Source organism: Siphateles boraxobius, unplaced genomic scaffold, assembly GCF_051911475.1.
Source record: "Siphateles boraxobius isolate OS27281-9 unplaced genomic scaffold, OSU_SipBor_1 66, whole genome shotgun sequence".
Classification (NCBI taxonomy): domain Eukaryota; kingdom Metazoa; phylum Chordata; class Actinopteri; order Cypriniformes; family Leuciscidae; genus Siphateles; species Siphateles boraxobius.
The window spans coordinates 2,270,780-2,342,868 of record NW_027509193.1 but is presented as its reverse complement, the minus strand read 5'-3'; the positions used below and the strand labels follow the sequence as shown (position 1 = coordinate 2,342,868).

Here is a 72,089-nt window from a genome sequence, read left to right as displayed (position 1 = left end):
TCGATACAGCACAGCCTCTCGTACCTTATTGCTTACGTGTTATGTGCTTTGAGACACGAGGGAATTTAATGGTTACATATTATGCCCCTTTTCACAAGATGTAATATAATTCTATGGTGTCCCCAGAATGTGTCTGTGAAGTTACAGCTTAAAATACAACCCAGATCTTTATTATAGCTTGTCAAAGTTGCCACATTTTGGGTGCGAGCAAAAACGCACCGTTTTTGTGTGTGTGTCCCTTTAAATGCAAGTGAGCTGCTGTAGTTCCCTGAGGTCTTTATAAGACAGCAGTAACATTTTTTGGCCAAATAGTGCTCTGTGCAGCCAACGACAGAACAGTTTGCTCAAAGTTTTGCCATTGCGTTAGGACCGGTTACACCGTTGTCATTCACGAAAACCAAATGGCAGCCCCGTGGGTGGAAACATGCAGATTAAGGGGCAGTAATATTATAAAATCCCCTTCCTAAGTCAGTAGGGGAGCGAAATCTGATGGGCTTATTTTTTGACATGCTTGCAGGGAAAGGCTTACCAGCCCAAAGTTATACAGTAGATACACCGATTATAGCACTTAAACACGGAAAAAGTCTGATTTTCATGATAGGTCTCCTTTAACACAGTCTCTCGTGACGCTTTGCAGACTCTGCTGCGTGACTTCATGTTTTGAAGGAGGTGTGGCTTTGGAGACACTCTGAAGACGGTGTAAGGACTGGGCTAAGTGGGTGAATCTGAATAACTAAATACATTCTGCTAAAGACCAAAAATCTCTGAATGTAAATTAACCCAAACACACACACACACACACACACACACACATTCCCCCACCAGTGAAGACCACACTCAGGACAGAGCGTGGTGTCCACTTACAAGACATTTTATGACTGATTGGAATGTCCCAAAAGAAGTGGATTCCAAAGCGAAAAGGAACTTCTTTTCTTTAAAAGCCATTTAACCAGATATATTCGATGTGTTTTTTTTGTGTGTCCATTTGCCCATGTCACATTGGAATGACTATGATTTTATCGTAGCTTAAGGTGAATTATAAATACCTTCATTATGCATTTTAAATATAACTGTCTATTCCCATAACTTGTACACATAGTTCTGGACACCTCCAGAATGCTTTCGGTGTGATCAATCAGAATACGTACAGTAATATCCAGTAAAATATAGTTTACTATTTTTTCCATCTTTGGAGTGAAAAGAGACCAAAACTAACATCACTGGTGTTCTTAGATAGCAGCGTTTACGACCCAAAGGAATGTTCACAGAACTGTGGCTCTCTCTGAATTCTAACCAAGGAGGAGAAATGAATCCTGTATTCATATATATATATATATATATATGCTATTATATATCCACTTGAGAATTGTATGAACAATGTATCTAAGTTCCCTATTTCATGAGTTGCCTTTTTGTGGTTTGGTCTATGTTTCTCGACAACTCTAATGCGATAATGTTTTAAACTTTGCCAACTAATGTTTAACCAAATCCATTTGTGGCAAGTTTGGTCTCGATAAACTCCAATCTTCATTCCCCATTTGTTGATTGACATTACAATTTGCTAAACTTGTGACACATTAGTATTATAAGAATTGTGAAGATTCTGCTCTTAAACACCGACGAAATTAGGGTTTCAAATGTCTCTCTCTTAGACAAAGAGCAATAAAAACCAAAGTCACGCCTGTGAAATTCCAACCCTCTAATTGGCCAAGTCAACAGGAAGAGGCCGGATTTCTCCAAGGTGATAAATGACGCTTCCCCCCTCCGCTCGCTCTGTTACTTCGCCTGTCTTTGTGTCATAATGTAAGGTCTCGCCTCCGGGCGAGCTCTTCGCCTTTCTTTTATTTGTTTCTAGTTTAGTTTGTGTTTTTCAGTCTTAGATAAGTCTCCGTGTTTAATTTCAATCGACGAGGGAAAAGAACACCGCGTGACATATCTCTTCAGCAAATCCATCTACAAGGGACCTTTAAACGAGCGCGCACTCGTTTTGAAGGAGAAACACGCGCACGTGACCACGTGGCGAGAGACGCACACACGCTTCTTCACCAGCCATGCGAAGATGTGACGTTAACTCCGCGTGATTTCCCCGTAGAGATCTTTATTTCTTTTCTTTGTTAGTCAAAGTTTTGTTTTCCGTAGTCGACTCTGTTCACTTCCACAAAGTGAAACGAACTTAGCCGAACTATTTCCCTTTGGTAATGTTACCCCAAAGACTTGGAAACTCCGTTCAACACGCGCGCCAAGCAGCACCCAGTGACGCTTCCTAAAGGACTCCGCTCACGCACGCGCAGGAATGCCGCGACACAGAGAGACCCAGAAACTTAAGTATATCTGTTTATAGAGCTTCTAAGAAGCATTAAGATGATGTTTTCGTGTTGTTACAGACAGGGGACTGTCAGGGGGAATGTTGCCAATGCTCTCTCTCTCTCTCTCTCTCTTCCTCTTCCCCTCTCACACGTGTTTCCATTGTCCACACTCTATGCATTTTTTTTGTTCATCGATGCCTTATCGTGTATTGTTGTTTATTATGTTTGTAAATACATATATCCCATGTAACCGTAGTAAATACATAAGTAGTTCTGCCTTATTAAATTCATTATATTCATCTGATTGATGTACTGCCTTTTTGCTCATTTTCAAGTCCCTTAAGTGCCAAAAGATCTTATAGCAACAAGCTTACAAATTAAAGATACTTTAAAGAGTATGTGTTTATAGGGCAGGAAACCCAATTCTTGTGGCCACAGAATTGCTTTTCCTGAAATCCTATAAAGTAAGATGATATTGTGGAGTCCCACAAATATTAGTCTGACAATTGAGCTAATTAATTTAGCCTGTTTTGTAAGACGTGGTCCGTGTAGTTAATTGCAATCAACTTGTGGTTAAGTGCAAGGATACACAGACATGCATGCAGGTAAAATGACATATCATCCCTTATCGGGAGTTTTATTAACATGTAAGACCGATCTAATCCAAACATGTATGAATAATTATTAATTACCAATTATTAATTATGATATGCAGATTCCCCACGGATTAGATCCGCCCCAGAGGCTTTACAACGGGGTGGGATCTCACGCTTTCAAAGCTAGCTTGCCATTGCTAGCCTCTACGCAATTGCCTACCCTACCTTCAAGCAAAGCGTAAAATAGTTACGAATTGCTGTGAGTGTTAAATTCAAACACATTAACTTCTAGACAAAGATTTAACGCAACTCAAGTGTTTAACTCCATTAACGAGAGGGGCATATTTTAAATGTATATAAAGTGTAAAAACGGCATTCAAAATAATTTAGTTAACTTCGCCCACAAAAGTTTAAGGAGAGTTTAGGCATAGTCTGCGGAAAGTATTTCTACATCCCAATATGTGCGTGGAAAATTGTGCATGCATATTTCAGTGCCCATTTTGTGCGAAGATGAAGAGAAGATGAAAACAGAGGTCTTTCGTTACAAGACGTCTTGCACGTGTTTGGGTCTTGGTGAGGGGATTTTTTTACTTTCCTAAAGCACTCATGCCAATGAGCTATTATGTGAGAACAGCCAAATGAACACCGGCATACCAAAAACCCCAACTCTACAATCAAGCAATTTTTTTTGTTTTACCACAGAAAGAAAGTAGTCTTACCAAAGTGTGAGATTTATTTGGTGATAAACAGGGAAGAGATCCCATACATTCAATGGTTAAATCAGCGCACTTAACTTTATGCATAGCCACATTCCTTATGACCCCCCATAAGGTGACGAGGACCCCCCCATATTGCCAGAACATTTGCCATCAGGGTGAGTTTGGTGACAGTTTTCAGCACACACTGCAGGCTTGGGCGGTTCGGCGCCAGGCTTCCCTGGAGGCCTGGGCGGGTCGGACGCAGGCTTCCCTGGAGGCCTGGGAGGTTCGGACGCAGGCTTCCCTGGAGGCCTGGGCGGTTCGGACGCAGGCTTCCCTGGAGGCCTGGGCGGTTCGGACGCAGGCTTCCCTGGAGGCCTGGGCGGTTCGGACGCAGGCTTCACTGGAGGCCTGGGCCGTTCGGACGCAGGCTTCACTGGAGCCTTGGGCCGTTCGGACGCAGGCTTCACTGGAGCCTTGGGCCGTTCGGACGCAGGCTTCCCTGGAGCCTTGGGCGGTTCGGACGCAGGCTTCCCTGGAGCCTTGGGCGGTTCGGACGCAGGCTTCCCTGGAGGCCTGGGCGGTTCGGACGCAGGCTTCCCTGGAGGCCTGGGCGGTTCGGACGCAGGCTTCCCTGGAGGCCTGGGCGGTTCGGACGCAGGCTTCCCTGGAGGCCTGGGCGGTTCGGACGCAGGCTTCCCTGGAGGCCTGGGCGGTACGGACGCAGGCTTCCCTGGAGGCCTGGGCGGTTCGCCGGCAGGCTTCACTGGAGCCTTGGGCGGTTCGGACGCAGGCTTCCCTGGAGGCCTGGGCGGTTCGCCGGCAGGCTTCACTGGAGCCTTGGGCGGTTCGCCAGCAGGCTTCACTGGAAGCTTGGGCGGTTCGCCAGCAGGCTTCACTGGAGGCTTGGGCGGTTCGGCTGCCGGAGTCATTGGTGGATTCAGTGGTTCAGCTCCAGGCGTCAGCGGTTCGGCTGCAGGCGTCACTTGAGGATTCGGCTGTTCGGCTGCAGGCGTCACTTGAGGATTCGGCTGTTCGGCTGCAGGCGTCACTTGAGGATTCGGCTGTTCGGCTGCAGGCGTCACTTGAGGATTCGGCTGTTCGGCTGCAGGCGTCACTTGAGGATTCGGCAGCTCGGCTGCTGGGGTCGGTTCGGGTTTAGGCTTCACTGCATGGATACAGATAATCCGCTTTAGTCAGTCCGTTTAGCGGAAAGCACAAATTGCAAGTTTCTTATTTTAAGTATTAATCGTTATCTACTAATATTGTAAAGCCATCCGGTGCTGGTTCGGCTGAATACTTTTGACACAGAGAACGGTAAAGTAGTAAAATCAAACAAGACAAACGGAAATAACGAGAAAGCCGACCCAAACACTAATATAATCTCTCAAATACCTGTATATGGGGCCATACACTGACGTCCACATCCATTGCTGCAGCATTTCTCATTGTTCGGACAGTCACTGTCATAGTAACACAACTCTGCACAAATTCCTGCTCCAGACTTTGTGCTTGGACACTCCCCTGGCTTTGCTGTTATACAGACACATGACAGAGAAACCACATCACTGAATGTCTCATTCACCGCTTAAAAAATAAAAGTTGTCAAAGACGATCGGAGTAGTTTTTACAGGAATATTCAGTCTTTCTACTTCGTGGTTTCACGTTTAGTTCAACGCGTTACTAGCAGTTTCATTGCAAATGTGAAATTTACTAGCAATTTCTGAGAGAAAACTTACTACACCATTTTTTTCAGTGTTTCTTTTGGAAGATCTATAGCATCCATCATTAATTAAACTCACTGAAAACAGGAGGCACGCACGCACGCCCACAGGGAAATTGACAGCATTTGTGTCCTCCAGAGCAGTCTCTATCACGAAGACATCCTCGACGGGACGGTACGACGGTCAGCATCGCCGGACACTGATCGGACACTACAGAAGAGGATTCAAGAGGATAGTTAGGGGAGACCAGGAAGTGCTGTGTAATAGCTTGTTTCAGCATTTGCAAGTCAGGGGTTTTGCAATATGTGCCTCAAACTTTAATATAATATTCACATTTATCAGCTTCAAATCAAAGTAGCATAGACATACATATATGCACCATGTATCTACCATTTCAAAGACTGAGAGGTCCATTACAAGCTATATAGTAGGGCGAGTAATAGTGCAATTCTGATAGAAAACATGCACATCAGTAAATATGTGGTTTATAAATTTACTGGTGTAATTAAGCATACGTCTTCAAAAATTGTTATGCCATATTCCCATGACCTCCCTCATTTCGAGCATTTTAATAGGCTACACAACAAACTGTATAGCTCCCCATGTTATAGGCTATTCAAGGCCTAAATAGTTGTTAAAATAGGGAAAACAAAACATGAAGCAGAAGTTTAAAATCAGGACTGATGTCTATGTGGTAACACTTGTGTAACCATATAACATTAGTGTTCTTGTTTTACAGTGAAAGCCATACAATCATTAATGTAGTATTTTTGTTTAATGAAATAAGTGCATACATTTATGACAGTTTGGCATATTTATACCTTGCTTATTATTGAAACTAAACCAGCGTACAAAGTTAAACTTCCACTGGACGTCTGTACTGTACTTTTGTAAACCGAAGCTAAAAGATCTTCTCACCTACGACTCCAGCGTCTGTTGTGCTCAAACATGCAGACAGACACAATAAAACAGCACTAAACGAGCAGTACACTCGAGCTGTCATCCTCGTGACTGCGATCTCACAATCAACTCTGCTAGAAGATGCGCTGAATTAGGGGCTGAACACAAAAATACAATGAAAAACCGTGTCGCTGCGTCAAACGGAATCCTACAACAAACGCTGTAAAAAAAGAAAAAGAAAAGGGGGTTAAAATAGCTTCTTGAAAAACGCGCTTTTAAAGATCCGAGGAGAACTCCAACCCTGATGAATTTCACCTGCCCGTAGCTTTCTAGTAGCCTAATCTTGAAGACCTTGATTAGCTTGTTCATGTGTGTTTGATTAGGGTTGGATGTCGTAGTAATTACAGTTGGGAGATGATTGAGCGTTTGCCAAAAGAATCTGCAGTGGTCAGGTGGTACAGCGATCAAGTGGCACAAGTCGGAGTAGTACCACAAGTCAGTTTTAACCGTAATAAAAAAAATGCAGTTTGAATGTCCACTGCAATATCATGTCCTTTTAACAGTTAAGGGGTTTTCCAGTGCCCTGACAAACTAGTCATTTTTCAGTTGCATCTTGCTTCTCCGTGTTCACAAGTTTCAGACCTTTCAATATAAAAGTCTTCTCTACAGACTGACTCACTCTGTTGTTGTTTACGGTCAGGGATTATTATTTCCAGCTGAAGGAAGCCTTTGTGATTTTACTTCATGAAAGTTGCATTCATAGCCTACATATTTTTCAGCTTTAATTTTTGCATCGTGTGATAACTCCGCTTCGATACAGCACAGCCTCTCGTACCTTATTGCTTACGTGTTATGTGCTTTGAGACACGAGGGAATTTAATGGTTACATATTATGCCCCTTTTCACAAGATGTAATATAATTCTATGGTGTCCCCAGAATGTGTCTGTGAAGTTACAGCTTAAAATACAACCCAGATCTTTATTATAGCTTGTCAAAGTTGCCACATTTTGGGTGCGAGCAAAAACGCACCGTTTTTGTGTGTGTGTCCCTTTAAATGCAAGTGAGCTGCTGTAGTTCCCTGAGGTCTTTATAAGACAGCAGTAACATTTTTTGGCCAAATAGTGCTCTGTGCAGCCAACGACAGAACAGTTTGCTCAAAGTTTTGCCATTGCGTTAGGACCGGTTACACCGTTGTCATTCACGAAAACCAAATGGCAGCCCCGTGGGTGGAAACATGCAGATTAAGGGGCAGTAATATTATAAAATCCCCTTCCTAAGTCAGTAGGGGAGCGAAATCTGATGGGCTTAATTTTTGACATGCTTGCAGGGAAAGGCTTACCAGCCCAAAGTTATACAGTAGATACACAGATTATAGCACTTAAACACAGAAAAAGTCTGATTTTCATGATAGGTCTCCTTTAACACAGTCCCTCGTGACGCTTTGCAGACTCTGCTGCGTGACTTCATGTTTTGAAGGAGGTGTGGCTTTGGAGACACTCTGAAGACGGGGTGGGATCTCACGCTTTCAAAGCTAGCTTGCCATTGCTAGCCTCTACGCAATTGCCTACCCTACCTTCAAGCAAAGCGTAAAATAGTTACGAATTGCTGTGAGTGTTAAATTCAAACACATTAACTTCTAGACAAAGATTTAACGCAACTCAAGTGTTTAACTCCATTAACGAGAGGGGCATATTTTAAATGTATATAAAGTGTAAAAACGGCATTCAAAATAATTTAGTTAACTTCGCCCACAAAAGTTTAAGGAGAGTTTAGGCATAGTCTGCGGAAAGTATTTCTACATCCCAATATGTGCGTGGAAGATTGCGCATGCATATTTCAGTGCCCATTTTGTGCGAAGATGAAGAGAAGATGAAAACAGAGGTCTTTCGTTACAAGACGTCTTGCACGTGTTTGGGTCTTGGTGAGGGGATTTTTTAACTTTCCTAAAGCACTCATGCCAATGAGCTATTATGTGAGAGCAGCCAAATGAACACCGGCATACCAAAAAAAAACCCAACTCTACAATCAAGCAATTTTTTTTGTTTTACCACAGAAAGAAAGTAGTCTTACTAAAGTGTGAGATTTATTTGGTGATAAACAGGGAAGAGATCCCATACATTCAATGGTTAAATCAGCGCACTTAACTTTATGCATAGCCACATTCCTTATGACCCCCCATAAGGTGACAAGGACCCCCCCATATTGCCAGAACATTTGCCATCAGGGTGAGTTTGGTGACAGTTTTCAGCACACACTGCAGGCTTGGGCGGTCCGGCGCCAGGCTTCCCTGGAGGCCTGGGCGGTTCGGACGCAGGCTTCCCTGGAGGCCTGGGCGGTTCGGACGCAGGCTTCCCTGGAGGCCTGGGCGGTTCGGACGCAGGCTTCCCTGGAGGCCTGGGCGGTTCGGACGCAGGCTTCCCTGGAGGCCTGGGCGGTTCGGACGCAGGCATCCCTGGAGGCCTGGGCGGTTCGCCGGCAGGCTTCACTGGAGCCTTGGGCGGTTCGGACGCAGGCTTCACTGGAGCCTTGGGCGGTTCGGACGCAGGCTTCCCTGGAGCCTTGGGCGGTTCGGACGCAGGCTTCCCTGGAGCCTTGGGCGGTTTGGACGCAGGCTCCCCTGGAGGCCTGGGCGGTTTGGACGCAGGCTCCCCTGGAGGCCTGGGCGGTTCGGACGCAGGCTTCCCTGGAGGCCTGGGCGGTTCGGACGCAGGCTTCCCTGGAGGCCTGGGCGGTTCGCCGGCAGGCTTCACTGGAGCCTTGGGCGGTTCGGACGCAGGCTTCCCTGGAGGCCTGGGCGGTTCGCCGGCAGGCTTCACTGGAGCCTTGGGCGGTTCGCCAGCAGGCTTCACTGGAGCCTTGGGCGGTTCGCCGGCAGGCTTCACTGGAGGCTTGGGCGGTTCGGCTGCCGGAGTCATTGGTGGATTCAGTGGTTCAGCTCCAGGCGTCAGCGGTTCGGCTGCAGGCGTCTCTGGAGGATTCGGCAGTTCGGCTGCAGGCGTCACTTGAGGATTCGGCTGTTCGGCTGCAGGCGTCACTTGAGGATTCGGCTGTTCGGCTGCAGGCGTCACTTGAGGATTCGGCAGCTCGGCTGCTGGGGTCGGTTCGGGTTTAGGCTTCACTGCATGGATACAGATAATCCGCTTTAGTCAGTCCGTTTAGCGGAAAGCACAAATTGCAAGTTTCTTATTTTAAGTATTAATCATTATCTACTAATATTGTAAAGCCATCCGGTGCTGGTTCGGCTGAATACTTTTGACACAGAGAACGGTAAAGTAGTAAAATCAAACAAGACAAACGGAAATAACGAGAAAGCCGACCCAAACACTAATATAATCTCTCAAATACCTGTATATGGGGCCATACACTGACGTCCACATCCATTGCTGCAGCATTTCTCATTGTTCGGACAGTCACTGTCATAGTAACACAACTCTGCACAAATTCCTGCTCCAGACTTTGTGCTTGGACACTCCCCTGGCTTTGCTGTTATACAGACACATGACAGAGAAACCACATCACTGAATGTCTCATTCACCGCTTAAAAAATAAAAGTTGTCAAAGACAATCGGAGTAGTTTTTACAGGAATATTCAGTCTTTCTACTTCGTGGTTTCACGTTTAGTTCAACGCGTTACTAGCAGTTTCATTGCAAATGTGAAATTTACTAGCAATTTCTGAGTGAAAACTTATTACACCATTTTTTTCAGTGTTTCTTTTGGAAGATCTATAGCATCCATCATTAATTAAACTCACTGAAAACAGGAGGCACGCACGCACGCCCACAGGGAAATTGACAGCATTTGTGTCCTCCAGAGCAGTCTCTATCACGAAGACATCCTCGACGGGACGGTACGACGGTCAGCATCGCCGGACACTGATCGGACACTACAGAAGAGGATTCAAGAGGATAGTTAGGGGAGACCAGGAAGTGCTGTGTAATAGCTTGTTTCAGCATTTGCAAGTCAGGGGTTTTGCAATATGTGCCTCAAACTTTAATATAATATTCACATTTATCAGCTTCAAATCAAAGTAGCATAGACATACATATATACACCATGTATCTACCATTTCAAAGACTGAGAGGTCCATTACAAGCTATATAGTAGGGCGAGTAATAGTGCAATTCTGATAGAAAACATGCACATCAGTAAATATGTGGTTTATAAATTTACTGGTGTAATTAAGCATACGTCTTCAAAAATTGTTATGCCATATTCCCATGACCTCCCTCATTTCGAGCATTTTAATAGGCTACACAACAAACTGTATAGCTCCCCATGTTATAGGCTATTCAAGGCCTAAATAGTTGTTAAAATAGGGAAAACAAAACATGAAGCAGAAGTTTAAAATCAGGACTGATGTCTATGTGGTAACACTTGTGTAACCATATAACATTAGTGTTCTTGTTTTACAGTGAAAGCCATACAATCATTAATGTAGTATTTTTGTTTAATGAAATAAGTGCATACATTTATGACAGTTTGGCATATTTATACCTTGCTTATTATTGAAACTAAACCAGCGTACAAAGTTAAACTTCCACTGGACGTCTGTACTGTACTTTTGTAAACCGAAGCTAAAAGATCTTCTCACCTACGACTCCAGCGTCTGTTGTGCTCAAACATGCAGACAGACACAATAAAACAGCACTAAACGAGCAGTACACTCGAGCTGTCATCCTCGTGACTGCGATCTCACAATCAACTCTGCTAGAAGATGCGCTGAATTAGGGGCTGAACACAAAACTACAATGAAAAACCGTGTCGCTGCGTCAAACGGAATCCTACAACAAACGCTGTAAAAAAAGAAAAAGAAAAGGGGGTTAAAATAGCTTCTTGAAAAACGAGCTTTTAAAGATCCGAGGAGAACTCCAACCCTGATGAATTTCACCTGCCCGTAGCTTTCTAGTAGCCTAATCTTGAAGACCTTGATTAGCTTGTTCAGGTGTCTTTGATTAGGGTTGGATGTCGTAGTAATTACAGTTGGGAGATGATTGAGCGTTTGCCAAAAGAATCTGCAGTGGTCAGGTGGTACAGCGATCAAGAGGCACAAGTCGGAGTAGTACCACAAGTCAGTTTTAACCGTAATAAAAAAAATGCAGTTTGAATGTCCACTGCAATATCATGTCCTTTTAACAGTTAAGGGGTTTTCCAGTGCCCTGACAAACTAGTCATTTTTCAGTTGCATCTTGCTTCTCCGTGTTCACAAGTTTCAGACCTTTTAATATAAAAGTCTTCTCTACAGACTGACTCACTCTGTTGTTGTTTACGGTCAGGGATTATTATTTCCAGCTGAAGGAAGCCTTTGTGATTTTACTTCATGAAAGTTGCATTCATAGCCTACATATTTTTCAGCTTTAATTTTTGCATCGTGTGATAACTCCGCTTCGATACAGCACAGCCTCTCGTACCTTATTGCTTACGTGTTATGTGCTTTGAGACACGAGGGAATTTAATGGTTACATATTATGCCCCTTTTCACAAGATGTAATATAATTCTATGGTGTCCCCAGAATGTGTCTGTGAAGTTACAGCTTAAAATACAACCCAGATCTTTATTATAGCTTGTCAAAGTTGCCACATTTTGGGTGCGAGCAAAAACGCACCGTTTTTGTGTGTGTGTCCCTTTAAATGCAAGTGAGCTGCTGTAGTTCCCTGAGGTCTTTATAAGACAGCAGTAACATTTTTTGGCCAAATAGTGCTCTGTGCAGCCAACGACAGAACAGTTTGCTCAAAGTTTTGCCATTGCGTTAGGACCGGTTACACCGTTGTCATTCACGAAAACCAAATGGCAGCCCCGTGGGTGGAAACATGCAGATTAAGGGGCAGTAATATTATAAAATCCCCTTCCTAAGTCAGTAGGGGAGCGAAATCTGATGGGCTTATTTTTTGACATGCTTGCAGGGAAAGGCTTACCAGCCCAAAGTTATACAGTAGATACACCGATTATAGCACTTAAACACGGAAAAAGTCTGATTTTCATGATAGGTCTCCTTTAACACAGTCTCTCGTGACGCTTTGCAGACTCTGCTGCGTGACTTCATGTTTTGAAGGAGGTGTGGCTTTGGAGACACTCTGAAGACGGGGTGGGATCTCACGCTTTCAAAGCTAGCTTGCCATTGCTAGCCTCTACGCAATTGCCTACCCTACCTTCAAGCAAAGCGTAAAATAGTTACGAATTGCTGTGAGTGTTAAATTCAAACACATTAACTTCTAGACAAAGATTTAACGCAACTCAAGTGTTTAACTCCATTAACGAGAGGGGCATATTTTAAATGTATATAAAGTGTAAAAACGGCATTCAAAATAATTTAGTTAACTTCGCCCACAAAAGTTTAAGGAGAGTTTAGGCATAGTCTGCGGAAAGTATTTCTACATCCCAATATGTGCGTGGAAGATTGCGCATGCATATTTCAGTGCCCATTTTGTGCGAAGATGAAGAGAAGATGAAAACAGAGGTCTTTCGTTACAAGACGTCTTGCACGTGTTTGGGTCTTGGTGAGGGGATTTTTTAACTTTCCTAAAGCACTCATGCCAATGAGCTATTATGTGAGAGCAGCCAAATGAACACCGGCATACCAAAAAAAACCCCAACTCTACAATCAAGCAATTTTTTTTTTTTACCACAGAAAGAAAGTAGTCTTACCAAAGTGTGAGATTTATTTGGTGATAAACAGGGAAGAGATCCCATACATTCAATGGTTAAATCAGCGCACTTAACTTTATGCATAGCCACATTCCTTATGACCCCCCATAAGGTGACAAGGACCCCCCCATATTGCCAGAACATTTGCCATCAGGGTGAGTTTGGTGACAGTTTTCAGCACACACTGCAGGCCTGGGCGGTTCGGACGCAGGCTTCCCTGGAGGCCTGGGCGGTTCGGACGCAGGCTTCCCTGGAGGCCTGGGCGGTTCGGACGCAGGCTTCCCTGGAGGCCTGGGCGGTTCGGACGCAGGCTTCCCTGGAGGCCTGGGCGGTTCGGACGCAGGCTTCCCTGGAGGCCTGGGCGGTTCGGACGCAGGCTTCCCTGGAGGCCTGGGCGGTTCGGACGCAGGCTTCCCTGGAGGCCTGGGCGGTTCGGACGCAGGCTTCCCTGGAGGCCTGGGCGGTTCGGACGCAGGCTTCCCTGGAGGCCTGGGCGGTTCGGACGCAGGCTTCCCTGGAGGCCTGGGCGGATCGGACGCAGGCTTCCCTGGAGGCCTGGGCGGTTCGGACGCAGGCTTCCCTGGAGGCCTGGGCGGTTCGGACGCAGGCTTCCCTGGAGGCCTGGGCGGTTCGGACGCAGGCTTCCCTGGAGGCCTGGGCGGGTCGGACGCAGGCTTCCCTGGAGGCCTGGGCTGTTCGGACGCAGGCTTCACTGGAGCCTTGGGCGGTTCGGACGCAGGCTTCCCTGGAGCCTTGGGCGGTTCGGACGCAGGCTTCCCTGGAGGCCTGGGCGGTTCGGACGCAGGCTTCCCTGGAGGCCTGGGCGGTTCGGACGCAGGCTTCCCTGGAGGCCTGGGCGGTTCGGACGCAGGCTTCCCTGGAGGCCTGGGCGGTTCGGACGCAGGCTTCCCTGGAGGCCTGGGCGGTTCGGACGCAGGCTTCCCTGGAGGCCTGGGCGGTTCGGACGCAGGCTTCCCTGGAGGCCTGGGCGGTTCGGACGCAGGCTCCCCTGGAGGCCTGGGCGGTTCGGACGCAGGCTCCCCTGGAGGCCTGGGCGGTTCGGACGCAGGCTTCCCTGGAGGCCTGGGCGGTTCGGACGCAGGCTTCCCTGGAGGCCTGGGCGGTTCGGACGCAGGCTTCCCTGGAGGCCTGGGCGGTTCGGACGCAGGCTCCCCTGGAGGCCTGGGCGGTTCGGACGCAGGCTCCCCTGGAGGCCTGGGCGGTTCGGACGCAGGCTTCCCTGGAGGCCTGGGCGGTTCGGACGCAGGCTTCCCTGGAGGCCTGGGCGGTTCGGACGCAGGCTTCCCTGGAGGCCTGGGCGGTTCGGACGCAGGCTTCCCTGGAGGCCTGGGCGGTTCGGACGCAGGCTTCCCTGGAGCCTTGGGCGGTTCGGACGCAGGCTTCCCTGGAGGCCTGGGCGGTTCGCCGGCAGGCTTCACTGGAGCCTTGGGCGGTTCGCCGGCAGGCTTCACTGGAAGCTTGGGCGGTTCGCCGGCAGGCTTCACTGGAGGCTTGGGCGGTTCGGCTGCCGGAGTCATTGGTGGATTCAGTGGTTCAGCTCCAGGCGTCAGCGGTTCGGCTGCAGGCGTCTCTGGAGGATTCGGCAGTTCGGCTGCAGGCGTCACTTGAGGATTCGGCTGTTCGGCTGCAGGCGTCACTTGAGGATTCGGCTGTTCGGCTGCAGGCGTCACTTGAGGATTCGGCTGTTCGGCTGCAGGCGTCACTTGAGGATTCGGCAGCTCGGCTGCTGGGGTCGGTTCGGGCTTAGGCTTCACTGCATGGATACAGATAATCCGCTTTAGTCAGTCCGTTTAGCGGAAAGCACAAATTGCAAGTTTCTTATTTTAAGTATTAATCGTTATCTACTAATATTGTAAAGCCATCCGGTGCTGGTTCGGCTGAATACTTTTGACACAGAGAACGGTAAAGTAGTAAAATCAAACAAGACAAACGGAAATAACGAGAAAGCCGACCCAAACACTAATATAATCTCTCAAATACCTGTATATGGGGCCATACACTGACGTCCACATCCATTGCTGCAGCATTTCTCATTGTTCGGACAGTCACTGTCATAGTAACACAACTCTGCACAAATTCCTGCTCCAGACTTTGTGCTTGGACACTCCCCTGGCTTTGCTGTTATACAGACACATGACAGAGAAACCACATCACTGAATGTCTCATTCACCGCTTAAAAAATAAAAGTTGTCAAAGACAATCGGAGTAGTTTTTACAGGAATATTCAGTCTTTCTACTTCGTGGTTTCACGTTTAGTTCAACGCGTTACTAGCAGTTTCATTGCAAATGTGAAATTTACTAGCAATTTCTGAGTGAAAACTTATTACACCATTTTTTTCAGTGTTTCTTTTGGAAGATCTATAGCATCCATCATTAATTAAACTCACTGAAAACAGGAGGCACGCACGCACGCCCACAGGGAAATTGACAGCATTTGTGTCCTCCAGAGCAGTCTCTATCACGAAGACATCCTCGACGGGACGGTACGACGGTCAGCATTGCCGGACACTGATCGGACACTACAGAAGAGGATTCAAGAGGATAGTTAGGGGAGACCAGGAAGTGCTGTGTAATAGCTTGTTTCAGCATTTGCAAGTCAGGGGTTTTGCAATATGTGCCTCAAACTTTAATATAATATTCACATTTATCAGCTTCAAATCAAAGTAGCATAGACATACATATATGCACCATGTATCTACCATTTCAAAGACTGAGAGGTCCATTACAAGCTATATAGTAGGGCGAGTAATAGTGCAATTCTGATAGAAAACATGCACATCAGTAAATATGTGGTTTATAAATTTACTGGTGTAATTAAGCATACGTCTTCAAAAATTGTAATGCCATATTCCCATGACCTCCCTCATTTCGAGCATTTTAATAGGCTACACAACAAACTGTATAGCTCCCCATGTTATAGGCTATTCAAGGCCTAAATAGTTGTTAAAATAGGGAAAACAAAACATGAAGCAGAAGTTTAAAATCAGGACTGATGTCTATGTGGTAACACTTGTGTAACCATATAACATTAGTGTTCTTGTTTTACAGTGAAAGCCATACAATCATTAATGTAGTATTTTTGTTTAATGAAATAAGTGCATAAATTTATGACAGTTTGGCATATTTATACTTTGCTTATTATTGAAACTAAACCAGCGTACAAAGTTAAACTTCCACTGGACGTCTGTACTGTACTTTTGTAAACCGAAGCTAAAAGATCTTCTCACCTACGACTCCAGCGTCTGTTGTGCTCAAACATGCAGACAGACACAATAAAACAGTACTAAACGAGCAGTACACTCGAGCTGTCATCCTCGTGACTGCGATCTTACAATCAACTCTGCTAGAAGATGCGCTGAATTAGGGGCTGAACACAAAACTACAATGAAAAACCGTGTCGCTGCATCAAATGGAATCCTACAACAAACGCTGTAAAAAAAGAAAAAGAAAAGGGGGTTAAAATAGCTTCTTGAAAAACGCGCTTTTAAAGATCCGAGGAGAACTCCAACCCTGATGAATTTCACCTGCCCGTAGCTTTCTAGTAGCCTAATCTTGAAGACCTTGATTAGCTTGTTCAGGTGTGTTTGATTAGGGTTGGATGTCGTAGTAATTACAGTTGGGAGATGATTGAGCGTTTGCCAAAAGAATCTGCAGTGGTCAGGTGGTACAGCGATCAAGTGGCACAAGTCGGAGTAGTACCACAAGTCAGTTTTAACCGTAATAAAAAAAATGCAGTTTGAATGTCCACTGCAATATCATGTCCTTTTAACAGTTAAGGGGTTTTCCAGTGCCCTGACAAACTAGTCATTTTTCAGTTGCATCTTGCTTCTCCGTGTTCACAAGTTTCAGACCTTTCAATATAAAAGTCTTCTCTACAGACTGACTCACTCTGTTGTTGTTTACGGTCAGGGATTATTATTTCCAGCTGAAGGAAGCCTTTGTGATTTTACTTCATGAAAGTTGCATTCATAGCCTACATATTTTTCAGCTTTAATTTTTGCATCGTGTGATAACTCCGCTTCGATACAGCACAGCCTCTCGTACCTTATTGCTTACGTGTTATGTGCTTTGAGACACGAGGGAATTTAATGGTTACATATTATGCCCCTTTTCACAAGATGTAATATAATTCTATGGTGTCCCCAGAATGTGTCTGTGAATTTACAGCTTAAAATACAACCCAGATCTTTATTATAGCTTGTCAAAGTTGCCACATTTTGGGTGCGAGCAAAAACGCACCGTTTTTGTGTGTGTGTCCCTTTAAATGCAAGTGAGCTGCTGTAGTTCCCTGAGGTCTTTATAAGACAGCAGTAACATTTTTTGGCCAAATAGTGCTCTGTGCAGCCAACGACAGAACAGTTTGCTCAAAGTTTTGCCATTGCGTTAGGACCGGTTACACCATTGTCATTCACGAAAACCAAATGGCAGCCCCGTGGGTGGAAACATGCAGATTAAGGGGCAGTAATATTATAAAATCCCCTTCCTAAGTCAGTAGGGGAGCGAAATCTGATGGGCTTATTTTTTGACATGCTTGCAGGGAAAGGCTTACCAGCCCAAAGTTATACAGTAGATACACCGATTATAGCACTTAAACACGGAAAAAGTCTGATTTTCATGATAGGTCTCCTTTAACACAGTCTCTCGTGACGCTTTGCAGACTCTGCTGCGTGACTTCATGTTTTGAAGGAGGTGTGGCTTTGGAGACACTCTGAAGACGGTGTAAGGACTGGGCTAAGTGGGTGAATCTGAATAACTAAATACATTCTGCTAAAGACCAAAAATCTCTGAATGTAAATTAACCCAAACACACACACACACACACACACACACACACACACACACACACACACACACACACACACACACACACACACACACACACACACACACACACACACACACACACACACACACACACACACACACACACACATTCCCCCACCAGTGAAGACCACACTCAGGACAGAGCGTGGTGTCCGCTTACAAGACATTTTATGACTGATCGGAATGTCCCAAAGGAAGTGGATTCCAAAGGGAAAAGGAACTTCTTTTCTTTAAAAGACATTTAACCAGATATATTCGATGTGTTTTTTTTGTGTGTCCATTTGCCCATGTCACATTGGAATGACTATGATTTTATCGTAGCTTAAGGTGAATTATAAATACCTTCATTATGCATTTTAAATATAACTGTCTATTCCCATAACTTGTACACATAGTTCTGGACACCTCCAGAATGCTTTCGGTGTGATCAATCAGAATACGTACAGTAATATCCAGTAAAATATAGTTTACTATGTTTTCCATCTTTGGAGTGAAAAGAGACCAAAACTAACATCACTGGTGTTCTTAGATAGCAGCGTTTACGACCCAAAGGAATGTTCACAGAACTGTGGCTCTCTCTGAATTCTAACCAAGGAGGAGAAATGAATCCTGTATTCATATATATATATATATATATATATGCTATTATATATCCACTTGAGAATTGTATGAACAATGTATCTAAGTTCCCTATTTCATGAGTTGCCTTTTTGTGGTTTGGTCTATGTTTCTCGACAACTCTAATGCGATAATGTTTTAAACTTTGCCAACTAATGTTTAACCAAATCCATTTGTGGCAAGTTTGGTCTCGATAAACTCCAATCTTCATTCCCCATTTGTTAATTGACATTACATTTTGCTAAACTTGTGACACATTAGTATTATAAGAATTGTGAAGATTCTGCTCTTAAACACCGACGAAATTAGGGTTTCAAATGTCTCTCTCTTAGACAAAGAGCAATAAAAACCAAAGTCCCGCCTGTGAAATTCCAACCCTCTAATTGGCCAAGTCAACAGGAAGAGGCCGGATTTCTCCAAGGTGATAAATGACGCTTCCTCCCTCCGCTCGCTCTGTTACTTCGCCTGTCTTTGTGTCATAATGTAAGGTCTCGCCTCCGGGCGAGCTCTTCGCCTTTCTTTTATTTGTTTCTAGTTTAGTTTGTGTTTTTCAGTCTTAGATAAGTCTCCGTGTTTAATTCCAATCGACGAGGGAAAAGAACACCGCGTGACATATCTCTTCAGCAAATCCATCTACAAGGGACCTTTAAACGAGCGCACGCTCGTTTTGAAGGAGAAACACGCGCACGTGACCACGTGGCGAGAGACGCACACACGCTTCTTCACCAGCCATGCGAAGATGTGACGTTAACTCCGCGTGATTTCCCCGTAGAGATCTTTATTTCTTTTCTTTGTTAGTCAAAGTTTTGTTTTCCGTAGTCGACTCTGTTCACTTCCACAAAGTGAAACGAACTTAGCCGAACTATTTTCCTTTGGTAATGTTACCCCAAAGACTTGGAAACTCCGTTCAACACGCGCGCCAAGCAGCACCCAGTGACGCTTCCTAAAGGACTCCGCTCACACACGCGCAGGAATGCCGCGACACAGAGAGACCCAGAAACTTAAGTATATCTGTTTATAGAGCTTCTAAGAAGCATTAAGATGATGTTTTCGTGTTGTTACAGACAGGGGACTGTCAGGGGGAATGTTGCCAATGCTCTCTCTCTCTCTCTCTCTCTTCCTCTTCCCCTCTCACACGTGTTTCCATTGTCCACACTCTATGCATTTTTTTTGTTCATCGATGCCTTATCGTGTATTGTTTATTATGTTTGTAAATACATATATCCCATGTAACCGTAGTAAATACATAAGTAGTTCTGCCTTATTAAATTCATTATATTCATCTGATTGATGTACTGCCTTTTTGCTCATTTTCAAGTCCCTTAAGTGCCAAAAGATCTTATAGCAACAAGCTTACAAATTAAAGATACTTTAAAGAGTATGTGTTTATAGGGCAGGAAACCCAATTCTTGTGGCCACAGAATTGCTTTTCCTGAAATCCTATAAAGTAAGATGATATTGTGGAGTCCCACAAATATTAGTCTGACAATTGAGCTAATTAATTTAGCCTTTTTTGTAAGACGTGGTCCGTGTAGTTAATTGCAATCAACTTGTGGTTAAGTGCAAGGATACACAGACATGCATGCAGGTAAAATGACATATCATCCCTTATCGGGAGTTTTATTAACATGTAAGACTGATCTAATCCAAACATGTATGAATAACTATTAATTACCAATTATTAATTATGATATGCAAATTCCCCACGGATTAGATCCGCCCCAGAGGCTTTACAACGGGGTGGGATCTCACGCTTTCAAAGCTAGCTTGCCATTGCTAGCCTCTACGCAATTGCCTACCCTACCTTCAAGCAAAGCGTAAAATAGTTACGAATTGCTGTGAGTGTTAAATTCAAACACATTAACTTCTAGACAAAGATTTAACGCAACTCAAGTGTTTAACTCCATTAACGAGAGGGGCATATTTTAAATGTATATAAAGTGTAAAAACGGCATTCAAAATAATTTAGTTAACTTCGCCCACAAAAGTTTAAGGAGAGTTTAGGCATAGTCTGCGGAAAGTATTTCTACATCCCAATATGTGCGTGGAAGATTGCGCATGCATATTTCAGAGCCCATTTTGTGCGAAGATGAAGAGAAGATGAAAACAGAGGTCTTTCGTTACAAGACGTCTTGCACGTGTTTGGGTCTTGGTGAGGGGATTTTTTAACTTTCCTAAAGCACTCATGCCAATGAGCTATTATGTGAGAGCAGCCAAATGAACACCGGCATACCAAAAAAAACCCCAACTCTACAATCAAGCAATTTTTTTTGTTTTACCACAGAAAGAAAGTAGTCTTACCAAAGTGTGAGATTTATTTGGTGATAAACAGGGAAGAGATCCCATACATTCAATGGTTAAATCAGCGCACTTAAATTTATGCATAGCCACATTCCTTATGACCCCCCATAAGGTGACGAGGACCCCCCCATATTGCCAGAACATTTGCCATCAGGGTGACTTTGGTGACAGTTTTCAGCACACACTGCAGGCTTGGGCGGTTCGGCGCCAGGCTTCCCTGGAGGCCAGGGCGGTTCGGACGCAGGCTTCCCTGGAGGCCTGGGCGGTTCGGACGCAGGCTTCCCTGGAGGCCTGGGCGGTTCGGACGCAGGCTTCCCTGGAGGCCTGGGCGGTTCGGACGCAGGCTTCCCTGGAGGCCTGGGCGGTTCGGACGCAGGCTTCCCTGGAGGCCTGGGCGGTTCGGACGCAGGCTTCCCTGGAGGCCTGGGCGGTTCGGACGCAGGCTTCCTTGGAGGCCTGGGCGGTTCGGACGCAGGCTTCCCTGGAGGCCTGGGCGGTTCGGACGCAGGCTTCCCTGGAGGCCTGGGCGGTTCGGACGCAGGCTTCCCTGGAGGCCTGGGCGGTTCGCCGGCAGGCTTCACTGGAGCCTTGGGCGGTTCGGACGCAGGCTTCCCTGGAGGCCTGGGCGGTTCGGACGCAGGCTTCCCTGGAGGCCTGGGCGGTTCGGACGCAGGCTTCCCTGGAGGCCTGGGCGGTTCGGACGCAGGCTTCCCTGGAGGCCTGGGCGGTTCGCCGGCAGGCTTCACTGGAGCCTTGGGCGGTTCGGACGCAGGCTTCCCTGGAGGCCTGGGCGGTTCGGACGCAGGCTTCCCTGGAGGCCTGGGCGGTTCGGACGCAGGCTCCCCTGGAGGCCTGGGCGGTTCGGACGCAGGCTTCCCTGGAGGCCTGGGCGGTTCGGACGCAGGCTTCACTGGAGGCCTGGGCGGTTCGGACGCAGGCTTCACTGGAGCCTTGGGCGGTTCGGACGCAGGCTTCCCTGGAGGCCTGGGCGGTTCGCCGGCAGGCTTCACTGGAGCCTTGGGCGGTTCGCCAGCAGGCTTCACTGGAAGCTTGGGCGGTTCGCCGGCAGGCTTCACTGGAGCCTTGGGCGGTTCGGACGCAGGCTTCCCTGGAGGCCTGGGCGGTTCGCCAGCAGGCTTCACTGGAAGCTTGGGCGGTTCGCCGGCAGGCTTCACTGGAGGCTTGGGCGGTTCGGCTGCCGGAGTCATTGGTGGATTCAGTGGTTCAGCTCCAGGCGTCAGCGGTTCGGCTGCAGGCGTCTCTGGAGGATTCGGCAGTTCGGCTGCAGGCGTCACTTGAGGATTCGGCTGTTCGGCTGCAGGCGTCACTTGAGGATTCGGCTGTTCGGCTGCAGGCGTCACTTGAGGATTCGGCTGTTCGGCTGCAGGCGTCACTTGAGGATTCGGCTGTTCGGCTGCAGGCGTCACTTGAGGATTCGGCAGCTCGGCTGCTGGGGTCGGTTCGGGTTTAGGCTTCACTGCATGGATACAGATAATCCGCTTTAGTCAGTCCGTTTAGCGGAAAGCACAAATTGCAAGTTTCTTATTTTAAGTATTAATCGTTATCTACTAATATTGTAAAGCCATCCGGTGCTGGTTCGGCTGAATACTTTTGACACAGAGAACGGTAAAGTAGTAAAATCAAACAAGACAAACGGAAATAACGAGAAAGCCGACCCAAACACTAATATAATCTCTCAAATACCTGTATATGGGGCCATACACTGACGTCCACATCCATTGCTGCAGCATTTCTCATTGTTCGGACAGTCACTGTCATAGTAACACAACTCTGCACAAATTCCTGCTCCAGACTTTGTGCTTGGACACTCCCCTGGCTTTGCTGTTATACAGACACATGACAGAGAAACCACATCACTGAATGTCTCATTCACCGCTTAAAAAATAAAAGTTGTCAAAGACAATCGGAGTAGTTTTTACAGGAATATTCAGTCTTTCTACTTCGTGGTTTCACGTTTAGTTCAACGCGTTACTAGCAGTTTCATTGCAAATGTGAAATTTACTAGCAATTTCTGAGTGAAAACTTATTACACCATTTTTTTCAGTGTTTCTTTTGGAAGATCTATAGCATCCATCATTAATTAAACTCACTGAAAACAGGAGGCATGCACGCACGCCCAAAGGGAAATTGACAGCATTTGTGTCCTCCAGAGCAGTCTATATCACGAAGACATCCTCGACGGGACGGTACGACGGTCAGCATCGCCGGACACTGATCGGACACTACAGAAGAGGATTCAAGAGGATAGTTAGGGGAGACCAGGAAGTGCTGTGTAATAGCTTGTTTCAGCATTTGCAAGTCAGGGGTTTTGCAATATGTGCCTCAAACTTTAATATAATATTCACATTTATCAGCTTCAAATCAAAGTAGCATAGACATACATATATACACCATGTATCTACCATTTCAAAGACTGAGAGGTCCATTACAAGCTATATAGTAGGGCGAGTAATAGTGCAATTCTGATAGAAAACATGCACATCAGTAAATATGTGGTTTATAAATTTACTGGTGTAATTAAGCATACGTCTTCAAAAATTGTTATGCCATATTCCCATGACCTCCCTCATTTCGAGCATTTTAATAGGCTACACAACAAACTGTATAGCTCCCCATGTTATAGGCTATTCAAGGCCTAAATAGTTGTTAAAATAGGGAAAACAAAACATGAAGCAGAAGTTTAAAATCAGGACTGATGTCTATGTCGTAACACTTGTGTAACCATATAACATTAGTGTTCTTGTTTTACAGTGAAAGCCATACAATCATTAATGTAGTATTTTTGTTTAATGAAATAAGTGCATACATTTATGACAGTTTGGCATATTTATACCTTGCTTATTATTGAAACTAAACCAGCGTACAAAGTTAAACTTCCACTGGACGTCTGTACTGTACTTTTGTAAACCGAAGCTAAAAGATCTTCTCACCTACGACTCCAGCGTCTGTTGTGCTCAAACATGCAGACAGACACAATAAAACAGCACTAAACGAGCAGTACACTCGAGCGGTCATCCTCGTGACTGCGATCTCAAAATCAACTCTGCTAGAAGATGCGCTGAATTAGGGGCTGAACACAAAACTACAATGAAAAACCGTGTCGCTGCGTCAAACGGAATCCTACAACAAACGCTGTAAAAAAAGAAAAAGAAAAGGGGGTTAAAATAGCTTCTTGAAAAACGCGCTTTTAAAGATCCGAGGAGAACTCCAACCCTGATGAATTTCACCTGCCCGTAGCTTTCTAGTAGCCTAATCTTGAAGACCTTGATTAGCTTGTTCAGGTGTGTTTGATTAGGGTTGGATGTCGTAGTAATTACAGTTGGGAGATGATTGAGCGTTTGCCAAAAGAATCTGCAGTGGTCAGGTGGTACAGCGATCAAGAGGCACAAGTCGGAGTAGTACCACAAGTCAGTTTTAACCGTAATAAAAAAAATGCAGTTTGAATGTCCACTGCAATATCATGTCCTTTTAACAGTTAAGGGGTTTTCCAGTGCCCTGACAAACTAGTCATTTTTCAGTTGCATCTTGCTTCTCCGTGTTCACAAGTTTCAGACCTTTCAATATAAAAGTCTTCTCTACAGACTGACTCACTCTGTTGTTGTTTACGGTCAGGGATTATTATTTCCAGCTGAAGGAAGCCTTTGTGATTTTACTTCATGAAAGTTGCATTCATAGCCTACATATTTTTCAGCTTTAATATTTGCATCGTGTGATAACTCCGCTTCGATACAGCACAGCCTCTCGTACCTATATTGCTTACGTGTTATGTGCTTTGAGACACGAGGGAATTTAATGGTTACATATTATGCCCCTTTTCACAAGATGTAATATAATTCTATGGTGTCCCCAGAATGTGTCTGTGAAGTTACAGCTTAAAATACAACCCAGATCTTTATTATAGCTTGTCAAAGTTGCCACATTTTGGGTGCGAGCAAAAACGCACCGTTTTTGTGTGTGTGTCCCTTTAAATGCAAGTGAGCTGCTGTAGTTCCCTGAGGTCTTTATAAGACAGCAGTAACATTTTTTGGCCAAATAGTGCTCTGTGCAGCCAACGACAGAACAGTTTGCTCAAAGTTTTGCCATTGCGTTAGGACCGGTTACACCGTTGTCATTCACGAAAACCAAATGGCAGCCCCGTGGGTGGAAACATGCAGATTAAGGGGCAGTAATATTATAAAATCCCCTTCCTAAGTCAGTAGGGGAGCGAAATCTGATGGGCTTATTTTTTGACATGCTTGCAGGGAAAGGCTTACCAGCCCAAAGTTATACAGTAGATACACCGATTATAGCACTTAAACACGGAAAAAGTCTGATTTTCATGATAGGTCTCCTTTAACACAGTCTCTCGTGACGCTTTGCAGACTCTGCTGCGTGACTTCATGTTTTGAAGGAGGTGTGGCTTTGGAGACACTCTGAAGACGGTGTAAGGACTGGGCTAAGTGGGTGAATCTGAATAACTAAATACATTCTGCTAAAGACCAAAAATCTCTGAATGTAAATTAACCCAAACACACACACACACACACACACACACACACACATTCCCCCACCAGTGAAGACCACACTCAGGACAGAGCGTGGTGTCCACTTACAAGACATTTTATGACTGATCGGAATGTCCCAAAAGAAGTGGATTCCAAAGCGAAAAGGAACTTCTTTTCTTTAAAAGACATTTAACCAGATATATTCGATGTGTTTTTTTTGTGTGTCCATTTGCCCATGTCACATTGGAATGACTATGATTTTATCGTAGCTTAAGGTGAATTATAAATACCTTCATTATGCATTTTAAATATAACTGTCTATTCCCATAACTTGTACACATAGTTCTGGACACCTCCAGAATGCTTTCGGTGTGATCAATCAGAATACGTACAGTAATATCCAGTAAAATATAGTTTACTATGTTTTCCATCTTTGGAGTGAAAAGAGACCAAAACTAACATCACTGGTGTTCTTAGATAGCAGCGTTTACGACCCAAAGGAATGTTCACAGAACTGTGGCTCTCTCTGAATTCTAACCAAGGAGGAGAAATGAATCCTGTATTCATATATATATATATATATATGCTATTATATATCCACTTGAGAATTGTATGAACAATGTATCTAAGTTCCCTATTTCATGAGTTGCCTTTTTGTGGTTTGGTCTATGTTTCTCGACAACTCTAATGCGATAATGTTTTAAACTTTGCCAACTAATGTTTAACCAAATCCATTTGTGGCAAGTTTGGTCTCGATAAACTCCAATCTTCATTCCCCATTTGTTAATTGACATTACATTTTGCTAAACTTGTGACACATTAGTATTATAAGAATTGTGAAGATTCTGCTCTTAAACACCGACGAAATTAGGGTTTCAAATGTCTCTCTCTTAGACAAAGAGCAATAAAAACCAAAGTCCCGCCTGTGAAATTCCAACCCTCTAATTGGCCAAGTCAACAGGAAGAGGCCGGATTTCTCCAAGGTGATAAATGACGCTTCCCCCCTCCGCTCGCTCTGTTACTTCGCCTGTCTTTGTGTCATAATGTAAGGTCTCGCCTCCGGGCGAGCTCTTCGCCTTTCTTTTATTTGTTTCTAGTTTAGTTTGTGTTTTTCAGTCTTAGATAAGTCTCCGTGTTTAATTCCAATCGACGAGGGAAAAGAACACCGCGTGACATATCTCTTCAGCAAATCCATCTACAAGGGACCTTTAAACGAGCGCGCACTCGTTTTGAAGGAGAAACACGCGCACGTGACCACGTGGCGAGAGACGCACACACGCTTCTTCACCAGCCATGCGAAGATGTGACGTTAACTCCGCGTGATTTCCCCGTAGAGATCTTTATTTCTTTTCTTTGTTAGTCAAAGTTTTGTTTTCCGTAGTCGACTCTGTTCACTTCCACAAAGTGAAACGAACTTAGCCGAACTATTTTCCTTTGGTAATGTTACCCCAAAGACTTGGAAACTCCGTTCAACACGCGCGCCAAGCAGCACCCAGTGACGCTTCCTAAAGGACTCCGCTCACGCACGCGCAGGAATGCCGCGACACAGAGAGACCCAGAAACTTAAGTATATCTGTTTATAGAGCTTCTTAGAAGCATTAAGATGATGTTTTCGTGTTGTTACAGACAGGGGACTGTCAGGGGGAATGTTGCCAATGCTCTCTCTCTCTCTCTCTCTCTCTCTTCCTCTTCCCCTCTCACACGTGTTTCCATTGTCCACACTCTATGCATTTTTTTTGTTCATCGATGCCTTATCGTGTATTGTTGTTTATTATGTTTGTAAATACATATATCCCATGTAACCGTAGTAAATACATAAGTAGTTCTGCCTTATTAAATTCATTATATTCATCTGATTGATGTACTGCCTTTTTGCTCATTTTCAAGTCCCTTAAGTGCCAAAAGATCTTATAGCAACAAGCTTACAAATTAAAGATACTTTAAAGAGTATGTGTTTATAGGGCAGGAAACCCAATTCTTGTGGCCACAGAATTGCTTTTCCTGAAATCCTATAAAGTAAGATGATATTGTGGAGTCCCACAAATATTAGTCTGACAATTGAGCTAATTAATTTAGCCTGTTTTGTAAGACGTGGTCCGTGTAGTTAATTGCAATCAACTTGTGGTTAAGTGCAAGGATACACAGACATGCATGCAGGTAAAATGACATATCATCCCTTATCGGGAGTTTTATTAACATGTAAGACCGATCTAATCCAAACATGTATGAATAATTATTAATTACCAATTATTAATTTATGATATGCAGATTCCCCACGGATTAGATCCGCCCCAGAGGCTTTACAACGGGGTGGGATCTCACGCTTTCAAAGCTAGCTTGCCATTGCTAGCCTCTACGCAATTGCCTACCCTACCTTCAAGCAAAGCGTAAAATAGTTACGAATTGCTGTGAGTGTTAAATTCAAACACATTAACTTCTAGACAAAGACTTAACGCAACTCAAGTGTTTAACTCCATTAACGAGAGGGGCATATTTTAAATGTATATAAAGTGTAAAAACGGCATTCAAAATAATTTAGTTAACTTCGCCCACAAAAGTTTAAGGAGAGTTTAGGCATAGTCTGCGGAAAGTATTTCTACATCCCAATATGTGCGTGGAAAATTGTGCATGCATATTTCAGTGCCCATTTTGTGCGAAGATGAAGAGAAGATGAAAACAGAGGTCTTTCGTTACAAGACGTCTTGCACGTGTTTGGGTCTTGGTGAGGGGATTTTTTAACTTTCCTAAAGCACTCATGCCAATGAGCTATTATGTGAGAACAGCCAAATGAACACCGGCATACCAAAAACCCCAACTCTACAATCAAGCAATTTTTTTTGTTTTACCACAGAAAGAAAGTAGTCTTACCAAAGTGTGAGATTTATTTGGTGATAAACAGGGAAGAGATCCCATACATTCAATGGTTAAATCAGCGCACTTAACTTTATGCATAGCCACATTCCTTATGACCCCCCATAAGGTGACGAGGACCCCCCCATATTGCCAGAACATTTGCCATCAGGGTGAGTTTGGTGACAGTTTTCAGCACACACTGCAGGCTTGGGCGGTTCGGCGCCAGGCTTCCCTGGAGGCCTGGGCGGGTCGGACGCAGGCTTCCCTGGAGGCCTGGGCGGTTCGGACGCAGGCTTCCCTGGAGGCCTGGGCGGTTCGGACGCAGGCTTCCCTGGAGGCCTGGGCGGTTCGGACGCAGGCTTCCCTGGAGGCCTGGGCGGTTCGGACGCAGGCTTCCCTGGAGGCCTGGGCCGTTCGGACGCAGGCTTCCCTGGAGGCCTGGGCCGTTCGGACGCAGGCTTCACTGGAGGCCTGGGCCGTTCGGACGCAGGCTTCACTGGAGCCTTGGGCCGTTCGGACGCAGGCTTCACTGGAGCCTTGGGCCGTTCGGACGCAGGCTTCCCTGGAGCCTTGGGCGGTTCGGACGCAGGCTTCCCTGGAGCCTTGGGCGGTTCGGACGCAGGCTTCCCTGGAGGCCTGGGCGGTTCGGACGCAGGCTTCCCTGGAGGCCTGGGCGGTTCGGACGCAGGCTTCCCTGGAGGCCTGGGCGGTTCGGACGCAGGCTTCCCTGGAGGCCTGGGCGGTTCGGACGCAGGCTTCCCTGGAGGCCTGGGCGGTTCGGACGCAGGCTTCCCTGGAGGCCTGGGCGGTTCGGACGCAGGCTTCCCTGGAGGCCTGGGCGGTTCGGACGCAGGCTTCCCTGGAGGCCTGGGCGGTTCGCCGGCAGGCTTCACTGGAGCCTTGGGCGGTTCGGACGCAGGCTTCCCTGGAGGCCTGGGCGGTTCGGACGCAGGCTTCCCTGGAGGCCTGGGCGGTTCGGACGCAGGCTTCCCTGGAGCCTTGGGCGGTTCGGACGCAGGCTTCCCTGGAGCCTTGGGCGGTTCGGACGCAGGCTTCCCTGGAGGCCTGGGCGGTTCGGACGCAGGCTTCCCTGGAGGCCTGGGCGGTTCGGACGCAGGCTTCCCTGGAGGCCTGGGCGGTTCGGACGCAGGCTTCCCTGGAGGCCTGGGCGGTTCGCCGGCAGGCTTCACTGGAGCCTTGGGCGGTTCGCCAGCAGGCTTCACTGGAAGCTTGGGCGGTTCGCCGGCAGGCTTCACTGGAGTCTTGGGCGGTTCGCCGGCAGGCTTCACTGGAAGCTTGGGCGGTTCGCCGGCAGGCTTCACTGGAGCCTTGGGCGGTTCGGACGCGGGCTTCACTGGAGCCTTGGGCGGTTCGGACGCAGGCTTCACTGGAGGCTTGGGCGGTTCGCCAGCAGGCTTCACTGGAGTCTTGGGCGGTTCGCCAGCAGGCTTCACTGGAGTCTTGGGCGGTTCGCCAGCAGGCTTCACTGGAGTCTTGGGCGGTTCGCCAGCAGGCTTCACTGGAAGCTTGGGTGGTTCGCCAGCAGGCTTCACTGGAGGCTTGGGCGGTTCGGCTGCCGGAGTCATTGGTGGATTCAGTGGTTCAGCTCCAGGCGTCAGCGGTCCGGCTGCAGGCGTCTCTGGAGGATTCGGCAGTTCGGCTGCAGGCGTCACTTGAGGATTCGGCTGTTCGGCTGCAGGCGTCACTTGAGGATTTGGCTGTTCGGCTGCAGGCGTCACTTGAGGATTCGGCTGTTCGGCTGCAGGCGTCACTTGAGGATTCGGCTGTTCGGCTGCAGGTGTCACTTGAGGATTCGGCTGTTCGGCTGCAGGCGTCACTAGAGGATTCGGCAGCTCGGCTCCTGGGGTCGGTTCGGGTTTAGGCTTCACTGCATGGATACAGATAATCCGCTTTAATCAGTCCGTTTAGCGGAAAGCACAAATTGCAAGTTTCTTATTTTAAGTATTAATCGTTATCTACTAATATTGTAAAGCCATCCGGTGCTGGTTCGGCTGAATACTTTTGACACAGAGAACGGTAAAGTAGTAAAATCAAACACGACAAACGGAAATAACGAGAAAGCCGACCCAAACACTAATATAATCTCTCAAATACCTGTATATGGGGCCATACACTGACGTCCACATCCATTGCTGCAGCATTTCTCATTGTTCGGACAGTCACTGTCATAGTAACACAACTCTGCACAAACTCCTGCTCCAGACTTTGTGCTTGGACACTCCCCTGGCTTTGCTGTTATACAGACACATGACAGAGAAACCACATCACTGAATGTCTCGTTCACCGCTTAAAAAATAAAAGTTGTCAAAGACGATCGGAGTAGTTTTTACAGGAATATTCAGTCTTTCTACTTCGTGGTTTCACGTTTAGTTCAACGCGTTACTAGCAGTTTCATTGCAAATGTGAAATTTACTAGCAATTTCTGAGTGAAAACTTATTACACCATTTTTTTCAGTGTTTCTTTTGGAAGATCTATAGCATCCATCATTAATTAAACTCAATGAAAACAGGAGGCACACTTTAATATAAGATTCACATTTATCAGCTTCAAATCAAAGTAGCATAGACATACATATATACACCATGTATCTACCATTTCAAAGACTGAGAGGTCCATTACAAGCTATAGTAGGGCGAGTAATAGTGCAATTCTGATAGAAAACATGCACATCAGTAAATATGTGGTTTATAAATTTACTGGTGTAATTAAGCATACGTCTTCAAAAATTGTTATGCCATATTCCCATGACCTCCCTCATTTCGAGCATTTTAATAGACTACACAACAAACTGTATAGCTCCCCATGTTATAGGCTATTCAAGGCCTAAATAGTTGTTAAAATAGGGAAAACAAAACATGAAGCAGAAGTTTAAAATCAGGACTGATGTCTATGTGGTAACACTTGTGTAACCATATAACATTAGTGTTCTTGTTTTACAGTGAAAGCCATACAATCATTAATGTAGTATTTTTGTTTAATGAAATAAGTGCATAAATTTATGACAGTTTGGCATATTTATACCTTGCTTATTATTGAAACTAAACCAGCGTACAAAGTTAAACTTCCACTGGACGTCTGTACTGTACTTTTGTAAACCGAAGCTAAAAGATCTTCTCACCTACGACTCCAGCGTCTGTTGTGCTCAAACATGCAGACAGACACAATAAAACAGCACTAAACGAGCAGTACACTCGAGCTGTCATCCTCGTGACTGCGATCTCACAATCAACTCTGCTAGAAGATGCGCTGAATTAGGGGCTGAACACAAAACTACAATGAAAAACCTTGTCGCTGCGTCAAACGGAATCCTACAACAAACGCTGTAAAAAAAGAAAAAGAAAAGGGGGTTAAAATAGCTTCTTGAAAAACGCGCTTTTAAAGATCCGAGGAGAACTCCAACCTTGATGAATTTCACCTGCCCGTAGCTTTCTAGTAGCCTAATCTTGAAGACCTTGATTAGCTTGTTCAGGTTTGTTTGATTAGGGTTGGATGTCGTAGTAATTACAGTTGGGAGATGATTGAGCGTTTGCCAAAAGAATCTGCAGTGGTCAGGTGGTACAGCGATCAAGTGGCACAAGACGGAGTAGTACCACAAGTCAGTTTTAACCGTAATAAAAAAAATGCAGTTTGAATGTCCACTGCAATATCATGTCCTTTTAACAGTTAAGGGGTTTTCCAGTGCCCTGACAAACTAGTCATTTTTTCAGTTGCATCTTGCTTCTCCGTGTTCACAAGTTTCAGACCTTTCAATATAAAAGTCTTCTCTACAGACTGACTCACTCTGTTGTTGTTTACGGTCAGGGATTATTATTTCCAGCTGAAGGAAGCCTTTGTGATTTCTCTTCATGAAAGTTGCATTGTTAGCCTACATATTTTTCAGCTTTAATTTTTGCATCGTGTGATAACTCCGCTTCGATACAGCACAGCCTCTCGTACCTTATTGCTTACGTGTTATGTGCTTTGAGACACGAGGGAATTTAATGGTTACATATTATGCCCCTTTTCACAAGATGTAATATAATTCTTTGGTGTCCCCAGAATGTGTCTGTGAAGTTACAGCTTAAAATACAACCCAGATCTTTATTATAGCTTGTCAAAGTTGCCACATTTTGGGTGCGAGCAAAAACGCACTGTTTTTGTGTGTGTGTCCCTTTAAATGCAAGTGAGCTGCTGTAGTTCCCTGAGGTCTTTATAAGACAGCAGTAACATTTTTTGGCCAAATACTGCTCTGTGCAGCCAACGACAGAACAGTTTGCTCAAAGTTTTGCCATTGCGTTAGGACCGGTTACACCGTTGTCATTCGCGAAAACCAAATGGCAGCACCGTGGGTGGAAACATGCAGATTAAGGGGCAGTAAATTTATAAAATCCCCTTCCTAAGTCAGTAGGGGAGCGAAATCTGATGGGCTTATTTTTTGACATGCTTGCAGGGAAAGGCTTACCAGCCCAAAGTTATACAGTAGATACACCGATTATAGCACTTAAACACGGAAAAAGTCTGATTTTCATGATAGGTCTCCTTTAACACAGTCTCTCGTGACGCTTTGCAGACTCTGCTGCGTGACTACTTGTTTTGAAGGAGGTGTGGCTTTGGAGACACTCTGAAGACGGGGTGGGATCTCACGCTTTCAAAGCTAGCTTGCCATTGCTAGCCTCTACGCAATTGCCTACCCTACCTTCAAGCAAAGCGTAAAATAGTTACGAATTGCTGTGAGTGTTAAATTCAAACACATTGACTTCTAGACAAAGATTTAACGCAACTCAAGTGTTTAACTCCATTAACGAGAGGGGCACATTTTAAATGTATATAAAGTGTAAAAACGGCATTCAAAATAATTTAGTTAACTTCGCCCACAAAAGTTTAAGGAGAGTTTAGGCATAGTCTGCGGAAAGTATTTCTACATCCCAATATGTGCGTGGAAGATTGCGCATGCATATTTCAGTGCCCATTTTGTGCGAAGACGAAGAGAAGATGAAAACAGTGGTCTTTCGTTACAAGACGTCTTGCACGTGTTTGGGTCTTGGTGAGGGGATTTTTTAACTTTCCTAAAGCACTCATGCCAATGAGCTATTATGTGAGAACAGCCAAATGAACACCGGCATACCAAAAACCCCAACTCTACAATCAAGCAATTTTTTTTGTTTTACCACAGAAAGAAAGTAGTCTTACCAAAGTGTGAGATTTATTTGGTGATAAACAGGGAAGAGATCCCATACATTCAATGGTTAAATCAGCGCACTTAACTTTATGCATAGCCACATTACTTATGACCCCCCATAAGGTGACGAGGACCCCCCCATATTGCCAGAACATTTGCCATCAGGGTGAGTTTGGTGACAGTTTTCAGCACACACTGCAGGCTTGGGCGGTTCGTCGCCATGCTTCACTGGAGGCCTGGGCGGTTCGGACGCAGGCTTCCCTGGAGGCCTGGGCGGTTCGGACGCAGGCTTCCCTGGAGGCCTGGGCGGTTCGCCGGCAGGCTTCACCGGAGCCTTGGGCGGTTCGCCGGCAGGCTTCACCGGAGCCTTGGGCGGTTCGCCGGCAGGCTTCACCGGAGCCTTGGGCGGTTCGCCGGCAGGCTTCACCGGAGCCTTGGGCGGTTCGCCGGCAGGCTTCACCGGAGCCTTGGGCGGTTCGCCAGCAGGCTTCACTGGAGCCTTGGGCGGTTCGCCAGCAGGCTTCACTGGAGCCTTGGGCGGTTCGCCAGCAGGCTTCACTGGAGTCTTGGGCGGTTCGCCAGCAGGCTTCACTGGAGCCTTGGGCGGTTCGCCAGCAGGCTTCACTGGAGTCTTGGGCGGTTCGCCAGCAGGCTTCACTGGAGGCTTGGGCGGTTCGCCGGCAGGCTTCACTGGAGGCTTGGGCGGTTCGCCGGCAGGCTTCACTGGAGGCTTGGGCGGTTCGCCGGCAGGCTTCACTGGAGGCTTGGGCGGTTCGCCGGCAGGCTTCACTGGAGGCTTGGGCGGTTCGGACGCAGGCTTCACTGGAGCCTTGGGCGGTTCGGACGCAGGCTTCACTGGAGCCTTGGGCGGTTCGCCAGCAGGCTTCACTGGAGTCTTGGGCGGTTCGCCAGCAGGCTTCACTGGAGTCTTGGGCGGTTCGCCAGCAGGCTTCACTGGAGTCTTGGGCGGTTCGCCAGCAGGCTTCACTGGAAGCTTGGGCGGTTCGCCAGCAGGCTGCACTGGAAGCTTGGGCGGTTCGCCAGCAGGCTGCACTGGAAGCTTGGGCGGTTCGCCGGCAGGCTTCATTGGTGGATTCAGTGGTTCGGCTGCCGGAGTCATTGGTGGATTCAGTGGTTCAGCTCCAGGCGTCAGCGGTTCGGCTGCAGGCGTCTCTGGAGGATTCGGCAGTTCGGCTGCAGGCGTCACTTGAGGATTCGGCTGTTCGGCTGCAGGCGTCACTTGAGGATTCGGCTGTTCGGCTGCAGGCGTCACTTGAGGATTCGGCTGTTCGGCTGCAGGCGTCACTTGAGGATTCGGCTGTTCGGCTGCAGGCGTCACTTGAGGATTCGGCTGTTCGGCTGCAGGCGTCTCTGGAGGATTCGGCAGTTCGGCTGCAGGCGTCACTTGAGGATTCGGCTGTTCGGCTGCAGGCGTCACTTTAGGATTCGGCTGTTCGGCTGCAGGCGTCTCTGGAGGATTCGGCAGTTCGGCTGCAGGCGTCACTTGAGGATTCGGCTGTTCGGCTGCAGGCGTCACTTTAGGATTCGGCTGTTCGGCTGCAGGCGTCACTTGAGGATTCGGCAGCTCGGCTGCTGGGGTCGGTTCGGGTTTAGGCTTCACTGCATGGATACAGATAATCCGCTTTAGTCAGTCCGTTTAGCGGAAAGCACAAATTGCAAGTTTCTTATTTTAAGTATTAATCATTATCTACTAATATTGTAAAGCCATCCGGTGCTGGTTCGGCTGAATACTTTTGACACAGAGAACGGTAAAGTAGTAAAATCAAACAAGACAAACGGAAATAACGAGAAAGCCGACCCAAACACTAATATAATCTCTCAAATACCTGTATATGGGGCCATACACTGACGTCCACATCCATTGCTGCAGCATTTCTCATTGTTCGGACAGTCACTGTCATAGTAACACAACTCTGCACAAATTCCTGCTCCAGACTTTGTGCTTGGACACTCCCCTGGCTTTGCTGTTATACAGACACATGACAGAGAAACCACATCACTGAATGTCTCATTCACCGCTTAAAAAATAAAAGTTGTCAAAGACAATCGGAGTAGTTTTTACAGGAATATTCAGTCTTTCTACTTCGTGGTTTCACGTTTAGTTCAACGCGTTACTAGCAGTTTCATTGCAAATGTGAAATTTACTAGCAATTTCTGAGAGAAAACTTACTACACCATTTTTTTCAGTGTTTCTTTTGGAAGATCTATAGCATCCATCATTAATTAAACTCACTGAAAACAGGAGGCACGCACGCACGCCCACAGGGAAATTGACAGCATTTGTGTCCTCCAGAGCAGTCTCTATCACGAAGACATCCTCGACGGGACGGTACGACGGTCAGCATCGCCGGACACTGATCGGACACTACAGAAGAGGATTCAAGAGGATAGTTAGCGGAGACCAGGAAGTGCTGTGTAATAGCTTGGTTCAGCATTTGCAAGTCAGGGGTTTTGCAATATGTGCCTCAAACTTTAATATAATATTCACATTTATCAGCTTCAAATCAAAGTAGCATAGACATACATATATACACCATGTATCTACCATTTCAAAGACTGAGAGGTCCATTACAAGCTATATAGTAGGGCGAGTAATAGTGCAATTCTGATAGAAAACATGCACATCAGTAAATATGTGGTTTATAAATTTACTGGTGTAATTAAGCATACGTCTTCAAAAATTGTTATGCCATATTCCCATGACCTCCCTCATTTCGAGCATTTTAATAGGCTACACAACAAACTGTATAGCTCCCCATGTTATAGGCTATTCAAGGCCTAAATAGTTGTTAAAATAGGGAAAACAAAACATGAAGCAGAAGTTTAAAATCAGGACTGATGTCTATGTGGTAACACTTGTGTAACCATATAACATTAGTGTTCTTGTTTTACAGTGAAAGCCATACAATCATTAATGTAGTATTTTTGTTTAATGAAATAAGTGCATAAATTTATGACAGTTTGGCATATTTATACCTTGCTTATTATTGAAACTAAACCAGCGTACAAAGTTAAACTTCCACTGGACGTCTGTACTGTACTTTTGTAAACCGAAGCTAAAAGATCTTCTCACCTACGACTCCAGCGTCTGTTGTGCTCAAACATGCAGACAGACACAATAAAACAGCACTAAACGAGCAGTACACTCGAGCTGTCATCCTCGTGACTGCGATCTCACAATCAACTCTGCTAGAAGATGCGCTGAATTAGGGGCTGAACACAAAAATACAATGAAAAACCGTGTCGCTGCGTCAAACGGAATCCTACAACAAACGCTGTAAAAAAAAGAAAAAGAAAAGGGGGTTAAAATAGCTTCTTGAAAAACGCGCTTTTAAAGATCCGAGGAGAACTCCAACCCTGATGAATTTCACCTGCCCGTAGCTTTCTAGTAGCCTAATCTTGAAGACCTTGATTAGCTTGTTCATGTGTGTTTGATTAGGGTTGGATGTCGTAGTAATTACAGTTGGGAGATGATTGAGCGTTTGCCAAAAGAATCTGCAGTGGTCAGGTGGTACAGCGATCAAGTGGCACAAGTCGGAGTAGTACCACAAGTCAGTTTTAACCGTAATAAAAAAAATGCAGTTTGAATGTCCACTGCAATATCATGTCCTTTTAACAGTTAAGGGGTTTTCCAGTGCCCTGACAAACTAGTCATTTTTCAGTTGCATCTTGCTTCTCCGTGTTCACAAGTTTCAGACCTTTCAATATAAAATTCTTCTCTACAGACTGACTCACTCTGTTGTTGTTTACGGTCAGGGATTATTATTTCCAGCTGAAGGAAGCCTTTGTGATTTTACTTCATGAAAGTTGCATTCATAGCCTACATATTTTTCAGCTTTAATTTTTGCATCTTGTGATAACTCCGCTTCGATACAGCACAGCCTCTCGTACCTTATTGCTTACGTGTTATGTGCTTTGAGACACGAGGGAATTTAATGGTTACATATTATGCCCCTTTTCACAAGATGTAATATAATTCTATGGTGTCCCCAGAATGTGTCTGTGAAGTTACAGCTTAAAATACAACCCAGATCTTTATTATAGCTTGTCAAAGTTGCCACATTTTGGGTGCGAGCAAAAACGCACCGTTTTTGTGTGTGTGTCCCTTTAAATGCAAGTGAGCTGCTGTAGTTCCCTGAGGTCTTTATAAGACAGCAGTAACATTTTTTGGCCAAATAGTGCTCTGTGCAGCCAACGACAGAACAGTTTGCTCAAAGTTTTGCCATTGCGTTAGGACCGGTTACACCGTTGTCATTCACGAAAACCAAATGGCAGCCCCGTGGGTGGAAACATGCAGATTAAGGGGCAGTAATATTATAAAATCCCCTTCCTAAGTCAGTAGGGGAGCGAAATCTGATGGGCTTATTTTTTGACATGCTTGCAGGGAAAGGCTTACCAGCCCAAAGTTATACAGTAGATACACAGATTATAGCACTTAAACACAGAAAAAGTCTGATTTTCATGATAGGTCTCCTTTAACACAGTCTCTCGTGACGCTTTGCAGACTCTGCTGCGTGACTTCATGTTTTGAAGGAGGTGTGGCTTTGGAGACACTCTGAAGACGGGGTGGGATCTCACGCTTTCAAAGCTAGCTTGCCATTGCTAGCCTCTACGCAATTGCCTACCCTACCTTCAAGCAAAGCGTAAAATAGTTACGAATTGCTGTGAGTGTTAAATTCAAACACATTAACTTCTAGACAAAGATTTAACGCAACTCAAGTGTTTAACTCCATTAACGAGAGGGGCATATTTTAAATGTATATAAAGTGTAAAAACGGCATTCAAAATAATTTAGTTAACTTCGCCCACAAAAGTTTAAGGAGAGTTTAGGCATAGTCTGCGGAAAGTATTTCTACATCCCAATATGTGCGTGGAAGATTGCGCATGCATATTTCAGTGCCCATTTTGTGCGAAGATGAAGAGAAGATGAAAACAGAGGTCTTTCGTTACAAGACGTCTTGCACGTGTTTGGGTCTTGGTGAGGGGATTTTTTAACTTTCCTAAAGCACTCATGCCAATGAGCTATTATGTGAGAGCAGCCAAATGAACACCGGCATACCAAAAAAAACCCCAACTCTACAATCAAGCAATTTTTTTTGTTTTACCACAGAAAGAAAGTAGTCTTACCAAAGTGTGAGATTTATTTGGTGATAAACAGGGAAGAGATCCCATACATTCAATGGTTAAATCAGCGCACTTAACTTTATGCATAGCCACATTCCTTATGACCCCCCATAAGGTGACAAGGACCCCCCCATATTGCCAGAACATTTGCCATCAGGGTGAGTTTGGTGACAGTTTTCAGCACACACTGCAGGCCTGGGCGGTTCGGACGCAGGCTTCCCTGGAGGCCTGGGCGGTTCGGACGCAGGCTTCCCTGGAGGCCTGGGCGGTTCGGACGCAGGCTTCCCTGGAGGCCTGGGCGGTTCGGACGCAGGCTTCCCTGGAGGCCTGGGCGGTTCGGACGCAGGCTTCCCTGGAGGCCTGGGCGGTTCGGACGCAGGCTTCCCTGGAGGCCTGGGCGGTTCGGACGCAGGCTTCCCTGGAGGCCTGGGCGGTTCGGACGCAGGCTTCCCTGGAGGCCTGGGCGGTTCGGACGCAGGCTTCCCTGGAGGCCTGGGCGGTTCGGACGCAGGCTTCCCTGGAGGCCTGGGCGGTTCGGACGCAGGCTTCCCTGGAGGCCTGGGCGGTTCGGACGCAGGCTTCCCTGGAGGCCTGGGCGGTTCGGACGCAGGCTTCCCTGGAGGCCTGGGCGGTTCGGTCGCAGGCTTCCCTGGAGGCCTGGGCGGTTCGGACGCAGGCTTCCCTGGAGGCCTGGGCGGTTCGCCGGCAGGCTTCACTGGAGCCTTGGGCTGTTCGGACGCAGGCTTCACTGGAGCCTTGGGCGGTTCGGACGCAGGCTTCCCTGGAGCCTTGGGCGGTTCGGACGCAGGCTTCCCTGGAGGCCTGGGCGGTTCGGACGCAGGCTTCCCTGGAGGCCTGGGCGGTTCGGACGCAGGCTCCCCTGGAGGCCTGGGCGGTTCGGACGCAGGCTCCCCTGGAGGCCTGGGCGGTTCGGACGCAGGCTTCCCTGGAGGCCTGGGCGGTTCGGACGCAGGCTTCCCTGGAGGCCTGGGCGGTTCGGACGCAGGCTTCCCTGGAGCCTTGGGCGGTTCGGACGCAGGCTTCCCTGGAGGCCTGGGCGGTTCGCCGGCAGGCTTCACTGGAGCCTTGGGCGGTTCGCCAGCAGGCTTCACTGGAAGCTTGGGCGGTTCGCCGGCAGGCTTCACTGGAGGCTTGGGCGGTTCGGCTGCCGGAGTCATTGGTGGATTCAGTGGTTCAGCTCCAGGCGTCAGCGGTTCGGCTGCAGGCGTCTCTGGAGGATTCGGCAGTTCGGCTGCAGGCGTCACTTGAGGATTCGGCTGTTCGGCTGCAGGCGTCACTTGACGATTCGGCTGTTCGGCTGCAGGCGTCACTTGAGGATTCGGCTGTTCGGCTGCAGGCGTCACTTGAGGATTCGGCTGTTCGGCTGCAGGCGTCACTTGAGGATTCGGCAGCTCGGCTGCTGGGGTCGGTTCGGGTTTAGGCTTCACTGCATGGATACAGATAATCCGCTTTAGTCAGTCCGTTTAGCGGAAAGCACAAATTGCAAGTTTCTTATTTTAAGTATTAATCGTTATCTACTAATATTGTAAAGCCATCCGGTGCTGGTTCGGCTGAATACTTTTGACACAGAGAACGGTAAAGTAGTAAAATCAAACAAGACAAACGGAAATAACGAGAAAGCCGACCCAAACACTAATATAATCTCTCAAATACCTGTATATGGGGCCATACACTGACGTCCACATCCATTGCTGCAGCATTTCTCATTGTTCGGACAGTCACTGTCATAGTAACACAACTCTGCACAAATTCCTGCTCCAGACTTTGTGCTTGGACACTCCCCTGGCTTTGCTGTTATACAGACACATGACAGAGAAACCACATCACTGAATGTCTCATTCACCGCTTAAAAAATAAAAGTTGTCAAAGACAATCGGAGTAGTTTTTACAGGAATATTCAGTCTTTCTACTTCGTGGTTTCACGTTTAGTTCAACGCGTTACTAGCAGTTTCATTGCAAATGTGAAATTTACTAGCAATTTCTGAGTGAAAACTTATTACACCATTTTTTTCAGTGTTTCTTTTGGAAGATCTATAGCATCCATCATTAATTAAACTCACTGAAAACAGGAGGCACGCACGCACGCCCACAGGGAAATTGACAGCATTTGTGTCCTCCAGAGCAGTCTCTATCACGAAGACATCCTCGACGGGACGGTACGACGGTCAGCATCGCCGGACACTGATCGGACACTACAGAAGAGGATAGTTAGGGGAGACCAGGAAGTGCTGTGTAATAGTTTGTTTCAGCATTTGCAAGTCAGGGGTTTTGCAATATGTGCCTCAAACTTTAATATAATATTCACATTTATCAGCTTCAAATCAAAGTAGCATAGACATACATATATACACCATGTATCTACCATTTCAAAGACTGAGAGGTCCATTACAAGCTATATAGTAGGGCGAGTAATAGTGCAATTCTGATAGAAAACATGCACATCAGTAAATATGTGGTTTATAAATTTACTGGTGTAATTAAGCATACGTCTTCAAAAATTGTTATGCCATATTCCCATGACCTCCCTCATTTCGAGCATTTTAATAGGCTACACAACAAACTGTATAGCTCCCCATGTTATAGGCTATTCAAGGCCTAAATAGTTGTTAAAATAGGGAAAACAAAACATGAAGCAGAAGTTTAAAATCAGGACTGATGTCTATGTGGTAACACTTGTGTAACCATATAACATTAGTGTTCTTGTTTTACAGTGAAAGCCATACAATCATTAATGTAGTATTTTTGTTTAATGAAATAAGTGCATACATTTATGACAGTTTGGCATATTTATACCTTGCTTATTATTGAAACTAAACCAGCGTACAAAGTTAAACTTCCACTGGACGTCTGTACTGTACTTTTGTAAACCGAAGCTAAAAGATCTTCTCACCTACGACTCCAGCGTCTGTTGTGCTCAAACATGCAGACAGACACAATAAAACAGCACTAAACGAGCAGTACACTCGAGCTGTCATCCTCGTGACTGCGATCTCAAAATCAACTCTGCTAGAAGATGCGCTGAATTAGGGGCTGAACACAAAACTACAATGAAAAACCGTGTCGCTGCGTCAAACGGAATCCTACAACAAACGCTGTAAAAAAAGAAAAAGAAAAGGGGGTTAAAATAGCTTCTTGAAAAACGCGCTTTTAAAGATGCGAGGAGAACTCCAACCCTGATGAATTTCACCTGCCCGTAGCTTTCTAGTAGCCTAATCTTGAAGACCTTGATTAGCTTGTTCAGGTGTGTTTGATTAGGGTTGGATGTCGTAGTAATTACAGTTGGGAGATGATTGAGCGTTTGCCAAAAGAATCTGCAGTGGTCAGGTGGTACAGCGATCAAGAGGCACAAGTCGGAGTAGTACCACAAGTCAGTTTTAACCGTAATAAAAAAAATGCAGTTTGAATGTCCACTGCAATATCATGTCCTTTTAACAGTTAAGGGGTTTTCCAGTGCCCTGACAAACTAGTCATTTTTCAGTTGCATCTTGCTTCTCCGTGTTCACAAGTTTCAGACCTTTCAATATAAAAGTCTTCTCTACAGACTGACTCACTCTGTTGTTGTTTACGGTCAGGGATTATTATTTCCAGCTGAAGGAAGCCTTTGTGATTTTACTTCATGAAAGTTGCATTCATAGCCTACATATTTTTCAGCTTTAATATTTGCATCGTGTGATAACTCCGCTTCGATACAGCACAGCCTCTCGTACCTTATTGCTTACGTGTTATGTGCTTTGAGACACGAGGGAATTTAATGGTTACATATTATGCCCCTTTTCACAAGATGTAATATAATTCTATGGTGTCCCCAGAATGTGTCTGTGAAGTTACAGCTTAAAATACAACCCAGATCTTTATTATAGCTTGTCAAAGTTGCCACATTTTGGGTGCGAGCAAAAACGCACCGTTTTTGTGTGTGTGTCCCTTTAAATGCAAGTGAGCTGCTGTAGTTCCCTGAGGTCTTTATAAGACAGCAGTAACATTTTTTGGCCAAATAGTGCTCTGTGCAGCCAACGACAGAACAGTTTGCTCAAAGTTTTGCCATTGCGTTAGGACCGGTTACACCGTTGTCATTCACGAAAACCAAATGGCAGCCCCGTGGGTGGAAACATGCAGATTAAGGGGCAGTAATATTATAAAATCCCCTTCCTAAGTCAGTAGGGGAGCGAAATCTGATGGGCTTATTTTTTGACATGCTTGCAGGGAAAGGCTTACCAGCCCAAAGTTATACAGTAGATACACCGATTATAGCACTTAAACACGGAAAAAGTCTGATTTTCATGATAGGTCTCCTTTAACACAGTCTCTCGTGACGCTTTGCAGACTCTGCTGCGTGACTTCATGTTTTGAAGGAGGTGTGGCTTTGGAGACACTCTGAAGACGGGGTGGGATCTCACGCTTTCAAAGCTAGCTTGCCATTGCTAGCCTCTACGCAATTGCCTACCCTACCTTCAAGCAAAGCGTAAAATAGTTACGAATTGCTGTGAGTGTTAAATTCAAACACATTAACTTCTAGACAAAGATTTAACGCAACTCAAGTGTTTAACTCCATTAACGAGAGGGGCATATTTTAAATGTATATAAAGTGTAAAAACGGCATTCAAAATAATTTAGTTAACTTCGCCCACAAAAGTTTAAGGAGAGTTTAGGCATAGTCTGCGGAAAGTATTTCTACATCCCAATATGTGCGTGGAAGATTGCGCATGCATATTTCAGTGCCCATTTTGTGCGAAGATGAAGAGAAGATGAAAACAGAGGTCTTTCGTTACAAGACGTCTTGCACGTGTTTGGGTCTTGGTGAGGGGATTTTTTAACTTTCCTAAAGCACTCATGCCAATGAGCTATTATGTGAGAGCAGCCAAATGAACACCGGCATACCAAAAAAAACCCCAACTCTACAATCAAGCAATTTTTTTTGTTTTACCACAGAAAGAAAGTAGTCTTACCAAAGTGTGAGATTTATTTGGTGATAAACAGGGAAGAGATCCCATACATTCAATGGTTAAATCAGCGCACTTAACTTTATGCATAGCCACATTCCTTATGACCCCCCATAAGGTGACAAGGACCCCCCCATATTGCCAGAACATTTGCCATCAGGGTGAGTTTGGTGACAGTTTTCAGCACACACTGCAGGCCTGGGCGGTTCGGACGCAGGCTTCCCTGGAGGCCTGGGCGGTTCGGACGCAGGCTTCCCTGGAGGCCTGGGCGGTTCGGACGCAGGCTTCCCTGGAGGCCTGGGCGGTTCGGACGCAGGCTTCCCTGGAGGCCTGGGCGGTTCGGACGCAGGCTTCCCTGGAGGCCTGGGCGGTTCGGACGCAGGCTTCCCTGGAGGCCTGGGCGGTTCGGACGCAGGCTTCCCTGGAGGCCTGGGCGGTTCGGACGCAGGCTTCCCTGGAGGCCTGGGCGGTTCGGACGCAGGCTTCCCTGGAGGCCTGGGCGGTTCGGACGCAGGCTTCCCTGGAGGCCTGGGCGGTTCGGACGCAGGCTTCCCTGGAGGCCTGGGCGGTTCGGACGCAGGCTTCCCTGGAGGCCTGGGCGGTTCGGACGCAGGCTTCCCTGGAGGCCTGGGCGGTTCGGACGCAGGCTTCCCTGGAGGCCTGGGCGGTTCGGACGCAGGCTTCCCTGGAGGCCTGGGCGGTTCGGACGCAGGCTTCACTGGAGCCTTGGGCGGTTCGGACGCAGGCTTCCCTGGAGCCTTGGGCGGTTCGGACGCAGGCTTCCCTGGAGGCCTGGGCGGTTCGGACGCAGGCTTCCCTGGAGGCCTGGGCGGTTCGGACGCAGGCTTCCCTGGAGGCCTGGGCGGTTCGGACGCAGGCTCCCCTGGAGGCCTGGGCGGTTCGGACGCAGGCTTCCCTGGAGGCCTGGGCGGTTCGGACGCAGGCTTCCCTGGAGGCCTGGGCGGTTCGGACGCAGGCTTCCCTGGAGGCCTGGGCGGTTCGGACGCAGGCTTCCCTGGAGCCTTGGGCGGTTCGGACGCAGGCTTCCCTGGAGGCCTGGGCGGTTCGCCGGCAGGCTTCACTGGAGCCTTGGGCGGTTCGCCGGCAGGCTTCACTGGAAGCTTGGGCGGTTCGCCGGCAGGCTTCACTGGAGGCTTGGGCGGTTCGGCTGCCGGAGTCATTGGTGGATTCAGTGGTTCAGCTCCAGGCGTCAGCGGTTCGGCTGCAGGCGTCTCTGGAGGATTCGGCAGTTCGGCTGCAGGCGTCACTTGAGGATTCGGCTGTTCGGCTGCAGGCGTCACTTGAGGATTCGGCTGTTCGGCTGCAGGCGTCACTTGAGGATTCGGCTGTTCGGCTGCAGGCGTCACTTGAGGATTCGGCTGTTCGGCTGCAGGCGTCACTTGAGGATTCGGCAGCTCGGCTGCTGGGGTCGGTTCGGGTTTAGGCTTCACTGCATGGATACAGATAATCCGCTTTAGTCAGTCCGTTTAGCGGAAAGCACAAATTGCAAGTTTCTTATTTTAAGTATTAATCGTTATCTACTAATATTGTAAAGCCATCCGGTGCTGGTTCGGCTGAATACTTTTGACACAGAGAACGGTAAAGTAGTAAAATCAAACAAGACAAACGGAAATAACGAGAAAGCCGACCCAAACACTAATATAATCTCTCAAATACCTGTATATGGGGCCATACACTGACGTCCACATCCATTGCTGCAGCATTTCTCATTGTTCGGACAGTCACTGTCATAGTAACACAACTCTGCACAAATTCCTGCTCCAGACTTTGTGCTTGGACACTCCCCTGGCTTTGCTGTTATACAGACACATGACAGAGAAACCACATCACTGAATGTCTCATTCACCGCTTAAAAAATAAAAGTTGTCAAAGACAATCGGAGTAGTTTTTACAGGAATATTCAGTCTTTCTACTTCGTGGTTTCACGTTTAGTTCAACGCGTTACTAGCAGTTTCATTGCAAATGTGAAATTTACTAGCAATTTCTGAGTGAAAACTTATTACACCATTTTTTTCAGTGTTTCTTTTGGAAGATCTATAGCATCCATCATTAATTAAACTCACTGAAAACAGGAGGCACGCACGCACGCCCACAGGGAAATTGACAGCATTTGTGTCCTCCAGAGCAGTCTCTATCACGAAGACATCCTCGACGGGACGGTACGACGGTCAGCATCGCCGGACACTGATCGGACACTACAGAAGAGGATAGTTAGGGGAGACCAGGAAGTGCTGTGTAATAGTTTGTTTCAGCATTTGCAAGTCAGGGGTTTTGCAATATGTGCCTCAAACTTTAATATAATATTCACATTTATCAGCTTCAAATCAAAGTAGCATAGACATACATATATACACCATGTATCTACCATTTCAAAGACTGAGAGGTCCATTACAAGCTATATAGTAGGGCGAGTAATAGTGCAATTCTGATAGAAAACATGCACATCAGTAAATGTGGTTTATAAATTTACTGGTGTAATTAAGCATACGTCTTCAAAAATTGTTATGCCATATTCCCATGACCTCCCTCATTTCGAGCATTTTAATAGGCTACACAACAAACTGTATAGCTCCCCATGTTATAGGCTATTCAAGGCCTAAATAGTTGTTAAAATAGGGAAAACAAAACATGAAGCAGAAGTTTAAAATCAGGACTGATGTCTATGTGGTAACACTTGTGTAACCATATAACATTAGTGTTCTTGTTTTACAGTGAAAGCCATACAATCATTAATGTAGTATTTTTGTTTAATGAAATAAGTGCATACATTTATGACAGTTTGGCATATTTATACCTTGCTTATTATTGAAACTAAACCAGCGTACAAAGTTAAACTTCCACTGGACGTCTGTACTGTACTTTTGTAAACCGAAGCTAAAAGATCTTCTCACCTACGACTCCAGCGTCTGTTGTGCTCGAACATGCAGACAGACACAATAAAACAGCACTAAACGAGCAGTACACTCGAGCTGTCATCCTCGTGACTGCGATCTCACAATCAACTCTGCTAGAAGATGCGCTGAATTAGGGGCTGAACACAAAACTACAATGAAAAACCGTGTCGCTGCGTCAAACGGAATCCTACAACAAACGCTGTAAAAAAAGAAAAAGAAAAGGGGGTTAAAATAGCTTCTTGAAAAACGAGCTTTTAAAGATCCGAGGAGAACTCCAACCCTGATGAATTTCACCTGCCCGTAGCTTTCTAGTAGCCTAATCTTGAAGACCTTGATTAGCTTGTTCAGGTGTCTTTGATTAGGGTTGGATGTCGTAGTAATTACAGTTGGGAGATGATTGAGCGTTTGCCAAAAGAATCTGCAGTGGTCAGGTGGTACAGCGATCAAGAGGCACAAGTCGGAGTAGTACCACAAGTCAGTTTTAACCGTAATAAAAAAAATGCAGTTTGAATGTCCACTGCAATATCATGTCCTTTTAACAGTTAAGGGGTTTTCCAGTGCCCTGACAAACTAGTCATTTTTCAGTTGCATCTTGCTTCTCCGTGTTCACAAGTTTCAGACCTTTCAATATAAAAGTCTTCTCTACAGACTGACTCACTCTGTTGTTGTTTACGGTCAGGGATTATTATTTCCAGCTGAAGGAAGCCTTTGTGATTTTACTTCATGAAAGTTGCATTCATAGCCTACATATTTTTCAGCTTTAATTTTTGCATCGTGTGATAACTCCGCTTCGATACAGCACAGCCTCTCGTACCTTATTGCTTACGTGTTATGTGCTTTGAGACACGAGGGAATTTAATGGTTACATATTATGCCCCTTTTCACAAGATGTAATATAATTCTATGGTGTCCCCAGAATGTGTCTGTGAAGTTACAGCTTAAAATACAACCCAGATCTTTATTATAGCTTGTCAAAGTTGCCACATTTTGGGTGCGAGCAAAAACGCACCGTTTTTGTGTGTGTGTCCCTTTAAATGCAAGTGAGCTGCTGTAGTTCCCTGAGGTCTTTATAAGACAGCAGTAACATTTTTTGGCCAAATAGTGCTCTGTGCAGCCAACGACAGAACAGTTTGCTCAAAGTTTTGCCATTGCGTTAGGACCGGTTACACCGTTGTCATTCACGAAAACCAAATGGCAGCCCCGTGGGTGGAAACATGCAGATTAAGGGGCAGTAATATTATAAAATCCCCTTCCTAAGTCAGTAGGGGAGCGAAATCTGATGGGCTTATTTTTTGACATGCTTGCAGGGAAAGGCTTACCAGCCCAAAGTTATACAGTAGATACACCGATTATAGCACTTAAACACGGAAAAAGTCTGATTTTCATGATAGGTCTCCTTTAACACAGTCTCTCGTGACGCTTTGCAGACTCTGCTGCGTGACTTCATGTTTTGAAGGAGGTGTGGCTTTGGAGACACTCTGAAGACGGGGTGGGATCTCACGCTTTCAAAGCTAGCTTGCCATTGCTAGCCTCTACGCAATTGCCTACCCTACCTTCAAGCAAAGCGTAAAATAGTTACGAATTGCTGTGAGTGTTAAATTCAAACACATTAACTTCTAGACAAAGATTTAACGCAACTCAAGTGTTTAACTCCATTAACGAGAGGGGCATATTTTAAATGTATATAAAGTGTAAAAACGGCATTCAAAATAATTTAGTTAACTTCGCCCACAAAAGTTTAAGGAGAGTTTAGGCATAGTCTGCGGAAAGTATTTCTACATCACAATATGTGCGTGGAAGATTGCGCATGCATATTTCAGTGCCCATTTTGTGCGAAGATGAAGAGAAGATGAAAACAGAGGTCTTTCGTTACAAGACGTCTTGCACGTGTTTGGGTCTTGGTGAGGGGATTTTTTAACTTTCCTAAAGCACTCATGCCAATGAGCTATTATGTGAGAGCAGCCAAATGAACACCGGCATACCAAAAAAAACCCCAACTCTACAATCAAGCAATTTTTTTTGTTTTACCACAGAAAGAAAGTAGTCTTACCAAAGTGTGAGATTTATTTGGTGATAAACAGGGAAGAGATCCCATACATTCAATGGTTAAATCAGCGCACTTAACTTTATGCATAGCCACATTCCTTATGACCCCCCATAAGGTGACAAGGACCCCCCCATATTGCCAGAACATTTGCCATCAGGGTGAGTTTGGTGACAGTTTTCAGCACACACTGCAGGCTTGGGCGGTTCGGCGCCAGGCTTCCCTGGAGGCCTGGGCGGTTCGGACGCAGGCTTCCCTGGAGGCCTGGGCGGTTCGGACGCAGGCTTCCCTGGAGGCCTGGGCGGTTCGGACGCAGGCTTCCCTGGAGGCCTGGGCGGTTCGGACGCAGGCTTCCCTGGAGGCCTGGGCGGTTCGGACGCAGGCTTCCCTGGAGGCCTGGGCGGTTCGGACGCAGGCTTCCCTGGAGGCCTGGGCGGTTCGGACGCAGGCTTCCCTGGAGGCCTGGGCGGTTCGGACGCAGGCTTCCCTGGAGGCCTGGGCGGTTCGGACGCAGGCTTCCCTGGAGGCCTGGGCGGTTCGGACGCAGGCTTCCCTGGAGGCCTGGGCGGTTCGGACGCAGGCTTCCCTGGAGGCCTGGGCGGTTCGCCGGCAGGCTTCACTGGAGCCTTGGGCTGTTCGGACGCAGGCTTCACTGGAGCCTTGGGCGGTTCGGACGCAGGCTTCCCTGGAGCCTTGGGCGGTTCGGACGCAGGCTTCCCTGGAGGCCTGGGCGGTTCGGACGCAGGCTTCCCTGGAGGCCTGGGCGGTTCGGACGCAGGCTCCCCTGGAGGCCTGGGCGGTTCGGACGCAGGCTCCCCTGGAGGCCTGGGCGGTTCGGACGCAGGCTCCCCTGGAGGCCTGGGCGGTTCGGACGCAGGCTTCCCTGGAGGCCTGGGCGGTTCGGACGCAGGCTTCACTGGAGCCTTGGGCGGTTCGGACGCAGGCTTCCCTGGAGGCCTGGGCGGTTCGCCGGCAGGCTTCACTGGAGCCTTGGGCGGTTCGCCGGCAGGCTTCACTGGAAGCTTGGGCGGTTCGCCGGCAGGCTTCACTGGAGCCTTGGGCGGTTCGGACGCAGGCTTCCCTGGAGGCCTGGGCGGTTCGCCAGCAGGCTTCACTGGAAGCTTGGGCGGTTCGCCGGCAGGCTTCACTGGAGGCTTGGGCGGTTCGGCTGCCGGAGTCATTGGTGGATTCAGTGGTTCAGCTCCAGGCGTCAGCGGTTCGGCTGCAGGCGTCTCTGGAGGATTCGGCAGTTCGGCTGCAGGCGTCACTTGAGGATTCGGCTGTTCGGCTGCAGGCGTCACTTGAGGATTCGGCTGTTCGGCTGCAGGCGTCACTTGAGGATTCGGCTGTTCGGCTGCAGGCGTCACTTGAGGATTCGGCAGCTCGGCTGCTGGGGTCGGTTCGGGTTTAGGCTTCACTGCATGGATACAGATAATCCGCTTTAGTCAGTCCGTTTAGCGGAAAGCACAAATTGCAAGTTTCTTATTTTAAGTATTAATCGTTATCTACTAATATTGTAAAGCCATCCGGTGCTGGTTCGGCTGAATACTTTTGACACAGAGAACGGTAAAGTAGTAAAATCAAACAAGACAAACGGAAATAACGAGAAAGCCGACCCAAACACTAATATAATCTCTCAAATACCTGTATATGGGGCCATACACTGACGTCCACATCCATTGCTGCAGCATTTCTCATTGTTCGGACAGTCACTGTCATAGTAACACAACTCTGCACAAATTCCTGCTCCAGACTTTGTGCTTGGACACTCCCCTGGCTTTGCTGTTATACAGACACATGACAGAGAAACCACATCACTGAATGTCTCATTCACCGCTTAAAAAATAAAAGTTGTCAAAGACAATCGGAGTAGTTTTTACAGGAATATTCAGTCTTTCTACTTCGTGGTTTCACGTTTAGTTCAACGCGTTACTAGCAGTTTCATTGCAAATGTGAAATTTACTAGCAATTTCTGAGTGAAAACTTATTACACCATTTTTTTCAGTGTTTCTTTTGGAAGATCTATAGCATCCATCATTAATTAAACTCACTGAAAACAGGAGGCACGCACGCACGCCCACAGGGAAATTGACAGCATTTGTGTCCTCCAGAGCAGTCTCTATCACGAAGACATCCTCGACGGGACGGTACGACGGTCAGCATCGCCGGACACTGATCGGACACTACAGAAGAGGATAGTTAGGGGAGACCAGGAAGTGCTGTGTAATAGTTTGTTTCAGCATTTGCAAGTCAGGGGTTTTGCAATATGTGCCTCAAACTTTAATATAATATTCACATTTATCAGCTTCAAATCAAAGTAGCATAGACATACATATATACACCATGTATCTACCATTTCAAAGACTGAGAGGTCCATTACAAGCTATATAGTAGGGCGAGTAATAGTGCAATTCTGATAGAAAACATGCACATCAGTAAATGTGGTTTATAAATTTACTGGTGTAATTAAGCATACGTCTTCAAAAATTGTTATGCCATATTCCCATGACCTCCCTCATTTCGAGCATTTTAATAGGCTACACAACAAACTGTATAGCTCCCCATGTTATAGGCTATTCAAGGCCTAAATAGTTGTTAAAATAGGGAAAACAAAACATGAAGCAGAAGTTTAAAATCAGGACTGATGTCTATGTGGTAACACTTGTGTAACCATATAACATTAGTGTTCTTGTTTTACAGTGAAAGCCATACAATCATTAATGTAGTATTTTTGTTTAATGAAATAAGTGCATAAATTTATGACAGTTTGGCATATTTATACTTTGCTTATTATTGAAACTAAACCAGCGTACAAAGTTAAACTTCCACTGGACGTCTGTACTGTACTTTTGTAAACCGAAGCTAAAAGATCTTCTCACCTACGACTCCAGCGTCTGTTGTGCTCAAACATGCAGACAGACACAATAAAACAGTACTAAACGAGCAGTACACTCGAGCTGTCATCCTCGTGACTGCGATCTCACAATCAACTCTGCTAGAAGATGCGCTGAATTAGGGGCTGAACACAAAACTACAATGAAAAACCGTGTCGCTGCATCAAATGGAATCCTACAACAAACGCTGTAAAAAAAGAAAAAGAAAAGGGGGTTAAAATAGCTTCTTGAAAAACGCGCTTTTAAAGATCCGAGGAGAACTCCAACCCTGATGAATTTCACCTGCCCGTAGCTTTCTAGTAGCCTAATCTTGAAGACCTTGATTAGCTTGTTCAGGTGTGTTTGATTAGGGTTGGATGTCGTAGTAATTACAGTTGGGAGATGATTGAGCGTTTGCCAAAAGAATCTGCAGTGGTCAGGTGGTACAGCGATCAAGTGGCACAAGTCGGAGTAGTACCACAAGTCAGTTTTAACCGTAATAAAAAAAATTCAGTTTGAATGTCCACTGCAATATCATGTCCTTTTAACAGTTAAGGGGTTTTCCAGTGCCCTGACAAACTAGTCATTTTTCAGTTGCATCTTGCTTCTCCGTGTTCACAAGTTTCAGACCTTTCAATATAAAAGTCTTCTCTACAGACTGACTCACTCTGTTGTTGTTTACGGTCAGGGATTATTATTTCCAGCTGAAGGAAGCCTTTGTGATTTTACTTCATGAAAGTTGCATTCATAGCCTACATATTTTTCAGCTTTAATTTTTGCATCGTGTGATAACTCCGCTTCGATACAGCACAGCCTCTCGTACCTTATTGCTTACGTGTTATGTGCTTTGAGACACGAGGGAATTTAATGGTTACATATTATGCCCCTTTTCACAAGATTTAATATAATTCTATGATGTCCCCAGAATGTGTCTGTGAAGTTACAGCTTAAAATACAACCCAGATCTTTATTATAGCTTGTCAAAGTTGCCACATTTTGGGTGCGAGCAAAAACGCACCGTTATTGTGTGTGTGTCCCTTTAAATGCAAGTGAGCTGCTGTAGTTCCCTGAGGTCTTTATAAGACAGCAGTAACATTTTTTGGCCAAATAGTGCTCTGTGCAGCCAACGACAGAACAGTTTGCTCAAAGTTTTGCCATTGCGTTAGGACCGGTTACACCGTTGTCATTCACGAAAACCAAATGGCAGCCCCGTGGGTGGAAACATGCAGATTAAGGGGCAGTAATATTATAAAATCCCCTTCCTAAGTCAGTAGGGGAGCGAAATCTGATGGGCTTATTTTTTGACATGCTTGCAGGGAAAGGCTTACCAGCCCAAAGTTATACAGTAGATACACCGATTATAGCACTTAAACACGGAAAAAGTCTGATTTTCATGATAGGTCTCCTTTAACACAGTCTCTCGTGACGCTTTGCAGACTCTGCTGCGTGACTTCATGTTTTGAAGGAGGTGTGGCTTTGGAGACACTCTGAAGACGGGGTGGGATCTCACGCTTTCAAAGCTAGCTTGCCATTGCTAGCCTCTACGCAATTGCCTACCCTACCTTCAAGCAAAGCGTAAAATAGTTACGAATTGCTGTGAGTGTTAAATTCAAACACATTAACTTCTAGACAAAGATTTAACGCAACTCAAGTGTTTAACTCCATTAACGAGAGGGGCATATTTTAAATGTATATAAAGTGTAAAAACGGCATTCAAAATAATTTAGTTAACTTCGCCCACAAAAGTTTAAGGAGAGTTTAGGCATAGTCTGCGGAAAGTATTTCTACATCCCAATATGTGCGTGGAAGATTGCGCATGCATATTTCAGTGCCCATTTTGTGCGAAGATGAAGAGAAGATGAAAACAGAGGTCTTTCGTTACAAGACGTCTTGCACGTGTTTGGGTCTTGGTGAGGGGATTTTTTAACTTTCCTAAAGCACTCATGCCAATGAGCTATTATGTGAGAGCAGCCAAATGAACACCGGCATACCAAAAAAAACCCCAACTCTACAATCAAGCAATTTTTTTTGTTTTACCACAGAAAGAAAGTAGTCTTACCAAAGTGTGAGATTTATTTGGTGATAAACAGGGAAGAGATCCCATACATTCAATGGTTAAATCAGCGCACTTAACTTTATGCATAGCTACATTCCTTATGACCCCCCATAAGGTGACAAGGACCCCCCCATATTGCCAGAACATTTGCCATCAGGGTGAGTTTGGTGACAGTTTTCAGCACACACTGCAGGCTTGGGCGGTTCGGCGCCAGGCTTCCCTGGAGGCCTGGGCGGTTCGGACGCAGGCTTCCCTGGAGGCCTGGGCGTTTCGGACGCAGGCTTCCCTGGAGGCCTGGGCGGTTCGGACGCAGGCTTCCCTGGAGGCCTGGGCGGTTCGGACGCAGGCTTCCCTGGAGGCCTGGGCGGTTCGGACGCAGGCTTCCCTGGAGGCCTGGGCGGTTCGGACGCAGGCTTCCCTGGAGGCCTGGGCGGTTCGGACGCAGGCTTCCCTGGAGGCCTGGGCGGTTCGGACGCAGGCTTCCCTGGAGGCCTGGGCGGTTCGGACGCAGGCTTCCCTGGAGGCCTGGGCGGTTCGGACGCAGGCTTCCCTGGAGGCCTGGGCGGTTCGGACGCAGGCTTCCCTGGAGGCCTGGGCGGTTCGCCGGCATGCTTCACTGGAGCCTTGGGCTGTTCGGACGCAGGCTTCACTGGAGCCTTGGGCGGTTCGGACGCAGGCTTCCCTGGAGCCTTGGGCGGTTCGGACGCAGGCTTCCCTGGAGGCCTGGGCGGTTCGGACGCAGGCTTCCCTGGAGGCCTGGGCGGTTCGGACGCAGGCTCCCCTGGAGGCCTGGGCGGTTCGGACGCAGGCTTCCCTGGAGGCCTGGGCGGTTCGGACGCAGGCTTCCCTGGAGGCCTGGGCGGTTCGGACGCAGGCTTCACTGGAGCCTTGGGCGGTTCGGACGCAGGCTTCCCTGGAGGCCTGGGCGGTTCGCCGGCAGGCTTCAGTGGAGCCTTGGGCGGTTCGCCAGCAGGCTTCACTGGAAGCTTGGGCGGTTCGCCGGCAGGCTTCACTGGAGCCTTGGGCGGTTCGGACGCAGGCTTCCCTGGAGGCCTGGGCGGTTCGCCAGCAGGCTTCACTGGAAGCTTGGGCGGTTCGCCGGCAGGCTTCACTGGAGGCTTGGGCGGTTCGGCTGCCGGAGTCATTGGTGGATTCAGTGGTTCAGCTCCAGGCGTCAGCGGTTCGGCTGCAGGCGTCTCTGGAGGATTCGGCAGTTCGGCTGCAGGCGTCACTTGAGGATTCGGCTGTTCGGCTGCAGGCGTCACTTGAGGATTCGGCTGTTCGGCTGCAGGCGTCACTTGAGGATTCGGCTGTTCGGCTGCAGGCGTCACTTGAGGATTCGGCTGTTCGGCTGCAGGCGTCACTTGAGGATTCGGCTGTTCGGCTGCAGGCGTCACTTGAGGATTCGGCTGTTCGGCTGCAGGCGTCACTTGAGGATTCGGCAGCTCGGCTGCTGGGGTCGGTTCGGGTTTAGGCTTCACTGCATGGATACAGATAATCCGCTTTAGTCAGTCCGTTTAGCGGAAAGCACAAATTGCAAGTTTCTTATTTTAAGTATTAATCGTTATCTACTAATATTGTAAAGCCATCCGGTGCTGGTTCGGCTGAATACTTTTGACACAGAGAACGGTAAAGTAGTAAAATCAAACAAGACAAACGGAAATAACGAGAAAGCCGACCCAAACACTAATATAATCTCTCAAATACCTGTATATGGGGCCATACACTGACGTCCACATCCATTGCTGCAGCATTTCTCATTGTTCGGACAGTCACTGTCATAGTAACACAACTCTGCACAAATTCCTGCTCCAGACTTTGTGCTTGGACACTCCCCTGGCTTTGCTGTTATACAGACACATGACAGAGAAACCACATCACTGAATGTCTCATTCACCGCTTAAAAAATAAAAGTTGTCAAAGACAATCGGAGTAGTTTTTACAGGAATATTCAGTCTTTCTACTTCGTGGTTTCACGTTTAGTTCAACGCGTTACTAGCAGTTTCATTGCAAATGTGAAATTTACTAGCAATTTCTGAGTGAAAACCTATTACACCATTTTTTTCAGTGTTTCTTTTGGAAGATCTATAGCATCCATCATTAATTAAACTCACTGAAAACAGGAGGCACGCACGCACGCCCACAGGGAAATTGACAGCATTTGTGTCCTCCAGAGCAGTCTCTATCACGAAGACATCCTCGACGGGACGGTACGACGGTCAGCATCGCCGGACACTGATCGGACACTACAGAAGAGGATTCAAGAGGATAGTTAGGGGAGACCAGGAAGTGCTGTGTAATAGCTTGTTTCAGCATTTGCAAGTCAGGGGTTTTGCAATATGTGCCTCAAACTTTAATATAATATTCACATTTATCAGCTTCAAATCAAAGTAGCATAGACATACATATATACACCATGTATCTACCATTTCAAAGACTGAGAGGTCCATTACAAGCTATATAGTAGGGCGAGTAATAGTGCAATTCTGATAGAAAACATGCACATCAGTAAATATGTGGTTTATAAATTTACTGGTGTAATTAAGCATACGTCTTCAAAAATTGTTATGCCATATTCCCATGACCTCCCTCATTTCGAGCATTTTAATAGGCTACACAACAAACTGTATAGCTCCCCATGTTATAGGCTATTCAAGGCCTAAATAGTTGTTAAAATAGGGAAAACAAAACATGAAGCAGAAGTTTAAAATCAGGACTGATGTCTATGTGGTAACACTTGTGTAACCATATAACATTAGTGTTCTTGTTTTACAGTGAAAGCCATACAATCATTAATGTAGTATTTTTGTTTAATGAAATAAGTGCATACATTTATGACAGTTTGGCATATTTATACCTTGCTTATTATTGAAACTAAACCAGCGTACAAAGTTAAACTTCCACTGGACGTCTGTACTGTACTTTTGTAAACCGAAGCTAAAAGATCTTCTCACCTACGACTCCAGCGTCTGTTGTGCTCAAACATGCAGACAGACACAATAAAACAGCACTAAACGAGCAGTACACTCGAGCTGTCATCCTCGTGACTGCGATCTCACAATCAACTCTGCTAGAAGATGCGCTGAATTAGGGGCTGAACACAAAACTACAATGAAAAACCGTGTCGCTGCGTCAAACGGAATCCTACAACAAACGCTGTAAAAAAAGAAAAAGAAAAGGGGGTTAAAATAGCTTCTTGAAAAACGAGCTTTTAAAGATCCGAGGAGAACTCCAACCCTGATGAAATTTCACCTGCCCGTAGCTTTCTAGTAGCCTAATCTTGAAGACCTTGATTAGCTTGTTCAGGTGTCTTTGATTAGGGTTGGATGTCGTAGTAATTACAGTTGGGAGATGATTGAGCGTTTGCCAAAAGAATCTGCAGTGGTCAGGTGGTACAGCGATCAAGAGGCACAAGTCGGAGTAGTACCACAAGTTTTAACCGTAATAAAAAAAATGCAGTTTGAATGTCCACTGCAATATCATGTCCTTTTAACAGTTAAGGGGTTTTCCAGTGCCCTGACAAACTAGTCATTTTTCAGTTGCATCTTGCTTCTCCGTGTTCACAAGTTTCAGACCTTTCAATATAAAAGTCTTCTCTACAGACTGACTCACTCTGTTGTTGTTTACGGTCAGGGATTATTATTTCCAGCTGAAGGAAGCCTTTGTGATTTTACTTCATGAAAGTTGCATTCATAGCCTACATATTTTTCAGCTTTAATTTTTGCATCGTGTGATAACTCCGCTTCGATACAGCACAGCCTCTCGTACCTTATTGCTTACGTGTTATGTGCTTTGAGACACGAGGGAATTTAATGGTTACATATTATGCCCCTTTTCACAAGATGTAATATAATTCTATGGTGTCCCCAGAATGTGTCTGTGAAGTTACAGCTTAAAATACAACCCAGATCTTTATTATAGCTTGTCAAAGTTGCCACATTTTGGGTGCGAGCAAAAACGCACCGTTTTTGTGTGTGTGTCCCTTTAAATGCAAGTGAGCTGCTGTAGTTCCCTGAGGTCTTTATAAGACAGCAGTAACATTTTTTGGCCAAATAGTGCTCTGTGCAGCCAACGACAGAACAGTTTGCTCAAAGTTTTGCCATTGCGTTGGGACCGGTTACACCGTTGTCATTCACGAAAACCAAATGGCAGCCCCGTGGGTGGAAACATGCAGATTAAGGGGCAGTAATATTATAAAATCCCCTTCCTAAGTCAGTAGGGGAGCGAAATCTGATGGGCTTATTTTTTGACATGCTTGCAGGGAAAGGCTTACCAGCCCAAAGTTATACAGTAGATACACCGATTATAGCACTTAAACACGGAAAAAGTCTGATTTTCATGATAGGTCTCCTTTAACACAGTCTCTCGTGACGCTTTGCAGACTCTGCTGCGTGACTTCATGTTTTGAAGGAGGTGTGGCTTTGGAGACACTCTGAAGACGGTGTAAGGACTGGGCTAAGTGGGTGAATCTGAATAACTAAATACATTCTGCTAAAGACCAAAAATCTCTGAATGTAAATTAACCCAAACACACACACACACACACACACACACACACACACACATTCCCCCACCAGTGAAGACCACACTCAGGACAGAGCGTGGTGTCCACTTACAAGACATTTTATGACTGATCGGAATGTCCCAAAAGAAGTGGATTACAAAGCGAAAAGGAACTTCTTTTCTTTAAAAGACATTTAACCAGATATATTCGATGTGTTTTTTTTGTGTGTCCATTTGCCCATGTCACATTGGAATGACTATGATTTTATCGTAGCTTAAGGTGAATTATAAATACCTTCATTATGCATTTTAAATATAACTGTCTATTCCCATAACTTGTACATATAGTTCTGGACACCTCCAGAATGCTTTCGGTGTGATCAATCAGAATACGTACAGTAATATCCAGTAAAATATAGTTTACTATGTTTTCCATCTTTGGAGTGAAAAGAGACCAAAACTAACATCACTGGTGTTCTTAGATAGCAGCGTTTACGACCCAAAGGAATGTTCACAGAACTGTGGCTCTCTCTGAATTCTAACCAAGGAGGAGAAATGAATCCTGTATTCATATATATATATATATATATGCTATTATATATCCACTTGAGAATTGTATGAACAATGTATCTAAGTTCCCTATTTCATGAGTTGCCTTTTTGTGGTTTGGTCTATGTTTCTCGACAACTCTAATGCGATAATGTTTTAAACTTTGCCAACTAATGTTTAACCAAATCCATTTGTGGCAAGTTTGGTCTCGATAAACTCCAATCTTCATTCCCCATTTGTTAATTGACATTACATTTTGCTAAACTTGTGACACATTAGTATTATAAGAATTGTGAAGATTCTGCTCTTAAACACCGACGAAATTAGGGTTTCAAATGTCTCTCTCTTAGACAAAGAGCAATAAAAACCAAAGTCCCGCCTGTGAAATTCCAACCCTCTAATTGGCCAAGTCCACAGGAAGAGGCCGGATTTCTCCAAGGTGATAAATGACGCTTCCCCCCTCCGCTCGCTCTGTTACTTCGCCTGTCTTTGTGTCATAATGTAAGGTCTCGCCTCCGGGCGAGCTCTTCGCCTTTCTTTTATTTGTTTCTAGTTTAGTTTGTGTTTTTCAGTCTTAGATAAGTCTCCGTGTTTAATTCCAATCGACGAGGGAAAAGAACACCGCGTGACATATCTCTTCAGCAAATCCATCTACAAGGGACCTTTAAACGAGCGCGCACTCGTTTTGAAGGAGAAACACGCGCACGTGACCACGTGGCGAGAGACGCACACACCCTTCTTCACCAGCCATGCGAAGATGTGACGTTAACTCCGCGTGATTTCCCCGTAGAGATCTTTATTTCTTTTCTTTGTTAGTCAAAGTTTTGTTTTCCGTAGTCGACTCTGTTCACTTCCACAAAGTGAAACGAACTTAGCCGAACTATTTCCCTTTGGTAATGTTACCCCAAAGACTTGGAAACTCCGTTCAACACGCGCGCCAAGCAGCACCCAGTGACGCTTCCTAAAGGACTCCGCTCACGCACGCGCAGGAATGCCGCGACACAGAGAGACCCAGAAACTTAAGTATATCTGTTTATAGAGCTTCTAAGAAGCATTAAGATGATGTTTTCGTGTTGTTACAGACAGGGGACTGTCAGGGGGAATGTTGCCAATGCTCTCTCTCTCTCTCTCTCTCTTCCTCTTCCCCTCTCACACGTGTTTCCATTGTCCACACTCTATGCATTTTTTTTGTTCATCGATGCCTTATCGTGTATTGTTGTTTATTATGTTTGTAAATACATATATCCCATGTAACCGTAGTAAATACATAAGTAGTTCTGCCTTATTAAATTCATTATATTCATCTGATTGATGTACTGCCTTTTTGCTCATTTTCAAGTCCCTTAAGTGCCAAAAGATCTTATAGCAACAAGCTTACAAATTAAAGATACTTTAAAGAGTATGTGTTTATAGGGCAGGAAACCCAATTCTTGTGGCCACAGAATTGCTTTTCCTGAAATCCTATAAAGTAAGATGATATTGTGGAGTCCCACAAATATTAGTCTGACAATTGAGCTAATTAATTTAGCCTGTTTTGTAAGACGTGGTCCGTGTAGTTAATTGCAATCAATTTGTGGTTAAGTGCAAGGATACACAGACATGCATGCAGGTAAAATGACATATCATCCCTTATCGGGAGTTTTATTAACATGTAAGACCGATCTAATCCAAACATGTATGAATAATTATTAATTACCAATTATTAATTATGATATGCAGATTCCCCACGGATTAGATCCGCCCCAGAGGCTTTACAACGGGGTGGGATCTCACGCTTTCAAAGCTAGCTTGCCATTGCTAGCCTCTACGCAATTGCCTACCCTACCTTCAAGCAAAGCGTAAAATAGTTACGAATTGCTGTGAGTGTTAAATTCAAACACATTAACTTCTAGACAAAGATTTAACGCAACTCAAGTGTTTAACTCCATTAACGAGAGGGGCATATTTTAAATGTATATAAAGTGTAAAAACGGCATTCAAAATAATTTAGTTAACTTCGCCCACAAAAGTTTAAGGAGAGTTTAGGCATAGTCTGCGGAAAGTATTTCTACATCCCAATATGTGCATGCATATTTCAGTGCCCATTTTGTGCGAAGATGAAGAGAAGATGAAAACAGAGGTCTTTCGTTACAAGACGTCTTGCACGTGTTTGGGTCTTGGTGAGGGGATTTTTTAACTTTCCTAAAGCACTCATGCCAATGAGCTATTATGTGAGAACAGCCAAATGAACACCGGCATACCAAAAACCCCAACTCTACAATCAAGCAATTTTTTTTGTTTTACCACAGAAAGAAAGTAGTCTTACCAAAGTGTGAGATTTATTTGGTGATAAACAGGGAAGAGATCCCATACATTCAATGGTTAAATCAGCGCACTTAACTTTATGCATAGCCACATTCCTTATGACCCCCCATAAGGTGACGAGGACCCCCCCATATTGCCAGAACATTTGCCATCAGGGTGAGTTTGGTGACAGTTTTCAGCACACACTGCAGGCTTGGGCGGTTCGGCGCCAGGCTTCCCTGGAGGCCTGGGCGGGTCGGACGCAGGCTTCCCTGGAGGCCTGGGCGGTTCGGACGCAGGCTTCCCTGGAGGCCTGGGAGGTTCGGACGCAGGCTTCCCTGGAGGCCTGGGCGGTTCGGACGCAGGCTTCCCTGGAGGCCTGGGCGGTTCGGACGCAGGCTTCCCTGGAGGCCTGGGCGGTTCGGACGCAGGCTTCCCTGGAGGCCTGGGCGGTTCGGACGCAGGCTTCCCTGGAGGCCTGGGCGGTTCGGACGCAGGCTTCCCTGGAGGCCTGGGCGGTTCGGACGCAGGCTTCCCTGGAGGCCTGGGCGGTTCGCCGGCAGGCTTCACTGGAGCCTTGGGCTGTTCGGACGCAGGCTTCACTGGAGCCTTGGGCGGTTCGGACGCAGGCTTCCCTGGAGCCTTGGGCGGTTCGGACGCAGGCTTCCCTGGAGGCCTGGGCGGTTCGGACGCAGGCTTCCCTGGAGGCCTGGGCGGTTCGGACGCAGGCTCCCCTGGAGGCCTGGGCGGTTCGGACGCAGGCTTCCCTGGAGGCCTGGGCGGTTCGGACGCAGGCTTCCCTGGAGGCCTGGGCGGTTCGGACGCAGGCTTCACTGGAGCCTTGGGCGGTTCGGCTGCAGGCGTCTCTGGAGGATTCGGCAGTTCGGCTGCAGGCGTCACTTGAGGATTCGGCTGTTCGGCTGCAGGCGTCACTTGAGGATTCGGCTGTTCGGCTGCAGGCGTCACTTGAGGATTCGGCTGTTCGGCTGCAGGCGTCACTTGAGGATTCGGCAGCTCGGCTGCTGGGGTCGGTTCGGGTTTAGGCTTCACTGCATGGATACAGATAATCCGCTTTAGTCAGTCCGTTTAGCGGAAAGCACAAATTGCAAGTTTCTTATTTTAAGTATTAATCGTTATCTACTAATATTGTAAAGCCATCCGGTGCTGGTTCGGCTGAATACTTTTGACACAGAGAACGGTAAAGTAGTAAAATCAAACAAGACAAACGGAAATAACGAGAAAGCCGACCCAAACACTAATATAATCTCTCAAATACCTGTATATGGGGCCATACACTGACGTCCACATCCATTGCTGCAGCATTTCTCATTGTTCGGACAGTCACTGTCATAGTAACACAACTCTGCACAAATTCCTGCTCCAGACTTTGTGCTTGGACACTCCCCTGGCTTTGCTGTTATACAGACACATGACAGAGAAACCACATCACTGAATGTCTCATTCACCGCTTAAAAAATAAAAGTTGTCAAAGACAATCGGAGTAGTTTTTACAGGAATATTCAGTCTTTCTACTTCGTGGTTTCACGTTTAGTTCAACGCGTTACTAGCAGTTTCATTGCAAATGTGAAATTTACTAGCAATTTCTGAGTGAAAACCTATTACACCATTTTTTTCAGTGTTTCTTTTGGAAGATCTATAGCATCCATCATTAATTAAACTCACTGAAAACAGGAGGCACGCACGCACGCCCACAGGGAAATTGACAGCATTTGTGTCCTCCAGAGCAGTCTCTATCACGAAGACATCCTCGACGGGACGGTACGACGGTCAGCATCGCCGGACACTGATCGGACACTACAGAAGAGGATTCAAGAGGATAGTTAGGGGAGACCAGGAAGTGCTGTGTAATAGCTTGTTTCAGCATTTGCAAGTCAGGGGTTTTGCAATATGTGCCTCAAACTTTAATATAATATTCACATTTATCAGCTTCAAATCAAAGTAGCATAGACATACATATATACACCATGTATCTACCATTTCAAAGACTGAGAGGTCCATTACAAGCTATATAGTAGGGCGAGTAATAGTGCAATTCTGATAGAAAACATGCACATCAGTAAATATGTGGTTTATAAATTTACTGGTGTAATTAAGCATACGTCTTCAAAAATTGTTATGCCATATTCCCATGACCTCCCTCATTTCGAGCATTTTAATAGGCTACACAACAAACTGTATAGCTCCCCATGTTATAGGCTATTCAAGGCCTAAATAGTTGTTAAAATAGGGAAAACAAAACATGAAGCAGAAGTTTAAAATCAGGACTGATGTCTATGTGGTAACACTTGTGTAACCATATAACATTAGTGTTCTTGTTTTACAGTGAAAGCCATACAATCATTAATGTAGTATTTTTGTTTAATGAAATAAGTGCATACATTTATGACAGTTTGGCATATTTATACCTTGCTTATTATTGAAACTAAACCAGCGTACAAAGTTAAACTTCCACTGGACGTCTGTACTGTACTTTTGTAAACCGAAGCTAAAAGATCTTCTCACCTACGACTCCAGCGTCTGTTGTGCTCAAACATGCAGACAGACACAATAAAACAGCACTAAACGAGCAGTACACTCGAGCTGTCATCCTCGTGACTGCGATCTCACAATCAACTCTGCTAGAAGATGCGCTGAATTAGGGGCTGAACACAAAACTACAATGAAAAACCGTGTCGCTGCGTCAAACGGAATCCTACAACAAACGCTGTAAAAAAAGAAAAAGAAAAGGGGGTTAAAATAGCTTCTTGAAAAACGAGCTTTTAAAGATCCGAGGAGAACTCCAACCCTGATGAATTTCACCTGCCCGTAGCTTTCTAGTAGCCTAATCTTGAAGACCTTGATTAGCTTGTTCAGGTGTCTTTGATTAGGGTTGGATGTCGTAGTAATTACAGTTGGGAGATGATTGAGCGTTTGCCAAAAGAATCTGCAGTGGTCAGGTGGTACAGCGATCAAGAGGCACAAGTCGGAGTAGTACCACAAGTCAGTTTTAACCGTAATAAAAAAAATGCAGTTTGAATGTCCACTGCAATATCATGTCCTTTTAACAGTTAAGGGGTTTTCCAGTGCCCTGACAAACTAGTCATTTTTCAGTTGCATCTTGCTTCTCCGTGTTCACAAGTTTCAGACCTTTCAATATAAAAGTCTTCTCTACAGACTGACTCACTCTGTTGTTGTTTACGGTCAGGGATTATTATTTCCAGCTGAAGGAAGCCTTTGTGATTTTACTTCATGAAAGTTGCATTCATAGCCTACATATTTTTCAGCTTTAATTTTTGCATCGTGTGATAACTCCGCTTCGATACAGCACAGCCTCTCGTACCTTATTGCTTACGTGTTATGTGCTTTGAGACACGAGGGAATTTAATGGTTACATATTATGCCCCTTTTCACAAGATGTAATATAATTCTATGGTGTCCCCAGAATGTGTCTGTGAAGTTACAGCTTAAAATACAACCCAGATCTTTATTATAGCTTGTCAAAGTTGCCACATTTTGGGTGCGAGCAAAAACGCACCGTTTTTGTGTGTGTGTCCCTTTAAATGCAAGTGAGCTGCTGTAGTTCCCTGAGGTCTTTATAAGACAGCAGTAACATTTTTTGGCCAAATAGTGCTCTGTGCAGCCAACGACAGAACAGTTTGCTCAAAGTTTTGCCATTGCGTTAGGACCGGTTACACCGTTGTCATTCACGAAAACCAAATGGCAGCCCCGTGGGTGGAAACATGCAGATTAAGGGGCAGTAATATTATAAAATCCCCTTCCTAAGTCAGTAGGGGAGCGAAATCTGATGGGCTTATTTTTTGACATGCTTGCAGGGAAAGGCTTACCAGCCCAAAGTTATACAGTAGATACACCGATTATAGCACTTAAACACGGAAAAAGTCTGATTTTCATGATAGGTCTCCTTTAACACAGTCTCTCGTGACGCTTTGCAGACTCTGCTGCGTGACTTCATGTTTTGAAGGAGGTGTGGCTTTGGAGACACTCTGAAGACGGTGTAAGGACTGGGCTAAGTGGGTGAATCTGAATAACTAAATACATTCTGCTAAAGACCAAAAATCTCTGAATGTAAATTAACCCAAACACACACACACACACACACACACACACACACACACACACACACACACACATTCCCCCACCAGTGAAGACCACACTCAGGACAGAGCGTGGTGTCCGCTTACAAGACATTTTATGACTGATCGGAATGTCCCAAAGGAAGTGGATTCCAAAGGGAAAAGGAACTTCTTTTCTTTAAAAGACATTTAACCAGATATATTCGATGTGTTTTTTTTGTGTGTCCATTTGCCCATGTCACATTGGAATGACTATGATTTTATCGTAGCTTAAGGTGAATTATAAATACCTTCATTATGCATTTTAAATATAACTGTCTATTCCCATAACTTGTACACATAGTTCTGGACACCTCCAGAATGCTTTCGGTGTGATCAATCAGAATACGTACAGTAATATCCAGTAAAATATAGTTTACTATGTTTTCCATCTTTGGAGTGAAAAGAGACCAAAACTAACATCACTGGTGTTCTTAGATAGCAGCGTTTACGACCCAAAGGAATGTTCACAGAACTGTGGCTCTCTCTGAATTCTAACCAAGGAGGAGAAATGAATCCTGTATTCATATATATATATATATATATGCTATTATATATCCACTTGAGAATTGTATGAACAATGTATCTAAGTTCCCTATTTCATGAGTTGCCTTTTTGTGGTTTGGTCTATGTTTCTCGACAACTCTAATGCGATAATGTTTTAAACTTTGCCAACTAATGTTTAACCAAATCCATTTGTGGCAAGTTTGGTCTCGATAAACTCCAATCTTCATTCCCCATTTGTTAATTGACATTACATTTTGCTAAACTTGTGACACATTAGTATTATAAGAATTGTGAAGATTCTGCTCTTAAACACCGACGAAATTAGGGTTTCAAATGTCTCTCTCTTAGACAAAGAGCAATAAAAACCAAAGTCCCGCCTGTGAAATTCCAACCCTCTAATTGGCCAAGTCCACAGGAAGAGGCCGGATTTCTCCAAGGTGATAAATGACGCTTCCCCCCTCCGCTCGCTCTGTTACTTCGCCTGTCTTTGTGTCATAATGTAAGGTCTCGCCTCCGGGCGAGCTCTTCGCCTTTCTTTTATTTGTTTCTAGTTTAGTTTGTGTTTTTCAGTCTTAGATAAGTCTCCGTGTTTAATTCCAATCGACGAGGGAAAAGAACACCGCGTGACATATCTCTTCAGCAAATCCATCTACAAGGGACCTTTAAACGAGCGCGCACTCGTTTTGAAGGAGAAACACGCGCACGTGACCACGTGGCGAGAGACGCACACACCCTTCTTCACCAGCCATGCGAAGATGTGACGTTAACTCCGCGTGATTTCCCCGTAGAGATCTTTATTTCTTTTCTTTGTTAGTCAAAGTTTTGTTTTCCGTAGTCGACTCTGTTCACTTCCACAAAGTGAAACGAACTTAGCCGAACTATTTCCCTTTGGTAATGTTACCCCAAAGACTTGGAAACTCCGTTCAACACGCGCGCCAAGCAGCACCCAGTGACGCTTCCTAAAGGACTCCGCTCACGCACGCGCAGGAATGCCGCGACACAGAGAGACCCAGAAACTTAAGTATATCTGTTTATAGAGCTTCTAAGAAGCATTAAGATGATGTTTTCGTGTTGTTACAGACAGGGGACTGTCAGGGGGAATGTTGCCAATGCTCTCTCTCTCTCTCTCTCTCTTCCTCTTCCCCTCTCACACGTGTTTCCATTGTCCACACTCTATGCATTTTTTTTGTTCATCGATGCCTTATCGTGTATTGTTGTTTATTATGTTTGTAAATACATATATCCCATGTAACCGTAGTAAATACATAAGTAGTTCTGCCTTATTAAATTCATTATATTCATCTGATTGATGTACTGCCTTTTTGCTCATTTTCAAGTCCCTTAAGTGCCAAAAGATCTTATAGCAACAAGCTTACAAATTAAAGATACTTTAAAGAGTATGTGTTTATAGGGCAGGAAACCCAATTCTTGTGGCCACAGAATTGCTTTTCCTGAAATCCTATAAAGTAAGATGATATTGTGGAGTCCCACAAATATTAGTCTGACAATTGAGCTAATTAATTTAGCCTGTTTTGTAAGACGTGGTCCGTGTAGTTAATTGCAATCAACTTGTGGTTAAGTGCAAGGATACACAGACATGCATGCAGGTAAAATGACATATCATCCCTTATCGGGAGTTTTATTAACATGTAAGACCGATCTAATCCAAACATGTATGAATAATTATTAATTACCAATTATTAATTATGATATGCAGATTCCCCACGGATTAGATCCGCCCCAGAGGCTTTACAACGGGGTGGGATCTCACGCTTTCAAAGCTAGCTTGCCATTGCTAGCCTCTACGCAATTGCCTACCCTACCTTCAAGCAAAGCGTAAAATAGTTACGAATTGCTGTGAGTGTTAAATTCAAACACATTAACTTCTAGACAAAGATTTAACGCAACTCAAGTGTTTAACTCCATTAACGAGAGGGGCATATTTTAAATGTATATAAAGTGTAAAAACGGCATTCAAAATAATTTAGTTAACTTCGCCCACAAAAGTTTAAGGAGAGTTTAGGCATAGTCTGCGGAAAGTATTTCTACATCCCAATATGTGCGTGGAAAATTGTGCATGCATATTTCAGTGCCCATTTTGTGCGAAGATGAAGAGAAGATGAAAACAGAGGTCTTTCGTTACAAGACGTCTTGCACGTGTTTGGGTCTTGGTGAGGGGATTTTTTAACTTTCCTAAAGCACTCATGCCAATGAGCTATTATGTGAGAACAGCCAAATGAACACCGGCATACCAAAAACCCCAACTCTACAATCAAGCAATTTTTTTTGTTTTACCACAGAAAGAAAGTAGTCTTACCAAAGTGTGAGATTTATTTGGTGATAAACAGGGAAGAGATCCCATACATTCAATGGTTAAATCAGCGCACTTAACTTTATGCATAGCCACATTCCTTATGACCCCCCATAAGGTGACGAGGACCCCCCCATATTGCCAGAACATTTGCCATCAGGGTGAGTTTGGTGACAGTTTTCAGCACACACTGCAGGCTTGGGCGGTTCGGCGCCAGGCTTCCCTGGAGGCCTGGGCGGGTCGGACGCAGGCTTCCCTGGAGGCCTGGGCGGTTCGGACGCAGGCTTCCCTGGAGGCCTGGGAGGTTCGGACGCAGGCTTCCCTGGAGGCCTGGGCGGTTCGGACGCAGGCTTCCCTGGAGGCCTGGGCGGTTCGGACGCAGGCTTCCCTGGAGGCCTGGGCGGTTCGGACGCAGGCTTCACTGGAGGCCTGGGCCGTTCGGACGCAGGCTTCACTGGAGCCTTGGGCCGTTCGGACGCAGGCTTCACTGGAGCCTTGGGCCGTTCGGACGCAGGCTTCCCTGGAGCCTTGGGCGGTTCGGACGCAGGCTTCCCTGGAGCCGTGGGCGGTTCGGACGCAGGCTTCCCTGGAGGCCTGGGCGGTTCGGACGCAGGCTTCCCTGGAGGCCTGGGCGGTTCGGACGCAGGCTTCCCTGGAGGCCTGGGCGGTTCGGACGCAGGCTTCCCTGGAGGCCTGGGCGGTTCGGACGCAGGCTTCCCTGGAGGCCTGGGCGGTTCGGACGCAGGCTTCCCTGGAGGCCTGGGCGGTTCGGACGCAGGCTTCCCTGGAGGCCTGGGCGGTTCGGACGCAGGCTTCCCTGGAGGCCTGGGCGGTTCGGACGCAGGCTTCCCTGGAGGCCTGGGCGGTTCGGACGCAGGCTTCACTGGAGCCTTGGGCGGTTCGCCGGCAGGCTTCACTGGAGCCTTGGGCGGTTCGGACGCAGGCTTCACTGGAGCCTTGGGCGGTTCGGACGCAGGCTTCACTGGAGCCTTGGGCGGTTCGGACGCAGGCTTCACTGGAGCCTTGGGCGGTTCGCCAGCAGGCTTCACTGGAGTCTTGGGCGGTTCGCCAGCAGGCTTCACTGGAAGCTTGGGCGGTTCGCCGGCAGGCTTCACTGGAGTCTTGGGCGGTTCGCCGGCAGGCTTCACTGGAAGCTTGGGCGGTTCGCCGGCAGGCTTCACTGGAGCCTTGGGCGGTTCGGACGCAGGCTTCACTGGAGCCTTGGGCGGTTCGGACGCAGGCTTCACTGGAGGCTTGGGCGGTTCGCCAGCAGGCTTCACTGGAGTCTTGGGCGGTTCGCCAGCAGGCTTCACTGGAGTCTTGGGCGGTTCGCCAGCAGGCTTCACTGGAGTCTTGGGCGGTTCGCCAGCAGGCTTCACTGGAAGCTTGGGTGGTTCGCCAGCAGGCTTCACTGGAGGCTTGGGCGGTTCGGCTGCCGGAGTCATTGGTGGATTCAGTGGTTCAGCTCCAGGCGTCAGCGGTCCGGCTGCAGGCGTCTCTGGAGGATTCGGCAGTTCGGCTGCAGGCGTCACTTGAGGATTCGGCTGTTCGGCTGCAGGCGTCACTTGAGGATTTGGCTGTTCGGCTGCAGGCGTCACTTGAGGATTCGGCTGTTCGGCTGCAGGCGTCACTTGAGGATTCGGCTGTTCGGCTGCAGGTGTCACTTGAGGATTCGGCTGTTCGGCTGCAGGCGTCACTAGAGGATTCGGCAGCTCGGCTCCTGGGGTCGGTTCGGGTTTAGGCTTCACTGCATGGATACAGATAATCCGCTTTAATCAGTCTGTTTAGCGGAAAGCACAAATTGCAAGTTTCTTATTTTAAGTATTAATCGTTATCTACTAATATTGTAAAGCCATCCGGTGCTGGTTCGGCTGAATACTTTTGACACAGAGAACGGTAAAGTAGTAAAATCAAACACGACAAACGGAAATAACGAGAAAGCCGACCCAAACACTAATATAATCTCTCAAATACCTGTATATGGGGCCATACACTGACGTCCACATCCATTGCTGCAGCATTTCTCATTGTTCGGACAGTCACTGTCATAGTAACACAACTCTGCACAAACTCCTGCTCCAGACTTTGTGCTTGGACACTCCCCTGGCTTTGCTGTTATACAGACACATGACAGAGAAACCACATCACTGAATGTCTCGTTCACCGCTTAAAAAATAAAAGTTGTCAAAGACGATCGGAGTAGTTTTTACAGGAATATTCAGTCTTTCTACTTCGTGGTTTCACGTTTAGTTCAACGCGTTACTAGCAGTTTCATTGCAAATGTGAAATTTACTAGCAATTTCTGAGTGAAAACTTACTACACCATTTTTTTCAGTGTTTCTTTTGGAAGATCTATAGCATCCATCATTAATTAAACTCAATGAAAACAGGAGGCACACTTTAATATAAGATTCACATTTATCAGCTTCAAATCAAAGTAGCATAGACATACATATATACACCATGTATCTACCATTTCAAAGACTGAGAGGTCCATTACAAGCTATAGTAGGGCGAGTAATAGTGCAATTCTGATAGAAAACATGCACATCAGTAAATATGTGGTTTATAAATTTACTGGTGTAATTAAGCATACGTCTTCAAAAATTGTTATGCCATATTCCCATGACCTCCCTCATTTCGAGCATTTTAATAGACTACACAACAAACTGTATAGCTCCCCATGTTATAGGCTATTCAAGGCCTAAATAGTTGTTAAAATAGGGAAAACAAAACATGAAGCAGAAGTTTAAAATCAGGACTGATGTCTATGTGGTAACACTTGTGTAACCATATAACATTAGTGTTCTTGTTTTACAGTGAAAGCCATACAATCATTAATGTAGTATTTTTGTTTAATGAAATAAGTGCATAAATTTATGACAGTTTGGCATATTTATACCTTGCTTATTATTGAAACTAAACCAGCGTACAAAGTTAAACTTCCACTGGACGTCTGTACTGTACTTTTGTAAACCGAAGCTAAAAGATCTTCTCACCTACGACTCCAGCGTCTGTTGTGCTCAAACATGCAGACAGACACAATAAAACAGCACTAAACGAGCAGTACACTCGAGCTGTCATCCTCGTGACTGCGATCTCACAATCAACTCTGCTAGAAGATGCGCTGAATTAGGGGCTGAACACAAAACTACAATGAAAAACCTTGTCGCTGCGTCAAACGGAATCCTACAACAAACGCTGTAAAAAAAGAAAAAGAAAAGGGGGTTAAAATAGCTTCTTGAAAAACGCGCTTTTAAAGATCCGAGGAGAACTCCAACCTTGATGAATTTCACCTGCCCGTAGCTTTCTAGTAGCCTAATCTTGAAGACCTTGATTAGCTTGTTCAGGTTTGTTTGATTAGGGTTGGATGTCGTAGTAATTACAGTTGGGAGATGATTGAGCGTTTGCCAAAAGAATCTGCAGTGGTCAGGTGGTACAGCGATCAAGTGGCACAAGTCGGAGTAGTACCACAAGTCAGTTTTAACCGTAATAAAAAAAATGCAGTTTGAATGTCCACTGCAATATCATGTCCTTTTAACAGTTAAGGGGTTTTCCAGTGCCCTGACAAACTAGTCATTTTTTCAGTTGCATCTTGCTTCTCCGTGTTCACAAGTTTCAGACCTTTCAATATAAAAGTCTTCTCTACAGACTGACTCACTCTGTTGTTGTTTACGGTCAGGGATTATTATTTCCAGCTGAAGGAAGCCTTTGTGATTTCTCTTCATGAAAGTTGCATTGTTAGCCTACATATTTTTCAGCTTTAATTTTTGCATCGTGTGATAACTCCGCTTCGATACAGCACAGCCTCTCGTACCTTATTGCTTACGTGTTATGTGCTTTGAGACACGAGGGAATTTAATGGTTACATATTATGCCCCTTTTCACAAGATGTAATATAATTCTATGGTGTCCCCAGAATGTGTCTGTGAAGTTACAGCTTAAAATACAACCCAGATCTTTATTATAGCTTGTCAAAGTTGCCACATTTTGGGTGCGAGCAAAAACGCACTGTTTTTGTGTGTGTGTCCCTTTAAATGCAAGTGAGCTGCTGTAGTTCCCTGAGGTCTTTATAAGACAGCAGTAACATTTTTTGGCCAAATACTGCTCTGTGCAGCCAACGACAGAACAGTTTGCTCAAAGTTTTGCCATTGCGTTAGGACCGGTTACACCGTTGTCATTCGCGAAAACCAAATGGCAGCACCGTGGGTGGAAACATGCAGATTAAGGGGCAGTAAATTTATAAAATCCCCTTCCTAAGTCAGTAGGGGAGCGAAATCTGATGGGCTTATTTTTTGACATGCTTGCAGGGAAAGGCTTACCAGCCCAAAGTTATACAGTAGATACACCGATTATAGCACTTAAACACGGAAAAAGTCTGATTTTCATGATAGGTCTCCTTTAACACAGTCTCTCGTGACGCTTTGCAGACTCTGCTGCGTGACTACTTGTTTTGAAGGAGGTGTGGCTTTGGAGACACTCTGAAGACGGGGTGGGATCTCACGCTTTCAAAGCTAGCTTGCCATTGCTAGCCTCTACGCAATTGCCTACCCTACCTTCAAGCAAAGCGTAAAATAGTTATGAATTGCTGTGAGTGTTAAATTCAAACACATTGACTTCTAGACAAAGATTTAACGCAAC

General features: G+C 46.0%; 1 protein-coding gene across 1 annotated transcript; it reads right to left on the bottom strand.

The window, feature by feature from the left end:
• Nucleotides 1-39,982: 39,982 nt before the first annotated feature.
• On the bottom strand, nt 39,983-70,532 carry LOC143722322 (uncharacterized). The gene is made up of 7 exons (XM_077213702.1): nt 70,448-70,532; nt 69,423-69,560; nt 61,774-61,911; nt 54,870-55,007; nt 49,878-50,015; nt 44,952-45,089; nt 39,983-40,128 (listed from the first exon to the last, which is right to left on the bottom strand). The coding sequence occupies exons 1-7, from the start codon at nt 70,530-70,532 to the stop codon at nt 39,983-39,985; spliced, it is 921 nt and encodes a 306-aa protein (XP_077069817.1).
• Nucleotides 70,533-72,089: the final 1,557 nt, after the last annotated feature.

What these genes read in the sequence shown, in the direction of transcription:
- LOC143722322 (XM_077213702.1), bottom strand. Translation starts at nt 70,532, where the DNA reads ATGACAGCTCGAGTGTACTGCTCGTTTAGTGCTGTTTTATTGTGTCTG. An exon ending in GTGTATGGCCCCATATACAG is followed by an intron (nt 55,008 to 61,773) that starts GTATTTGAGAGA and finishes TCTGTATAACAG; the next exon opens with CAAAGCCAGGGGAGTGTCCA. An exon ending in GTGTATGGCCCCATATACAG is followed by an intron (nt 50,016 to 54,869) that starts GTATTTGAGAGA and finishes TCTGTATAACAG; the next exon opens with CAAAGCCAGGGGAGTGTCCA.